The sequence below is a fragment of the Acipenser ruthenus genome, chromosome 42, assembly GCF_902713425.1.
Source record: "Acipenser ruthenus chromosome 42, fAciRut3.2 maternal haplotype, whole genome shotgun sequence".
Lineage (NCBI taxonomy): Eukaryota > Metazoa > Chordata > Actinopteri > Acipenseriformes > Acipenseridae > Acipenser > Acipenser ruthenus.
In genome coordinates this window covers 2289241-2343663 of record NC_081230.1, presented here as the reverse complement: position 1 = coordinate 2343663, position 54423 = coordinate 2289241, and the positions used below count along the sequence as shown (strand labels likewise).

General features: G+C 42.8%; 2 long non-coding RNA genes across 2 annotated transcripts; both read right to left on the bottom strand.

The window, feature by feature from the left end:
- Nucleotides 1–3800: 3800 nt before the first annotated feature.
- On the bottom strand, nucleotides 3801–5780 carry LOC131709289 (uncharacterized). The gene is made up of 3 exons (XR_009311452.1): nucleotides 5658–5780; nucleotides 4629–4703; nucleotides 3801–3962 (listed from the first exon to the last, which is right to left on the bottom strand). It is a non-coding gene; the product is annotated as an uncharacterized LOC131709289 (long non-coding RNA).
- Nucleotides 5781–15090: 9310 nt separating this feature from the next.
- Nucleotides 15091–17130, bottom strand: LOC131709287 (uncharacterized). Its single transcript, XR_009311450.1, has 3 exons — nucleotides 17000–17130; nucleotides 15972–16046; nucleotides 15091–15252 (listed from the first exon to the last, which is right to left on the bottom strand). It is a non-coding gene; the product is annotated as an uncharacterized LOC131709287 (long non-coding RNA).
- Between the last annotated feature and the right edge of the window lie 37293 nt (nucleotides 17131–54423).

Below are 54423 nucleotides of genomic sequence, written 5' to 3'. Positions count from 1 at the left end.
AAATAAAAAAATACAATGCTGTACTATGGTGATACAGTATTATAGGACCATAACACAGTACAGTACATTGATGGTCTAAATAGGATAGGTATACATATACAATATATATTATTCAGTACACCATTGTACTTTCACACTGATAACATTATAACGTGCCTTGTTCCAGAATCCACTGGAACAAGTACCATGGTATATTTTTATAGGGGAGGTGCCGATAGGTGCAAATGAATAACACTTCGCTAGCAGCTCCAGGCTGGTATTTTAATAATATTTGTTCGTGCAGGCGAGGCAGAGCAGTTTAGTTTTTGCATTTGCCTCAGGCACTGTGCTAGTGAAGGATGAGCTCAACCCTGGTCCTGGAGTACCCCCCACCCCCACCTCCCACCCACACCTAGAGAAGGATGAGCGAGAAGATGAAGGAGATGAAGGAGCTGCTGGACGCAGTGAAGATTCATTTTGAAAGACACACACACAGTGAGACTCACTCACTCACACACACACACAAACACAGTGAGACTCACTCACACACACACACACAGTGACACTCTCTTACCAACACACACAAACACACACACACAGAGTGACACTCTCTTACCCACACACACACACACACACAGTGACACTCTCTTAACCACACACACAAACACACACACAGTGAGACTTTCTCAGACACACACACACAGGCAGACACACCCTCACCCTCCTCCCCCCCACCCGCCCCTCGGTCCCCAGGCCGGTCGTCACTTTCCACAGCGAGAAGATGAAGGAGATGAAGGAGCTGCTGGTCGCAGTGAAGATTCATTCAGAAACACACACACACAGTGAGACTCACACAGAGTGAGACTCACTCTCTCACACACACACACAGAGACTCACTCACACACACACACACACACACAGTGAGACTCACTCACACACACACACACAAACACACTCCCTCTCACTCACACACACACACACAAACACAGTGAGACTCACACACATTGAGACTCACTCTCTCACAAACACACATTGAGACTCACTCTCTCACACACACACAGAGAGACTCACTCACTCACTCACACACACACACACACAGTGAGACTCACTCACACACACACACACAAACACACTCTCTCTCACTCACAAACACACACACACAAACACAGTGAGACACTCACTCACACACACACACACACACACACGCAGTGACACTCTCTTACCCACACACACACCCTCAGGCAGACACACACACAGTGACACTCTATCACTTACGCACACACAGGCAGGCAGACACACACACACCAGGCTGACACACACCCACTTAGGGAGAGACACGCACACACATAGAGACACCCAGACAGACACACCCTGGCAGACACACACACACCCAGGCAGACAAAGACACACACACCACACACACACACACACAGTCGACACACACACACAGGCAGTCAAACACACACACACACACACAAACACACACACACAGGCAGACATGCTCACACACACCACCAGGCAGACAAACACACACAGACCACACACACACACACACAGGCAGACAAACACACACACATATACACACACACACAGGCAGACATGCTCACACACACCCCCAGGCAGACAAACACACACAGACCACACACACACACACACACACACACACAAACACACCCAGGCAGACAAACACACACAGACCACACACACACACACACACACAGGCAGACACACTCACACACATATACACACACACACACAAACACACAGGCAGACACGGTCAAACACACCCCCAGGCAGACAAAACCCACACCCAGGTGAATCCAAACCCAAGTACCCCCCTCTGGCCCCGCACATTCAATTGGCCCCCGAGAAAATCACCGCCGCTCTGCTGCAGGGTCCTGCGGGGAGGACGGGGTCGCAACCAGACCAGGCTCAACCAGCCCGGCCTCCCCCTCCTCCCCCCCACCCGCCCCCCGGTCCCCGGTCCGGTCGTCACTTTCCACAGCGAGAAGATAAAGAGGATGAAGGAGCTGCAGGCCACAGTGAAGATCAACTCAAGTGCCATCAAACTACAGCTCACTGCTCAAAGCCAGGTGCAGATGAAGAGGCAGAAACCAGCGCCCTCCAGACACTGTACCCTGTCCTTCATGAAGAGACAGAAACCAGCGCCCTCCAGACACTGTACCCTGTCCTTCATGAAGAGACAGAAACCAGCGCTCACCAGAGACTGTACAATGTCCTTCATGAAGAGACAGAAACCTGCACCCTCCAAAGACTATACCCTGTCCTTCATGAGAGACAGAAACCAGCGCTCACCAGAGACTGTACCCTGTCCTTCATGAAGAGACAGAAACCAGCGCCCTCCAGACACTGTACCCTGTCCTTCATGAAGAGACCGAAACCAGCACCCTCCAGAGACTATACACTGTCCTTCATGAAGAGACAGAAACCAGCGATCATCAGACACTGTTCCCTGTCCTTCATGAAGAGGCAGAAACCAGCGGCCTCCAGACACTGTACCCTGTCCTTCATGAAGAGACAGAAACCAGCGCTCATCAGAGACTGTACCCTGTCCTTCATGAAGAGACAGAAACCAGTCCCCTCCAGAGACTATACCCTGTCCTTCATGAAGAGACAGAAACCAGCGCCCTCCAGAGACTGTACCCTGTCCTTCATGAAGAGACAGAAACCAGCGCCCTCCAGAGACTATACCCTGTCCTTCATGAAGAGACAGAAACCAGCACCCTCCAGAGACTATACCCTGTCCTTCATGAAGAGACAGAAACCAGCACCCTCCAGAGACTATACCCTGTCCTTCATGAAGAGACAGAAACCAGCGCCCTCCAGAGACTATACCCTGTCCTTCATGAAGAGACAGAAACCAGCACCCTCCAGAGACTATACCCTGTCCTTCATGAAGAGACAGAAACCAGCGCCCTCCAGAGACTATACCCTGTCCTTCATGAAGAGACAGAAACCAGCGCCCTCCAGAGACTATACCCTGTCCTTCATGAAGACAGAGAAACCAGCACCCTCCAGAGACTATACCCTGTCCTTCATGAAGAGACAGAAACCAGCACCCTCCAGAGACTATACCCTGTCCTTCATGAAGAGACACAAACCAGCACCCTCCAGAGACTATACCCTGTCCTTCATGAAGAGACAGAAACCAGCACCCTCCAGAGACTATACCCTGTCCTTCATGAAGAGACAGAAACCAGCGCACTCCAGAGACTATACCCTGTCCTTCATGAAGAGGCAGCGCAAATCACTGTGAGAGATTTGGCGCTTATCCGATGATAACTGGCACGTGCGTGATGATAACTGGCGTGTGCACAGTGATGTCGTATGTTCAAGAAAGCTATCTCGTATGTGAAAGATCATACAATTTTCTCGTACATACAAGTTATTATCACGTATCTACAAGATCATATAGTTATCATATAGTACCAGTTATTATCACATGTGTACGAGATCATATAGTTATCATATAGTACCAGTTATTATCACATGTGTACGAGATCATATAGTTATCATATAGTACCAGTTATTATCACATGTGTACGAGATCATATAGTTATCATATAGTACCAGTTATTATCACATGTGTACGAGATCATATAGTTATCATATAGTACCAGTTATTATCACATGTGTACGAGATCATATAGTACCAGTTATTATCACGTACGTATGAGATAATCCCACTATTTTTTTTTTCATCTTGCAGTTCAGGGCTTCCATAAACAATCAAATTACAGGCCTTCCTAATAAGCAAATACAATCTATCCATACAGAGAAGAAGGACCAGAGACACAGGGTAAGATGCTTTAGATTTTATTTCCTTCAAGGATGCATTTGGAAGCATGATAATTATGCATTGCATTTGTCGGTTTTGCAACAGTTCTGCTCAGCATAACAACGTTTTGAAAACATGCATCCTCTAAACGTAATCACGTCACCTGTAATAGTAGCAGTTTTTTCTGAAAAATAAAAACAGTTAAAAAAATTAGTTCTTTAAGGACAAAAAATAGGAAGCATGAATTCTTTCATTTGCAGTTTGATGGAAACATTTCTAGCTCTGCCTGAGTAACTCACTGAGTGTCTCGCTCTCTGAAGCTGAAGTCTTGTGGGCTACTTCATTGTAATATTTTTTTATTTGGAATCAGCAATTATTTTTACCCCTGTTTTCTCCCAATTTGGAATATTCAATTGAGAGCAGCTCAGTTGGAATATAAACCAGTGGGGGGGGGTTAGGGGGAGGGCACTCCGGGACAGGTTTGGGAATGACTGTGCTCTCACTCTCTCAGTCAGACTCTGGTCCTGCAGTGCAGTGTCTGCTAGTTTTCATTCCACGCAAGTCCTCCTCAATAACTTCTTTGTTCTAATTATTTAATTAGATAGATACACTGAACCCCTAATCTATGTCCCAAAATATTATTAAGTAATTGAGAGCAGAAGTTGGAATGAAAACCAGCAGACACTGCAGTACCGACCTACAGGAATGGAGTCTGACACCAGTGGCTTGGAATAAAATAAACTGGCTTCCCCCTCTTACCCTTTTCTCATATGATAATATAAATGTTACGGGACGATTGGGACACAGTGACCCCCATTTCAACACATAAGCTTTGTTTTAAAAGACTTACTGAAACAAACATCAAGACCCTCACGACATGTAATGGTACCTCCACCAATAACATGACACACAAGTGTCTCTGCATCTGAAAAACACAATGTTGAGAATCAGCACTGGGCTCAGAATTCTGTAAATTACATGTGCTGACATTTGTATTTACAAATGAATAATTCAGGTACAATCAATCAATCAAACTTTATTTTATATAACATCTTTCAAGGAGAGCCACCCTCACAAAGCGCTTAACAATAAAACTATTCAATACAATAGAAAAATATACAATAAAATATCATAATAGAACTGAATTATAATAATAAGTAATAAAAGGAGAGAAAACAACAACAATTAAAAGTGAAGAAGATTTGCTAAGCCTGCGTGCCAGATACAGAGAAGCATGGTTAAATTAGCAGGAGAAAACAAACTAGTAGCACTACTCCTAGAAACTAAGTGTGGAAGATAATAAGCGGAATTCAGCAATGATTAGACTAAAGCCAGAATGAAATGCAGGCTCACAATCAGGTGGAATAAGCGCACAGGGAAGCTTGTTTATGAACTCAATCAAGATATATATGAGAGTAAAAACAAACAACTTCCTTTAGTAATTAGAGTTTGAGAAAGAAAGAAAGAAAGAAAGAAAGAAAGAAAGAAAGAAAGAAAGAAAGAAAGAAAGCAAATTGGCTTAAAACATGTTTAAAAGGACTTCACAGGGTGACAAAAATAAAAACCCAAAACCAGAAGCCCTAATTATATTTTTACAAAGTGGACAAATAGCAGAACTCCAGGTGAATATCACCAATCAGCCCAAATTATTTGTGAGCCACAACTCTTCGGAAACAAAAGCATTGACCTTGATAAAGATCTGCATTGCCATCAGAAACCTGCATGACAGAGCTAGCCTATAGAAACAGCTCCGATCACAGTGATACTCTGAGAGAGAGAGCAGTGAACAGAGAGAGGCAGCAGGGTTGTACTAGGTATAAATGGGTAATTGTATGTAAAAAATAACATGATATTGTCTGCTAAGAAATAAAATACTCACAGCCGCAGAGGAGAGCCAGGGAGAAAACGAGCATGAGAGTCTTCATGGTGTCTGCTGGTGTGGAGCTGTCGAGGCAGGTCTGTAGAGTTGCAGTGGAGAAGCAGACATATTTATACCAGAGCACAGCACTGGAGGGGCTGCTGGCACTGCCACTTACATAACAGGCTTGAATTTGAATAAATAAAAAACATTAAACAAAATAGCTGCAACGTGGCATCACATTGACAGCTGACTTCATTAGATAAACATCACTGTAATATATTTCTGAAGTTGAAAGATGTTTGTTACAGACTTGTCTGGGGTCAGAAATCAGATTACTGTCCTGTATTAGAATGTATTGATGAGAAAAAATACACGTATCTCAAAAACTGCAAAACTGTAGTTAGAGCACTTTAATAGCCATGGGCCCCGGAGTGTATGAGTATTAAAGTGGTCTACTTCAGGACATTTCTGTCATCTTGAGAAAATGAATTTCCTGAATTTCTCATATCAATAATGCAATTCTTAATATCAGCAATTTTTGTTGTTAATATCAAAAATGTAATTCTGAATATCAAGAATTATCAGTATTCATTTTTTATATAAAAATACAATTCTTGATATCCACAATAGTATATTATTATATACAAAAAACTATGCTTTTAGTGAAAGTAAGAGCTGAACCCACGACCCTCCTCCGGTTCAAGAGTCCAGAGCCCCCTAACCACTACCTCACACTGCTGCTCTAGCACAACCCTGCTACCTCTCTCTGTCAGGTAAGACCGCCACGGCGCTCTTACTTCACCCATGTTTTGACCAGGCTTTCCAGCACACACTGCTTAACAGGTGGGTTCACTTTAGACAACATAAGTAACCACCACTGGGCAGGTCAGTGAGTTGCTGAGGATTCAAAAGTTCTCTGAAACAGCCTAATATATACCTTAGAACAGTGGTTCTCAATCCTGGTCCTGGGGACCCCCCTGTGTCTGCATTACTTTTTTTCAACTCAATTTATTAACACTCAATTCAACTAACAATTTGCCTAATCAAAGCTGTCCGGGGATGTGCTGGAGTTATTCCGTCAGGGGGATAGGATTTTGGAGGAAGATGGAATTCTCTACCACTGGGGTCCCACAACAGATCCACTCTGATCAAGGCAGATGTTTTGAAGGAGAACTCATTCGACAACTGTGCCAACTGCACAGCATTCACAAGACTAGGACAACTCCATATTGTCCGCAAGGTAACGGTCAATGCGAACGCTTCAACGGGACCTTACATGACCTTTTGCGCACCCTCCCCTCTGAGAAGAAACAATGCTGGACAGAGTGTTTACCACAGGTACTCTTTGCATATAATACCACACCACATCAGTCTACTGGCCAGTCTCCCTGTGTTTTAATGTTTGGCAGAGAACCTCAATTAACCGTGGATGGACTTCTTGTTTGGAGGATGTGGCCAGAGGCCAGCAGGGGGCAGAGGTACAGACTTGATGGCAGAACAACAGGAAAATCTAAAGATCTGTGTATCAAAGTGCTAAACACCATATGGAAACAACAGCTCAGCAGAGGGGGGGAGGCTCATAACAACAAGGTGAGGGATTGTGCTTTAGGAGGGCCAGCTTGTTTACCAGAAAGATCATTGGAGAAGAGGACCTAATAAAATCCAGGACCTGGAACCCTACCCTTTACCGAGTTGTACGATGTCCCACTGACCAGGGACCTGTGTATTCGATTGCTCCAGTAGAGGTCGCTTGGCCAGTGAAGCAAGTCCATTGGACTGAGCTGAGCTGTGTCCAACACACTGCTCACTACCCGGGGAAGAGGAGAATGAGGTCTTAGATCCAGGTATTCCCTTTGATTATTTTAGCATGGAGGATTGTGATTCTGATGAAGACGCCATTATTTTAGATGTGCAGTGGATGCCACTTGACCCACAAGATAACCCAGCAGAGAGGATGATGCTTGTTCCTGACGTTGAGGAGTTCCCTGTATTGAATGAGCCAACTAGACGGACAAAGGAGACCACAGCAGGCTACCATCCCAACCCTCATCATCTTCCACAAGCTGCAATGTCTCACGGCCAGCAGGTAGGGGCGGAGGTAAAAATTCAGGTTACAGATCTTCCTGTGTCCAGGTTTGTCCAGTAACTGTAGCAATGTCCCTTATGCTTGTTTTCGCACTTGGCAAGTTTCCTTGAGGTAATTGATGGGGCATTGATTCATTTAGCGGGGTGGAATGTAGCATGTGGGACACTAGGACTATGTAAAAGGGAGATACTAGGAACCCCTATTTGAGGATGCAACATCGATAATGGATAATTGCAAAGCATATGACATGGTTTATTTAGATTTCCAGAAAGCTTTTGACAAAGTCCTGCATAAAAGATTAATTCTCAAACTGAACGCAGTAGGGATTCAAGGAAATGCATGCACATGGATTGGGGAGTGGTTAACATGTAGAAAACAAAATACTAATTAGAGGATAAACCTCAAAATGGAGTGAGGTAACCAGTGGAGTACCACAGGGATCAGTATTAGGTCCTCTGCTATTCCTAATCTACATTAATGACTTGGATTCTGGTATAGTAAGCAAACTTGTTAAATTTGCAGATGACACAAAAAAGTGGCAAACACTGTTGCAGCAGCAAAGGTCATTGAAAATGATCTAGACAAGATTCAGAACTGGGCAGACACATGGCAAATGACATTTAATAGAGAAAAGTGTAAGGTACTGCATGCAGGCAATACAAATGTGCATTATAAATATCATATGGGTGATACTGAAATTGAATTAGGAATCTATGAAAAAGACCTAGGAGTTTATGTTGACTCAGAAATGTCTTCATTTACTCAATGTGGGGAAGCTATAAAAAAGGCCAACAAGATGCTTGGATATATTGTGAAAAGCGTTGAATTTAAATCAATGTTAAAACTGTACAATGCATTAGTAAGACCTCATCTTGAATATTGTGTTCAGTTCTGGTCACCTCGCTACAAAAAGGATATTGCTGCTCTAGAAATAGTGCAAAGAAGAGTGACCAGAATTATCCCGGGTTTAAAAGGCATATGGTATGCAGACAGGCTAAAAGATTTGAATCTATTCAGTCTTGAACAAAGAAGACTACGTGGTGATCTGATTCAAGCATTCAAAATCCTAAAAGGTATAGACAATGTCGACCCAGGGGACTTTTTCGACCTGAAAAAAGAAACAAGGACCAGGGGTCACAAATGGAGATTAGACAAAGGAGCATTCAGAACAGAAAATAGGAGGCACTTTTTTACACAGAGAATTGTGAGGGTCTGGAACCAACTCCCCAGTAATGTTGATGAAGCTGACACCCTGGGATCCTTCAAGAAGCTGCTTGATGAGATTCTGGGATCAATAAGCTACTAACAACCAAACGAGCAAGATGGGCCGAATGGCCTCCTCTCGTTTGTAAACTTTCTTATGTTCTTATGTTCTTATATAAAATGGATGTGTTAGCTAGTTTGGGGAATGGTGAATGCCGAGTCTGTTTTTGTCTTCCGGGGTCGTTCTTAACTACAAACTGATCAGGTAAACCGGTTCACCATGGCCCTGGTTGTTTATGAAGATGTTTTTAAATGGGTTTATGTCTAAATGTACGATTCTATTAATTCATCAATAGAGCAACGGGATGATGCTTTGATTGTATTTGCATGATAATATTGACGATTGAATATTAATAAACAGAAAATAGTGACTGGCTGCAATTTATTCTTAATATAATCCAATTGTTTGATGCGCATGCGGGTATTTAAGCACCATTATTCATTGTAGCTAAGGATGGTTCATTTAAACTTTCATTTATTTCAATTTAGGTTCCAGTTTGAAATGCCGTTCTGTCTCACTCTTTGTGTTTCTTGTCTTCTAGGACCTGAGCGTCGATTATTGTTTCTTCTCATTATTTTGATTACTGTTTATTTATTTGATTTGTTTACTGATCCTCTGCTTTTTATTTACTGTACCTATTTGCTTTATTGTTTGTTTACAGAGCTAGCGTCCTTGTTGTTTAACTTTATTTTCTGCTGGTTCAGTATATCTCCTCTTTATTCACCCCGTGTTTCAGTTAGTGTAAATTATTTCTGCTGTATTTTACACTGTATCTCTACAACAAAGTGCAGCCCTACCACTGTGTGACACACTGTAGACGATCCAGACACAGGGAATAGTCACGTTTGCTTTATCTGACTTCTTGATATTTGTTTGCACATTTATTTTGCATTGCTGGTTAATTTCACACTTTGTATTTATTTCTTTTTCATGTTTTTTTTACTTTCTTTTGTGTTCGTAATCACCTTTCCTGTGTCTAATGTGACTATCGTCGTTCTGTAATATTCTGATATCAAGAATTGCATTTTTTATATTAAAAATAATCAAACTGTAATTATTACCAGAGGAAAAAGTTGTTTGTTTTAACCCTCATATCCAAGGATTCAAACCTGATCCTGTGACCCTTATTCACATTCACCATAGTTTACTCTGAATGACTGTGATTTACAATGATTTCCTCTGGTATGCTGTGTTATTACCACAGTTTACAAGGGTATTGCCATGGTAAACTTGAATAAGGGGCACTTCACCTTTATTTAAAGACCACCTGCTCATGTGAACACTTTAAGTTCATCCCAATTGTCACACGGGGTGACGAATGGGGCTGCAGCATTTCTCATTTAGTGTTAGGATTATGTACCCACGTGTGCATTTAAATATGTGTTGTTTTCTCTTTTTTATTTTTATTTTATTTTTCATACACGTTTGTTCCTTTGCATGCTGCAGCTTTCGATTCATTTAGTAACCCCGAACTGATGTAATTAACATTGAATTGTGTACCTGAGATAAGTGCTATTCTAATCTAGTTTCGTTTTTTTGAGGAAGAAAAATCCCGTACTTTTAGCCTTGTCTTGTTGTTTGTCGTTGGATGCGTATTTTACTGTTTTTGGTATTTTGTGTCTGGCCTTAATTGGATTCCATTTCTTCATCTGTTTATGTAAATTAAAGATAGCCATTATTGCACTGTTTTTATAGCAAGCCCACAAACTATAGAAGGTGAGGGAGGGGGAGCTGGAGTATAGGGTGGGAGCGACTGTAGCGAGAATTATGGTTTGGATTTGTGTTTGATTCCTGTGTGTTTTGTTGTTTATTTTCTTTAGTTGTGATTCCAATCGGGGAGATGTTCGGTTATCCGGTGCCGGACTGTCTGCCACGGGAGGACGCTGGATATGCGTTTGCACATGAATTGCACTTTACCCCTGTGTTTTTGATTGAACATTAGATTTGTTGTTGGATGCTTACTATATTTTTTGTGGTGTATTTTTGTTTTTTTGCTACTTTGGCTCCGAGCCAACAGAGGGAGCCCTGTTTATCATTTTCTTTGTTACTTTGGCTCCTAGCCAAGTGGTGGAGTCTTTCTACCCTGTATGTTCTACTGTTTCGTGCAATAAACCCATTGCAGTAATTACTTTTAAAAGCTGTCTCTTGCACTCTTGCTTGGTTTGGTTTGGCAATGCAAACTGCTTTAAGCTAGTCAGAATTTGAACCTGTGGTTAGAATGGGATAAAGTTTTAACATTTTATCTAATCTTATCTAGGGTCCTAGTGCCTGTAAAGCACTGGGTGGCATAAATTGGCAGACTACATTAGTTACAATGAGTGACATTAGCCATTTTTAGTTTGGGGCTATAAAGGCTTCGAGGCACCCCGTCCTCATGCCACACAATGATATTTCTGCTTTTATTTACCCGTATTAAGAGACCACCTGTCTAACACGACCAATGACCTCAATTTTCGTGCCCAGCAATGGACTCGCAACCATTTTAATCGGCTTTTATCTGTTGCTCTCTTGTAAAGGAATAGAGAAAACATGGAGAAACGAAAGGATCTGACCATTGATGAGAGAATTAAAGTTACTGAACTTGGAAAGACAGAAAATGACTGAAAAATGTGGTGTTGGAGAGACGCAGATACAGAACATTTTGAAATGGAATGGAGAAATGGGCATATTCATTGCTGCTTTCACAAAATGATTTCTTTGTTAATGCATTAGTAACTAAATGACTGTAATTCAATTCCAGTACTTCCTTTTGTTCATAATCCATCTTATAGTTATTATTAATTTCTTAGCAGATGCCCTTATCCAGGGCGACTTACAATTGTTACAAGATATCACGTTATACATTATACAGATATCACATTATTTTACATACAATTACCCATTTATACAGTTGGGTTTTTACTGGAGCAATCTAGGTAAAGTACCTTTCTCAAGGGTACAACAGCAGTGTCCCCCAGTGGGGATTGAACCCACAACCCTATGGTCAAGAGTCCAGAGCCCTAAACACTACTCCACACTGCTGCCATAGTCTTTTACAGTGTATTTTAAACACACATAATTACAGGAAGGCATGTTGGAGAGAAATAGAAAATGTATTGGGGGGGGGGGCTCTGTGTTAAGAAGAGGCTGCTATTGAGCAACCAGATGCTGGACACACAGGCTACAATTTGCCTGTTCATTGAGTGCAGGTCTCTTAATAAAGGGTAGTATCTGTCAAACAGCAATACTTGGCCCTGAGTGAGCAGCTGTGTTAATAAATGTTTCTGATGTATTTATCAAATCATTATTATGCCAGTTAACTAACTAACTGACATGTTGTTGCTACAAAAATTGCTGCTTTTCGACAAGACCCTATATAAATGTACCATGGTTCCTGTGCCACTGGATTTTGGAACAAGGTATGATGGTAACAGTGTTAAAGTTCAATGGTGCTGTATAATATATGTATACAACCTATACCACCAATGGACAATGACCTATTATGGTACTATAATGCAGTACAACCATAATAACACAATGGTATACAGCTACACTATACCATAGCACTAGACATAGCACCGCAGTATGGTGTTGCAATTAGATACCATGATACTTTTTAGACATAAAAAAATACAATGCTGTACTATGGTGATACAGTATTATAGGACCATAACACAGTACAGTACATTGATGGTCTAAATAGGATAGGTATACATATACAATACATATATTATTCAGTACACCATTGTACTTTCACACTGATAACATTATAACGTGCCTTGTTCCAGAATCCACTGGAACAAGTACCATGGTATATTTTTATAGGGGAGGTGCCGATAGGTGCAAATGAATAACACTTCGCTAGCAGCTCCAGGCTGGTGTTTTAATAATATTTGTTCGTGCAGGCGAGGCAGAGCAGTTTAGTTTTTGCATTTGCCTCAGGCACTGTGCTAGTGAAGGATGAGCTCAACCCTGGTCCTGGAGTACCCCCCACCCCCACCTCCCACCCACACCTAGAGAAGGATGAGCGAGAAGATGAAGGGCGTGAAGGAGCTGCTGGTCGCAGTGAAGATTCATTCAGAAACACACACACACAGTGAGCCTCACACACAGTGAGACTCACTCTCTCACACACACACAGAGAGACTCACTCACTCACACAGTGAGACTCACACACACACACAGTGAGACTCACTCACACACACACACAAACACACTCCCTCTCACTCTCACACACACACACACAGTGAGACTCACACACAGTGAGACTCACTCTCTCACACACACACAGTGAGACTCACTCACTCACTCACACAGTGAGACTCACTCACACACAAAGTGAGACTCACTCACACACACACACAAACACACTCCCTCTCACTCTCTCACACACACACACACACACACAGTGAGACTCTCTTACCCACACACATAAACACACAAACACACGCAGTGACACTTTCTCACTCACACACACACCCTCAGGCAGACACACACACAGTGACACTCTATCACTCATTCACACACAGGCAGGCAGACACACACACAGACACAGGCAGGCAGAAACACACACACCAGGCCGACACACACCCACTTAGGGAGAGACACGCACACACATACAGACACCCAGACAGACACACCCTGGCAGACACACACACACCCAGGCAGACAAACACACACAGACCACACACACACACACACACACAGGCAGACAAACACACACACATATACACAAACACACACACAGGCAGACATGCTCACACACACACCCAGGCAGACAAACACACACAGACCACACACACACACACACACACACAGGCAGAAAGGCTCACACACATATACACACACACACAAACACACAGGCAGACACGGTCAAACACACCCCCAGGCAGACAAAACCCACACCCAGGTGAATCCAAACCCAAGTAACCCCCTCTGGCCCCGCACATTCAATTGGCCCCCGAGAAAATCACCGCCGCTCTGCTGCAGGGGCCTGCGGGGAGGACGGGGCCGCAACCAGACCAGGCTCAACCAGCCCGGCCTCCCCCTCCTCCCCCCCACCCACCCCCCGGTCCCCAGGCCGGTCGTCACTTTCCACAGCGAGAAGATAAAGAGGATGAAGGAGCTGCTGGCCACAGTGAAGATCAACTCGAGTGCCATCAAACTTCAGCTCACTGCTCAAAGCCAGGTGCAGATGAAGAGGCAGAAACCAGCGCCCTCCAGACACTGTACCCTGTCCTTCATGAAGAGACAGAAACCAGCGCCCTCCAGACACTGTACCCTGTCCTTCATGAAAGACAGAAACCAGTGCCCTATAAGACACTGTACCCTGTCCTTCATGAAGAGACAGAAACCAGCGGTCATCAGAGACTGTACCCTGTCCTTCATGAAGAGACAGAAACCAGCACCCTCCAGACACTGTACCCTGTCCTTCATGAAGAGACAGAAACCAGCGCTCACCAGAGACTGTACCCTGTCCTTCATGAAGAGACAGAAACCAGCGCTCATCAGAGACTGTACCCTGTCCTTCATGAAGAGACAGAAACCAGCGCTCATCAGAGACTGTACCCTGTACTTCATGAAGAGACAGAAACCAGCTCTGGGGAAAATTAATGATTGAATGTAATTTTTAATTTTACTAATACAGATGGTTGGAATGTATCTGTGTTTTGATTTTCCCCCTTTTTTCAATTCCTCTCCTCTACAGACGCGGCTGTAGAATAGGTTTAAGGTTTAAGAACTCTGTATAATCAATGAATGGCAAATGGTCTTTGGAAATTTAAAAGTGATTCTTGATTAGATTAAGAAACAGACACAGGAACAGATATGCAACTGGTCCTGGAAGATACCAGTTATTTGAAGTTAAGCGTCTCCAAAAAGGTGACAATGGTCTGGAGAGATCTGAGTAATTTATTGTTCTGTTCTAAGTAGGGGGAGCAATGGAATTGCAGGGCAAGCATGCTGTGATGATTAAAGTATTTCTCTTAAGAGAAATTAAGAATTATATGAGAACACATGATATTGATGCAAGATCTTATTAATCAATAAAGTTTGATGAATCAATTACAAACTTAAGCAAATACAATCTATCAATACAGAGAAGAAGGACCAGAGACACAGGGTAAGATGCTTTAGATTTTATTTCCTTCAAGGATGCATTTGGAAGCATGATAATTATGCATTGCATTTGTTGGTTTTGCAACAGTTCAGCTCAGCATTACAACTTTTTGAAGACATGCATCCTCTAATCGTAACAGGGTTACCTGCAAAAGAAGCAGTTTTTTCTGAAAAACAAAAACAGTTAAAAAAATTAGTTCTACAAGGACAAAAAATAGGAAGCATGAATTCTTTCATTTGCAGTCTGATGGAAACATTTCTAGCTCTGCCTGAGTAACTCACTGAGTGTCTCGCTCTCTGAAGCTGAAGTCTTGTGGGCTACTTCATTATAATATTTTTTTATTTGGAATCAGCAATTATTTCTACCCCTGTTTTCTCCCAATTTGGAATATTCAATTGAGAGCAGCTCAGTTGGAATAAAAACCAGTGGGGGGGGGGGGGGGGGTTTAGGGGGAGGGCACTCCAGGACAGGTTTGGGAATGACTGCTGTACAGCCTCTCCAGTGCCGTGGCTGCAGGGATTGATTTGGAGCAGGGGTGTCAGTCAGACAGACTCTGATCCTGCAGTGCAGTGTCTGCTAGTTTTCATTCCACACAAGTCCTCCTCAATGACTTCTTTGTTCTAATTATTTAATTAGATAGATACACTGAACCCCTAATCTATGTCCTAAAATATTATTAAGTAATTGAGAGCAGAAGTTGGAATGAAAACCAGCAGACACTGCAGTACCGACCTACAGGAATGGAGTCTGACACCAGTGGCTTGGAATAAAATAAACTGGCTTCCCCCTCTTACCCTTTTCTCATATGATAATATAAATGTTATGGGACGATTGGGACACAGTGACCCCCATTTCAACACATAAGCTTTGTTTTAAAAGACTTACTGAAACAAACATCAAGGCCTTCACGACATGTTATGGTATCTCTACCATTAACACTACACACAAGTGTCTCTGCATCTGAAAAACACAATGTTGAGAATCAGCACTCTGGGCTCAGAATTCTGTAAATTACATGTGCTGACATTTGTATTTACAAATGAATAATTCAGGTACAAACAATCAATCAATCAAACTTTATTTTATATAGCATCTTTCAAGGTGAGCCACCCTCACAAAGCGCTTAACAATAAAAATATTCAATACAACAGAAAAATATACAATAAAATATCATAATAGAACTGAATTATAATAATAAGTAATAAAAGGAGAGAAAACAACAACAATTAAAAGTGAAGAAGATTTGCTAAGCCTGCGTGCCAGATATAGAGAAGCATGTTTAAATTAGCAGGAGAAAACAAACTAGTAGCACTACTCCTAGAAACTAAGTGTGGAAGATAATAAGCGGAATTCAGCAATGATTAGACTGAAGCCAGAATGAAATGCAGGCTCACAATCAGGTGGAATAAGCGCGCAGGGAAGCTTGTTTATGAACTCAATCAAGATATATATGAGAGTAAAAACAAACAACTTCCTTTAGTAATTAGAGTTTGAGAAAGAAAGAAAGAAAGAAAGAAAGAAAGAAAGAAAGAAAGAAAGCAAGCAAGCAAATTGGCTTAAAACATGTTTAAAAGGACTTCACAGGGTGACAAAAATAAAAACCCCAAACCAGAAGCCCTAATTATATTTTTACAAAGTGGACAATAGCAGAACTCCAGGTGAATATCACCAATCAGCCCAAATTATTTGTGAGCCACAACTCTTTGGAAACAAAAGCATTGACCTTGATAAAGATCGGCATTGCCATCAGAAACCTGCATGACAGAGCTAGCCTACAGAAACAGCTCCGATCGCAGTGATACTCTGAGAGAGAGCAGTGAACAGAGAGAGGCGGCAGGGTTGTACTAGGTATAAATGGGTAATTGTATGTAAAAAATAACATGATATCGTCTGCTAAGAAATAAAATACTCACAGCCGCAGAGGAGAGCCAGGGAGAAAACGAGCACGAGAGTCTTCATGGTGTCTGCTGGTCTGGAGCTGTCGAGGCAGGTCTGTAGAGTTGCAGTGGAGAAGCAGACATATTTATACCAGAGCACAGCACTGGAGGGGCTGTTGGCACTGCCACTTACATAACAGTCTTGAATTTGAATAAATAAAAAACATTAAACAAAATAGCTGCAACGTGGCATCACATTGACAGCTGACTTCATTAGATAAACATCACTGCAATATATTTCTGAAGTTGAAAGATGTTTGTTACAGACTTGTCTGGAGTCAGAATTCAGATTACTGTCCTGTATTAGAATGTATTGATGAGAAAAAATACACGTATCTCAAAAACTGCAAAACTGTAGTTAGAGCACTTTAATAGCCATGGGCCCCGGAGTGTATGAGTATTAAAGTGGTCTACTTCAGGACATTTCTGTCATCTTGAGAAAATGAATTTCCTGAATTTCTCATATCAATAATGCAATTCTTAATATCAGCAATTTTTGTTGTTAATATCAAAAATGTAATTCTGAATATCAAGAATTATCAGTATTCATTTTTTATATAAAAATACAATTCTTAATATCCACAATAGTATATTATTATATACAAAAAACTATGTTTTTAGTGAAAGTAAGAGCTGAACCCACGACCCTCCTCCGGGTCAAGAGTCCAGAGCCCTCTAACCACTACCTCACACTGCTGCTCTAGCACAACCCTGCTACCTCTCTCTGTCAGGTAAGACCGCCACGGCGCTCTTACTTCACCCATGTTTTGACCAGGCTTTCCAGCACACACTGCTTAACAGGTGGGTTCACTTTAGACAACATAAGTAACCACCACTGGGCAGGTCAGTGAGTTGCTGAGGATTCAAAAGTTCTCTGAAACAGACTAATATATACCTTAGAACAGTGGTTCTCAATCCTGGTCCTGGGGACCCCCCTGTGTCTGCATTACTTTTTTCCAACTCAATTTATTAACACTCAATTCAACTAACAATTTGTCTAATCAAAGCTGTCCGGGGATGTGCTGGAGTTATTCCGTCAGGGGGATAGGATTCACTCTGATCAAGGCAGATGTTTTGAGGGAGAACTCATTCGACAACTGTGCCAACTGCACAGCATTCACAAGACTAGGACAACTCCATATTGGCCGCAAGGTAACGGTCAATGCGAACGCTTCAACGGGACCTTACATGACCTTTTGCGCACCCTCCCCTCTGAGAAGAAACAATGCTGGACAGAGTGTTTACCACAGGTACTCTTTGCATATAATACCACACCACATCAGTCTACTGGCCAGTCTCCCTGTGTTTTAATGTTTGGCAGAGAACCTCAATTAACCGTGGATGGACTTCTTGTTTGGAGGATGTGGCCAGAGGCCAGCAGGGGGCAGAGGTACAGACTGGATGGCAGAACACCAGGAAAATCTGAAGATCTGTGTATCAAAGTGCTAAACACCATATGGAAACAACAGCTCAGCAGAGGGGGAAGGCTCATAACAACAAGGTGAGGGATTGTGCTTTAGGAAGGCCAGCTTGTTTACCAGAAAGATCATTGGAGAAGAGGACGCAATAAAATCCAGGACCTGGAACGCTACCCTTTACCGAGTTGTACGATGTCCCACTGACCAGGGACCTGTGTATTCGATTGCTCCAGTAGAGGTCGCTTGGCCAGTGAAGCAAGTCCATCGGACTGAGCTGAGCTGTGTTCAACACACTGCTCACTACCCGGGGAAGAGGAGAATGAGGTCTTAGATCCAGGTATTCCCTTTGATTATTTTAGCATGGAGGATTGTGATTCTGATGAGGATGCCATTATTTTAGAGGTGCAGTGGATGCCACTTGACCAACAAGATAACCCAGCAGAGAGGATGATGCTTGTTCCTGACATTGAGGAGTTCCCTGTATTGAATGAACCAACTAGACGGACAAAGGAGACCACAGCAGGCTTCCATCCCAACCCTCATCATCTTCCACAAGCTGCAATGTCTCATGGCCAGCAGGTAGGGGCGGAGGTAAAAAATCAGGTTACAGATCTTCCTGTGTCCAGGTTATCCAGCAACTGTAGCAATGTCCCTTATGCTTGTTTTCACACTTGGCAAGTTTCCTTGGGGTAATTGATGGGGCATTGATTCATTTAGCGGGGGTGGAATGTAACATGTGGGACACTAGGAACATGCAAAAGGAAGATACTAGGAACCCCTATTTGAGGATGCAACATCGATAATGGATAATTGCAAAGCATATGACATGGTTTATTTAGATTTCCAGAAAGCTTTTGACAAAGTCCCGCATAAAAGATTAATTCTCAAACTGAACGCAGTAGGGATTCAAGGAAATGCATGCACATGTATTGGGGAGAGGTTAACATGTAGAAAACAGAAAGTACTAATTAGAGGAGAAACTTCAAAATGGAGCGAGGTAACCACTGGTGTACCACAGGGATCAGGATTAGGTCCTCTGCTATTCCTAATCTACATTAATGATTTAGATTCTGGTATAGTAAGCAAACTTGTTAAATTTGCAGATGACACAAAAAAGTGGCAAACACTGTTGCAGCAGCAAAGGTCATTGAAAATGATCTAGACAAGATTCAGAACTGGGCAGACACATGGCAAATGACATTTAATAGAGAAAAGTGTAAGGTACTGCATGCAGGCAATACAAATGTGCATTATAAATATCATATGGGAGATACTGAAATTGAATTAGGAATCTATGAAAAAGACCTAGGAGTTTATGTTGACTCAGAAATGTCTTCATCTAGACAATGTGGGGAAGCTATAAAAAAGGCCAACAAGATGATCGGATATATTGTGAGAAGTGTTGAATTTAAATCAAGGGAAGTAATGTTAAAACTGTACAATGCATTAGTAAGACCTCACCTAGAATATTGTGTTCAGTTCTGGTCACCTCGCTACAAAAAGGATATTGCTGCAAAGAGTGCAAAGAAGAGCGACCAGAATTATCCCGGGTTTAAAAGGCATGTCATGTGCAGACAGGCTAAAAGAATTGAATCTATTCAGTCTTGAACAAAGAAGACTACGCGACGATCTGATTCAAACATTCAAAATTCTAAAAGGTATAGACAATGTCGACCCAGGGGACTTTTTCGACCTGAAAAAAGAAACAAGGACCAGGGGTCACAAATGGAGATTAGACAAAGGAGCATTCAGAACAGAAAATAGGAGGCACTTTTTTACACAGAGAATTGTGAGGGTCTGGAACAAACTCCCCAGTAATGTTGTTGAAGCTGACACCCTGGGATCCTTCAAGAAGCTGCTTGATGAGATTCTGGGATCAATAAGCTACTAACAACCAAACGAGCAAGATGGGCCAAATGGCCTCCTGTCGTTTGTAAACTTTCTTATGTTCTTATGTTCTTATATAAAATGGATGTGGTAGCTAGTTTGAGGAATGGTGAATGCCGAGTCTGTTTTTGTCTTCCGGGGTCGTTCTTAACTACAAACTGATCAGGTAAACCGGTTCACCTGGTTGTTTATGAAGATGTTTTTAAATGGGTTTATGTCTAAATGTACGATTCTATTAATTTATCAATAGAGCAACGGGATGATGCTTTGATTGTATTTGCATGATAATATTGACGATTGAATATTAATAAACAGAAAATAGTGACTGGCTGCAATTTATTCTTAATATAATCCAATTGTTTGATGCGCATGCGGGTATTTAAGCACCATTATTCATTGTAGCTAAGGATGGTTCATTTAAACTTTCATTTATTTCAATTTAGGTTCCAGTTTGAAATGCCGTTCTGTCTCACTCTTTGTGTTTCTTGTCTTCTAGGACCTGAGCATCGATTATTGTTTCTTCTCATTATTTTGATTGCTGTTTATTTATTTGATTTGTATTACTGATCCTCTTCTTTTTATTTACTGTACCTATTTGCTTTATTGTTTGTTTACAGAGCTAGCTTCCTTGTTGTTTAACTTTATTTTCTGCTGGTTCAGTATATCTCCTCTTTATACACCCCGTGTTTCAGTTAGTGTAAATTATTTCTGCTGTATTTTACACTGTATCTCTACAACAAAGTGCATCCCTACCACTGTGTGACACATTGTAGACGATCCAGACACAGGGAATAGTCACGTTTGCTTTATCTGACTGGTTAATTTCACACTTTGTATTTATTTCTTTTTCATGTTTATTTTACTTTCTTTTGTGTTCGTAATCACCTTTCCTGTGTCTAATGTGACTATCGTCGTTCTGTAATACTCTGATATCAAGAATTGCATTTTTTATATTAAAAATAATCAAACTGTAATTATTACCAGAGGAAAAAGTTGTTTGTTTTAAGCCTCATATCCAAGGATTCAAACCTGATCCTGTGACCCTTATTCACGTTCACCATGGTTTACTCTAAATGACTGTGATTTACAATGATTTCCTCTGGTATGCTGTGTTATTACCACAGTTTACAAGGGTATTGCCATGGTAAACTTGAATAAGCGGCACTTCACCTTTATTTAAAGACCACCTGCTCATGTGAACACTTTAAGTTCATCCCAATTGTCACACGGGGTGACGAATGGGGCTGCAGCATTTCTCATTTAGTGTCAGGATTATGTACCCACGTGTGCATTTAAATATGTGTTGTTTTCTCTTTTTTTATTTTAATTTTATTTTTCATACACGTTTGTTCCTTTGCGTGCTGCAGCTTTCGATTCATTTAGTAACCCCGAACTGATGTAATTAACATTGAATTGTGTACCTGAGATAAGTGCTATTCTAATCTAGTTTCGTTTTTTTGAGGAAGAAAAATCCCGTACTTTTAGCCTTGTCTTGTTGTTTGTCGTTGGATGCGTATTTTACTGTTTTTGGTATTTTGTGTCTGGCCATAATTGGATTCCATTTCTTCGTCTGTTTATGTAAATTAAAGATAGCCATTATTGCACTGTTTTTATAGCAAGCCCACAAACTATAGAAGGTGAGGGAGGGGGAGCTGGAGTATAGGGTGGGAGCGACTGTAGCGAGAATTATGGTTTGGATTTGTGTTTGATTCCTGTGTGTTTTGTTGTTTATTTTCTTTAGTTGTGATTCCAATCGGGGAGATGTTCGGTTATCCGGTGCCGGACTGTCTGCCACGGGAGGACGCTGGATATGCGTTTGCACATGAATTGCACTTTACTCCTGTGTTTTTGATTGAACATTATATTTTTTGTGGTGTATTTTTGTTTTTTTGCTACTTTGGCTCTGAGCCAACAGAGGGAGCCCCGTTTATCTTTTTCTTTGTTACTTTGGCTCCTAGCCAAGTGGTGGAGTCTTTCTACCCTGTATGTTCTACTGTTTCGTGCAATAAACCCATTGCTGTAATTACTTTTAAAAGCTGTCTCTTGCACTCTTGCTTGGTTTGGTTTGGCAATGCAAACTGCTTTAAGCTAGTCAGAATTTGAACCTGTGGTTAGAAGGGGATAAAGTTTTAACATTTTATCTAATCTTATCTAGGGTCCTAGTGCCCTGTAAAGCACTGGGTGGCATAAATTGGCAGACTACATTAGTTACAATGAGTGACATATTAGCCATTTTTAGGTTGGGGCTATAAAGGCTTGCGAGGCACTCCGTCCTCGTGCCACACAATGATATTTCTTCTTTTATTTACCCGTATTAAGAGACCACCTGTCTAACACGACCAGTGACCGCAATTTTCGTGCCCAGCAATGGACTCGCAACCATTTTAATGGGCTTTTATCTGTTGCTCTCTTGTAAAGGAATAGAGAAAACATGGAGAAACGAAAGGATCTGACCATTGATGAGAGAATTAAAGTTACTGAACTTGGAAAGACAGAAAATGACTGAAAAATTTGGTGTTGGAGAGACGCAGATACAGAACATTTTGAAACGGAATGGAGAAATGGGCATATTCATTGCTGCTTTCACAAAATGATTTCTTTGTTAATGCATTAGTAACTAAATGACTGTGTAACAGGGCGAGCAGCCCTGTACATTGTTTATTTATTTTTAGATCGGGGTCTCCCCCTCCGCCCCTGTGCAGATTGTTTTGTATTGTTTATTTATTCTTAGTGTATTGTATTTATGTCGGCGAGCGCCGTATGTTTTATTGTTTTGATTAAATGACGGCGTAGCGCCGTGTTATTGTTTTGTTTATTTTTAAAATGTGTCCTGGCAGAGGCGAGATCGGTGTTCGTCCTCTGCCAGGCGTAATAATTAATAAACCCGTGCAGATTGTGGCCGAGGGGTAATAGGATGATTTACTAATTAGTTAAACCCCTCGGCCATGATATAAAAGCCTGCAGCTCTCTAGTTCAGGGTGGGTGATAGAGAGGAGAGAGCGAGCAGAGAGAGAGCAGAGAGACGGAGAGCGAGAGAAGGTTTATTTAAAAACAAAACTAAATCATAGCATACAGGAACAGTGACAGCGACTGCCCAGCCTGACCTGTATGGTTTATTTATTTTGGATTTTGTGTTCGTGATTTGTTTTTATTTAACCTTTTATTTTGCTCTGTGAGCGAGTGTTTTCTGTTTGAAATATTTATTTTATTTTTGGTTGCTTTAAATAAAACGGCGCCCGCGCCACTGCATCATACCTTTTTGATTTTGTTGTCCCTTCTTCTGCCGTGACGTCAGACCCTCAGCCATTCCTGTCACACGTGGTGGCAGCGGTGGGATCGCAGCGCCTCCAGGACGCATGCAGAAGAGGGTACTGCATCTTTTTAATTTTTTTTTCATTTATTTGAGTGTGTGGAGTGAAGAAAAGGAGACTGAAGAGGAAGATGGGAGGAAGAAGGATGAGGAGACAGCAGCCGCTGCAGCAGCAACAGCCGCAGCAAGTCTGCCATACCTGCCTGTTAGGGGAGGAGTGGTGTTTTAACTGTGGGGAGCCATGGCACATTTCCCCTGGCACCTTCCCCATATGGCAGGAGGAGGGGACACAGACAGAGGTGAGGAGGAGGAGGAGGAGGCAGAGAGGAAAAGTGGAACGAGGGGAAGAGGAGTGGTGCACCAACTGCATGAGATACGGGCATGAGGAGCACCACTGCCTGGAGGTCTTCAAAGATACGGACCTGGAGTGGGAGGAGCCTGAACGTCCTGCGCCTAAAAGGGAGGAGCCCGAACGTCCTGCGCCTAAAAGGGAGGAGTCGGTGCGTCCACGGCCCAAGAGGGGGGAGTCGGTGCGTCCACGGCCCAAGAGGGGGGAGTCGGTGTGTCCACGGCCCAAGAGGGGGGAGTCGGTGCGTCCACGGCCCAAGAAGGGGAAGGCCGAAGGTCCACAGCCCAGGTACCTGCCAGCAGAGGGAGAGTTCCTGCTGGTGCCACCTCCACCGCCCTGGGAGGACTGGGTGTCTCTCCCACCTCCGCCAGCAGAGGGAGAGTACCTGCTGGTGCCACCTCCGTCTCCGTGGGAGGACTGTGAGTCGCTCCCACCTCCGCCAGCAGAGGGAGCATACCTGCTGGTTCCACCTCCACCGCCGTGGGAGAACGACGTATCGCTCCCACCACCACCGCCAGCAGAGGGAACATGCCTGCTGGTTTCCCTGTTGCAGCCAGAAGGGGAGGCACCCCTGCCGCCTTCGCTGCCAGAAGGGAAGGAGCCGCCTTCGCTGCCAGAAGGGGAGGAGCCGCCTTCGCTGCCAGAAGGGGAGGAGCCGCCTTCACAGCCTGAAGGGGAGGAAGCCCTGCCGCCTGGGCCGCCTGAAGGGGAGGAAGCCCTGCCGCCTGGGCCGCCTGAAGGGGAGGAAGCCCTGCCGCCTGGGCCGCCTGAAGGGGAGGAAGCCCTGCCGCCTTGGCCGCCTGAAGGGGAGGAAGACCTGCCGCCTTCGCAGCCTGAAGGGGAGGAAGCCCTGCCGCTTTCGCAGCCTGAAGGGGCGGAAGCCCTGCCGCCTTCGCAGCCTGAAGGGGAGGAAGCCCTGCCGCCTTGGCCGCCAGAAGGGGAGGAGCCCCTGCCGCCTTGGCCGCCAGAAGGGGAGGAGCCCCTGCCGCCTTGGCAGCCTGAAGGGGAGGAGCCTTGGCCGCCAGAAGGGGAGGAAGCCCTGCCGCCTGGGCCGCCTGAAGGGGAGGAGCCCCTGCCGCCTTGGCAGCCTGAAGGGGAGGAGCCTTGGCCGCCTGAAGGGGAGGAAGCCCTGCCGCCTGGGCCGCCTGAAGGGGAGGAAGCCCTGCCGCCTTGGCCGCCTGAAGGGGAGGAAGACCTGCCGCCTTCGCAGCCTGAAGGGGAGGAAGCCCTGCCGCTTTCGCAGCCTGAAGGGGAGGAAGCCCTGCCGCCTTCGCAGCCTGAAGGGGAGGAAGCCCTGCCGCCTTGGCCGCCAGAAGGGGAGGAGCCCCTGCCGCCTTGGCCGCCAGAAGGGGAGGAGCCCCTGCCGCCTTGGCAGCCTGAAGGGGAGGAGCCTTGGCCGCCAGAAGGGGAGGAGCCCCTGCCGCCTTGGCCGCCAGAAGGGGAGAAGCCCCTGCCGCCTTGGCTGCCAGAAGAGGAGGAGCCCCTGCCGCCTTTACCGTCAGGAGGAGAGGAGCAGGAGCTACCTCTACCTCCACCACCACCATTGGGAGAAGTGGAGCTCCTGCTGCCGCCTTCATGGCCAGGGGCTCCCCTCCCGCCGTCGGCATCGCCTAGGGTCGCCTGTGTCTCCCTTGCATCTCCTAGGGTTGCTGCCGGTCCTGCGTCGCCTCCCGAGGGTCCGCTGCCGTCGCCTCCCGAGGGTCCGCTGCCATCGCCTCCCGAGGGTCCGCTGCCGTCGCCTCCCGAGGGTCCGCTGCCGTCGCCTGGGGTCGCCAGGGATCCTGCTTCACCTGGGGTCCCTACACTGTGGTCGGAGACCCACGGAGGGGAGCTGCCGGCCATCAAGAAAGGGGGGGAGGTCAGGAGACCAGATCCCCCAGCCGCACTTTCGCGGCAGGAGTTTGGGTGGTCAGAGCCCCACGGAGGGGAACTGCTGGCCATGAAGAGGAGGGGGAAGGTCAGGAGACCAGCTCCCCCAGCCGCACTTTCGCGGCAGGAGAGAGTGTGGAGGGAGCCCCGGAAGAGGGAGCTGCCGGCCACGAAAAATTGGGGGGTGCCGGAGATTCCACCATGGCCACCCCCCGGAAACAACTTGCTTCCCCCTCTTCCGGGACATTGAGACTGAGGGGGGAGGTGGCCGTTGGGGCCATGTGTGCTTCGCACAAGGAGGGGGATATGTAACAGGGCGAGCAGCCCTGTACATTGTTTATTTATTTTAGATCGGGGTCTCCCCCTCCGCCCCTGTGCAGATTGTTTTGTATTGTTTATTTATTCTTAGTGTATTGTATTTATGTCGGCGAGCGCCGTATGTTTTATTGTTTTGATTAAATGACGGCGTAGCGCCGTGTTATTGTTTTGTTTATTTTTACAACGTGTCCTGGCAGAGGCGAGATCGGTGCTCGTCCTCTGCCAGGAGTAATAATTAATAAACCCGTACAGATTGTGGCCGAGGGGTAATAGGATGATTTACTAATTAGTTAAACCCCTCGGCCATGATATAAAAGCCTGCAGCTCTCTAGTTCAGGGTGGGTGATAGAGAGGAGAGAGCGAGCAGAGAGAGCAGAGAGACGGAGAGCGAGAGAAGGTTTATTTAAAAACGAAACTAAATCATAGCATACAGGAACAGTGACAGCGACTGCCCAGCCTGACCTGTATGGTTTATTTATTTTGGATTTTGTGTTCTTGATTTGTTTCTGTTTAACCTTTTATTTTGCTCTGTGAGCGAGTGTTTTCTGTTTGAAATATTTATTTTATTTTTGGTTGCTTTAAATAAAACGGCGCCCGCGCCACTGCATCATACCTTTTTTATTTTGTTGTCCCTTTTTCTGCCGTGACGTCAGACCCTCAGCCATTCCTGTCACAGACTGTAATTCAATTCAAGTACTTCCTTTTGTTCATTATCCATCTTATAGTCTTTTACAGTGTATTTTAAACACACATAATTACAGGAAGGCATGCTGGAGAGAAATAGAAAATGTATTGGGGGGCTCTGTGTTAAGAAGAGGCTGCTATTGAACAACCAGATGCTGGACACACAGGCTGCAATTTGCCTGTTCCTTGAGTGCAGGTCTCTTAATAAAGGGTAGTATCTGTCAAACAGCAATACTAGGCCCTGAGTGAGCAGCTGTGTTAATAAATGTTTCTGATGTATTTATCAAATCATTATTATGCCAGTTAACTAACGGACAGGTTGTTGCTACAAAAATTGCTGCTTTTCGACAAGACCCTATAACAATGTACCATGGTTCCTGTGCCACTGGATTTTGGAACAAGGTATGATGGTAACAGTGTTAAAGTTCAATGGTGCTGTATAATATATGTATACAACCTATACCACCAATGGACAATGACCTATTATGGTACTATAATGCAGTACAACCATAATAACACAATGGTATACAGCTACACTATACCATAGCACTAGACATAGCACCACAGTATGGTGTTGCAATTAGATACCATGATACTTTTTAGAAATAAAAAAATAAAATGCTGTACTATGGTGATACAGTATTATAGGACCATAACACAGTACAGTACATTGATGGTCTAAATAGGATAGGTATACATATACAATACATATATTATTCAGTACACCATTGTACTTTCACACTGATAACATTATAACGTGCCTTGTTCCAGAATCCACTGGAACAAGTACCATGGTATATTTTTATAGGGGAGGTGCCGATAGGTGCAAATGAATAACACTTTGCTAGCAGCTCCAGGCTGGTATTTTAATAATATTTGTTTGTGCAGGCGAGGCAGAGCAGATTAGTTTTTGCATTTGTCTCAGGCACTGTGCTAGTGAAGGATGAGCTCAACCCTGGTCCTGGAGTACCCCCCACCCCCACCTCCCACCCACGCCTAGAGAAGGATGAGCAAGCGTGTAGATCTCAGTGTGTCTGTGTGTCTCAGTGTGTGTGTTTTAGTGAAAAATAATGTACATTTCAGAGTTATACAAAAAGGCCATTTTCAGGGAACAAGTAATGGGTTAACAACTTACAGCTGTTCTGCAGCAATGGAAGTAAATTAAGCCTTGAAAGTTGATGCTAATAATTCCTACAGGTGTCCCAACTTTTGTTGATTACTTACAAACCCTCTGTCTGTTTAAAAGCAGTGTTGGAACAGACTGTGTTACTACACCCTCTTAAGCATTATTTGGACAGTATTGTACTGCAGGAAGTAGTATATTGCTCTCATGATGGCGAGAAAAAGGCAATTAACAAAGGAAGACAAACAGACCATTATAACCCTTAAAAGTGTAGGTCTTTCCTTTAGAGAAATTGCAAAGAAAGCCAAGGTGTCAGTGAGTACAGTTTCCTACACCATCAAAAGGCACTTGGAAACTGGAGGAAACTCTGACAGGAAGAGGTCTGGCAGACCCAAAGCCACAACAGAATCAGACGACAAGTTTCTGAAAGTCAACAGCTTGCGTGATAGGAGGCTCTCAGGACAACAGCTTCAAGCACAGCTTAACACTGGTCGAAGTAAGCAAGTCTCAGTTTCAACTGTGAAGAGAAAACTTCGAGCTGCAGGTTTGACAGTTCGAGTGGCAGTAAGAAAGCCATTGCTAAGATGGCAAAATAAGAAAAAGAGGCTTGCCTGGTCCATGAAGCACCGCCAGTGGACTACTGAAGACTGGAAGAAGGTCTTATGGACCGATGAATCAATTTGAAATCTTCGGTTCATCACGCAGGGTTTTTGTACGCCGTCAAGTAGGCGAAAGGATGGTTCCTCGGTGTGTGACACCAACTGTCAAACATGGAGGAGGAAGCGTGATGGTCTGGGGCTCTTTTGCTGGATCCAGAGTCGGCGACTTGCACAGAGTGAGTGGCACCCTGAACCAAAACTCCTACCACAGCATTTTGCAGCGCCATGCAATACCCTCTGGTATACGCCTAGTTGGTCATGGGTTCATCCTACAGCAAGATAATGACCCAAAACATAACTCTAGTCTATGTCAGAACTACCTTAGAAGAAAAGAACAAGACAGTAGGCCTCAAATCATGGAATGGCCAGCAGAGTCTCCAGACTTAAACCCCATCGAGCTGGTTTGGGATGAACTGGACAGAAGGGTGAAAGCAAAGCAACCTACAAGTGCAACACATTTGTGGGAACTTCTGCAACAGTGTTGGGAAGAACTTTCCGAACAATATTTTATTTCCATTGTAGAAAGAATGCCACGAGTGTGTTCGGCTGTTATATCTGCAAAAGGTGGCAAAAATTTAGATTAAATTTTGTTAAACAAAACGATTCCATGATTTCTTTTTTATCTCCAATTGTTTATTTGTTCTATGCTTTATTTTCAGTGTACACTGAGACATTAAACTTCGTAAATTTCAATAAAAACTGGAAAAATGGAGGTGTTCTAAAACATTTGACCGGTGTGTGTGTAATATATATATATATATATATATATATATATATATATATATATATATATATATATATATATATATATATATATATTATGGAAGTAAACTGAGACAGCACATAGAATTGATGTGTGAAAGTAGCCTCTGGTTTATATTGTTGTTTGTTCATTAACTTTACTGTGTTCTTACTAACATGTTCATATGTTTGTTTGTTTGTTTTTCTACCTTTTTTAAATTTTAAGTTTATTTCAAAGTATTTAATTGTATGTTAAATTATTAATTATTTAATTGTATGTTAAAATATTTGCCATTTTGATCATTATCTGGACACATTATGTCATTTTCCATTGTTACCTGAATTACAAGTAATGGTTGCTATTGTAAACGTTTGCTAATGTCATAACTGCTTCTGATCTGATCTCAAAATTAACACATGATTACATATTACGGTGTATTACTTTTTCACCCTTTTAAAAATATCTCTGTTTAAGTCACATTTCATTGTCAGATCTTCAGATTCACTGTGTTTTGGGAGACAACAGAAATGATGCCATGTCCTGGATATGTATCTTGACATCCAAAGAAGTTACAAATTGCAACATGGTCATCAGCAATCCCAGAGAGAAGCTCAGAGTGGCATTACAAAATGAATGCAGGGAGACTCTGGTGGATGGCTCCTATAGTGGTTAGCATTTTTTATTTTTTTCAATCTAAAAAGATCTTACATACCTCAGCAGCTGTGTTTTTAAAATATTTTTCACATTCTTGATACTCTTCATCCATTAGATATAAAGTGAATAGTTCAATAAGTTGTAATGCAATTATAAAAACTATATACATTTTTAAATCATTAATTGTCTCTTACAACTATTTTCTATCGGAATACTTCAGATTCTCCTCATGGCATGTTGACTTCAATCATCAATAAAACCTCATGTAACCCCCAGATCTGTACAGGTCTACAATGAAGTTTATGAGCAGGCACTCCCACCCTGCTCATGTTATTCTGGTCTTAGACGAGAGTTGCACATCTTATGGACCACAGCGGACCCAAGCTCTGACATCATCAACTACATTGTGCCACTTGTACCTACCAAGGGTATTTGCCTGAATGCCATTACCTCTTCCAACTAGATGTTATCTAAGTTATTGTATTGAAAATATAATTTACATTTTTTCAAAATGGTTTATATTCCAGATTGTTACTACTGGTTTTCTTGTTTTGTTCTTTATATTAATTTGGTAGCTTGAACATAAGAACATAAGAAAGGTTACAAACGAGAGGAGGCCCATCTTGCTCGTTTGGTTGTTAGTAGCTTATTGATCCTAGAATCTCATCAAGCAGCTTCTTGAAGGTTCCCAGGGTGTCGGCTTCAACAACATTACTGGGGAGTTGGTTCCAGACCCTCACAATTCTCTGTGTAAAGAAGTGCCTCCTATTTTCTGTTCTGAATGCCCCTTTGTCTAATCTCCATTTGTGACCCCTGGTCCTTGTTTCTTTTTATCAGGTCGAACAAGTCCCTTGGGTCAACATTGTCAATACCTTTTAGAATTTTGAATGCTTGAATCAGATCGCCGCGTAGTCTTCTTTGTTCAAGACTGAATAGATTCAATTCTTTGAGCCTGTCTGGATATGACATGCCTTTTAAACCCGGAATAATTCTGGTCGCTCTTCTTTGCACTCTTTCTAGAGCAGCAATATCCTTTTGTAGCGAGGTGACCAGAACTGAACACAATATTCAAGATGAGGTCTTACTAATGCATTGTAAAGTTTTAACATTACTTCCCTTGATTTAAATTCAACACTTTTCACAATATAACCGAGCATCTTGTTGGCCTTTTTTACAGCTTGCCCACATTGTCTAGATGAAGACATTTCTGAGTCAACATAAACTCATAGGTCTTTTTCATAGATTCTTTCTTCAATTTCAGTATCTCCCATATGATATTTATAATGCACATTTTTATTGCCTGCGTGCAGTACCTTACACTTTTCTCTATTAAATGTCATTTGCCACGTGTCTGCCCATTTTTTAATCTTGTCTAAATCATTTTGAATGACCTTTGCTGCTGCAACAGTGTTTGCCAGTCCTCCTATTTTTGTGTCATCTGCAAATTTAACAAGTTTGCTTACTATACCAGAATCCAAGTCATTAATGTAGATTAGGAATAGCAGAGGACCTAATACTGATCCCTGTGGTACTCCACTGGTTACCTTACTCCATTTTGAGGTTTCTCCTCTAATCAGTACTTTCAGTACAGAGAATCCGCTTCAGTGAATGGCAATGAATGAATGATGAAGATTGCAATTGCAATTGCAGATGATTTATGGATTGTGAAGGGCACTCAGGGCCCGATGACTGTGGAGGACACTCAGGGCCCGATGAAAGATAAATTTGTCTGGAGATCTTGTCCTTGAGTGCCCGACGGCTACCTGCACGAGGCCGGCTGGAAATACATGAACAGTTACATGCATCCCAGTGCCGCCAAACCATGAATGAATAATAATAAATAATTAACACGCTCCACAGTGGCACTCTGCCACCTACCCACAAATACTGAATTTAATGAAAATCAGCAACTGAGACATGGCCCGTCACCCAGAGCATGACTGCGCTGGGGAGACAGCCCAGCCTCTCCAACCTGACCACGCACTCCGCAGAACTAAATACGAACCGCTCAGCACTCAGGTAAGAAAAAACCTCCTACTCACATATTTTTAATTCTTAGGAGGAAACCTCAGGGAATCCATGGCTAAGGGCAGCCCTTCCTCCAGGCTCTAAGCGGTCGACTCCTGTTTCGGCTACCCAGCGCTGACTGAGCAGCCGAAACAATAACACACAGAGCTTTTATGCGCTTGCTGATGACGTATTGGTTAGGGGCGGATTATCCTTCCAGAAAATAAAACAAGTTTACAATTCTGTTTTCTACATGTTAGCCACTCCCTAATCCATGTGCATGCATTTCCTTGAATCCCTACTGTGTTCAGTTTGAGAATTAATCTTTTATGCGGGACTTTGTCAAAAGCTTTCTGGAAATCTAAATAAATCATGTCATATGCTTTGCAATTATCCATTATCGATGTTGCATGCTGGCTGTCTCCCAGGATATTGTTACCATATAGGTAATTTTCCATTTTGGATCTTATTATAGTTTCCATAAGTTTACATATAATAGAAGTCAGGCTTATTGGTCTGTAGTTACCTGGTTCGGTTTTGTCTCCCTTTTTGTGGATCGGTATTACGTTTGCAATTTTCCACTCTGTCGGTACAACCCCTGTGTCAAGAGACTGTTGCATGATCTTGGTTAGCGGTTTGTAAATAACTTCTTTCATTTCTTTGAGTACTATTGGGAGGATCTCATCCGGCCCAGGGGATTTGTTTAAGAGCTTCTAATCCCTTTAACACTTCTGCCTCGGTGATGCTAAAGTTATTTAAAACTGGATAGGAACAGGCTGACATGTGGGGCATGTTGTCCGTGTCCTCCTTTGTAAAAACTTGTGAAAAGTAATCATTTAATATTTTTTCTATTTTTTTTCTTCGTCTATGATTTTGTCATTTGTATCTCTTAAACATTTAACCTCCTCTTTGAATGTTCTCTTGCTGTTGTAGAGAAAACACACAGTGTGGGTTGAGATACAGTGACAGAATGTGAGGTGTGATACACACAGTGTGGGTTGAGATACAGTTACACAATGTGAGGTGTGATACACACAGTGTGGGGTGAGATACAGTTACACAATGTGAGGTGTGATACAACCAGTGTGGGGTGAGATACAGTTACACAATGTGAGGTGTGATACACACAGTGTGGGGTGAGATACAGTTACACAATGTGAGGTGTGATACACACAGTGTGGGTTGAGATACAGTTACAGAATGTGAGGTGTGATACACACAGTGTGGGGTTAGATACAGTGACAGAATGTGAGGTGTGATGCACACAGTGTGGGGTGAGATACAGTTACACAATGTGAGGTGTGATACACACAGTGTGGGGTGAGATACAGTGACAGAATGTGAGGTGTGATACACACAGTGTGGGGTGAGATACAGTTACACAATGTGAGGTGTGATACAACCAGTGTGGGGTGAGATACAGTTACACAATGTGAGGTGTGATACACACAGTGTGGGGTGAGATACAGTTACACAATGTGAGGTGTGATACACACAGTGTGGGTTGAGATACAGTTACAGAATGTGAGGTGTGATACACACAGTGTGGGGTTAGATACAGTGACAGAATGTGAGGTGTGATACACAGTGTGGGGTGAGATACAGTGACACAATGTGAGGTGTGATACACACAGTGTGGGGTGAGAGACAGTGACAGAATGTGAGGTGTGATACACACAGTGTGGGGTGAGATACAGTGACACAATGTGAGGTGTGATACACACAGTGTGGGGTGAGATACAGTTACACAATGTGAGGTGTGATACACACAGTGTGGGGTGAGATACAGTGACAGAATGTGAGGTGAGATACACACAGTGTGGGGTGAATTACAGTGACACAATGTGAGGTGTGATACACACAGTGTGGGGTGAGATACAGTTACACAATGTGAGGTGTGATACAACCAGTGTGGGGTGAGATACAGTTACACAATGTGAGGTGTGATACACACAGTGTGGGGTGAGATACAGTTACACAATGTGAGGTGTGATACACACAGTGTGGGTTGAGATACAGTTACAGAATGTGAGGTGTGATACACACAGTGTGGGGTTAGATACAGTGACAGAATGTGAGGTGTGATGCACACAGTGTGGGGTGAGATACAGTTACACAATGTGAGGTGTGATACACACAGTGTGGGGTGAGATACAGTGACAGAATGTGAGGTGTGATACACACAGTGTGGGGTGAGATACAGTTACACAATGTGAGGTGTGATACAACCAGTGTGGGGTGAGATACAGTTACACAATGTGAGGTGTGATACACACAGTGTGGGGTGAGATACAGTTACACAATGTGAGGTGTGATACACACAGTGTGGGTTGAGATACAGTTACAGAATGTGAGGTGTGATACACACAGTGTGGGGTTAGATACAGTGACAGAATGTGAGGTGTGATACACACAGTGTGGGGTGAGATACAGTGACACAATGTGAGGTGTGATACACACAGTGTGGGGTGAGATACAGTGACAGAATGTGAGGTGTGATACACACAGTGTGGGGTGAGATACAGTGACACAATGTGAGGTGTGATACACACAGTGTGGGTTGAGATACAGTGACACAATGTGAGGTGTGATACACACAGTGTGGGGTGAGATACAGTGACAGAATGTGAGGTGAGATACACACAGTGTGGGGTGAATTACAGTGACACAATGTGAGGTGCGATACACACAGTGTTGGGTGAGATACAGTGACACACTGTGGGGTGAGATACAGTTACACAATGTGAGGTGCGATACACACAGTGTTGGGTGAGATACAGTGACACACTGTGGGTTGAGATACAGTGACACAATGTGAGGTGTGATACACACAGTGTGGGTTGAGATACAGTGACACAATGTGAGGTGAGATACACACAGTGTGGGGTGAGATACAGTGACACAATGTGAGGTGCGATACACACAGTGTGGGGTGTGATACACACAGTGTGGGGTGTGATACAGTGACACAATGTGAGGTGAGATACACACAGTGTGGGGTGAGATACAGTGACACAATGTGAGGTGCGATACACACAGTGTGGGGTGAGATACAGTGACACAATGTGAGGTGTGATACACACAGTGTGGGGTGCGATACACACAGTGTGGGGTGAGATACAGTGACAGTGTGGGGTGAAACACAATGACAGTGTGGGCCTCAGAGCACAGAATAATCAGAGGTTAAACTGTGGGGGAAAAGTCTGGAACGCCGTTCCGCCTCTTTAGGTTCTAGCCAGTAGCCTCCCGGGTCTTCTGATGAAGGATGGGACGCGCATTTCATGTGTGTGCCTTGTACATAATGCATGAATTGTAATAAATGTCAAGCGACTGTATTATTTAGACCAGTGGTATTCAACCTTTTCATCTCAAGTTCCAATGTTTTCAGCAGGGACGACCAGGTGTACCAGTAACTACGTGCTGCAAGCAACCTCCTTAAATTGCCAACAGAAAACCCAGACCTACTCCACTCCATTACAAAGGATTTCCATGTATTTTTTCAGCAAGGTATCAGTGAAGACCTGGCAGCAGCTTCCTCTAATTATTGACACTGCAAACACAGTGTAGCAGTAACTTTGAAAGTTCACAATAAATACCTCTCATTGTAATTTATTAGACAGGCTTTGACTCCTGTTTTTTTTTTTATCAGTGGCTCAGTGGTACAGATTAATGCATTACGAGAGAGAGATTAAGGGAGTGTTGTAGTTTGTTGAATCACATCATCATAAAGATACTGACTGCCAGTGTGTACCAGTTGTGAACCTGTCATGTACCACAGGTTGAAAACCACTGGTTTCGGGTGCTGCTGGTGATGGACAGCTAAACCCTTCTGTAATGTTGTAACTCCAGTCCAGCTAGTGTTCCAGTTTGCAGTTGCCAAGTAGCATTGTTAGAAAAGAATGTGCAATACTGTTATTACAATACACGGTGAGTCTTTTTATTGTATTTTTATTGATTTACCACATCCTCTAACCCCCTTTTCACACTGGGAACACTTGTAAGTGTACCGAGTACGGTATGCTTACCAAGTGTCCTCAGTGCTTTTCAGGGGAAACATCCTCAGATCGTTTCTCTTTCACACTAGATGTATGCTGAGTACACTTCCAGCAATTGTACTGAGAACTCAAGAAAATAGCTAATAGCTAATAAATAGCAAATAAAACAAAACTCGGTACAGTTTGATACATGCTACGTAATGTAAACGACTGGGTTGTGTTCATCACTAGGGCGTACCTTTTTTGCTTCACAGACTGTGACGGACTCATTGTATTCCAAAGGGGAGTATCTTTATTTACAATATTTACAAAAAACACAACTTTTACGGTTTGGACACGCCCTGTATGGGCAATTAAATACCGCACTTCACTTCGACCAGAAGCCAGGTAAGTCCAGGAAGTAGATGACGGTCGGTGGCTCCCCCTACTGGAGGACGCCAGGAACGCAGGTGAGTGGAGGTCGGGGCTCCCTCTACTGGAGAGCACCAAGAACGTAGGTCAGTGGAGGTGATGGTTCCCACAACAGGGAACGTCAGGAACGTCGGTAGGTGGAGGTGATTGTTCCCACAACAGGAGAACGTCAAGAACGTAGGTGTGTGGAGGTGAAGGTTCCCACAACAGGAGAACCCAGGATTGCAGGTAAGTATGAGGTGGTGATCCTGAGGGCTGGCAGCAGCAGCCTCGCTACTGCCAAGTGGAGTTCCATGGAAAACGCGGTGAAGCCAGGCCGAAGAAATGCTGACTGCTTCGGCCTGTGGTGGCAAGCAGGGCAGCTACACCCACACATCTCCTTGTCCAGGACCGGCAAGTTGCAACAATAATTGGAACAATGGTTGTACAATAAACAGTGCCCCAAGCTCGTGTCCTGTTTCTCTGTCCCACGGTTCTTTTTTCCAGCCCACAGATTACAGTGTCCCTTTGTAAGGGCTTCGCTGCCGAAGCAGTCAAAACACAGGGCGTACTTAAAGGTAGCACGGCGGTGTACACAAAACAAATCAACCAAATAAACAAACTCAAACTTCTTCACAAGTATAAGAAGCTAACTATACTTTGCAGCTAAAGCTAACAGTGTATTGCCAAGTACTTACTAAACCCTTCGTAGTAAAGCAAAGACACAGCAGAATTCCCGGTAGCGGTGTTCTCTACAACAACACCCCGATTGTTCTGCTCTGCTGCCTTTGTACTGCTCAGCCCCACCCCCTGTCTAATGATGGCGCTGAGCAGTCTGGGACGTGTAGTTTTTCCTATGCGGGCGCCATTTCTTAAAGGGCCCGCCACTATTTCCCTCACAGTAAAAACATATGAATTTAACATTTGGCAGCTTTAACTTAATATAATAAGAATGTTTTGCACTTACTGTTCATAAGCCACTTATGCAATTTTATTTATTTATTTATTTTAACTTATTCTGTTCTTATGCAGCTGATCTGTATGATGCAGTAGCAATAGTATGATCTTGGCAAAACTGAACACAACGCAATTGTTTTGTTTAGCACTGGGACAAATACGCATCTTAATTAAAATGTCACAGAATTTACAAATTAAAGTAAAACTACCATTCAAATGAAACCACTGCATGAGAGAAGCATGAATAAATAAAACCCTGTATTATTATAGCCTACTTCGTGTTCAGACTATTTTCTTGTGGGATCTGCTGTTTGCACAAAATCTCACCCGGAGTTTGTAGTCTCTCAGCTACTGGCACTGCTACGAAAACAAATCTCAAGTTATCGTTTGTTTATTATATATGCCCGCCTCATATAACCTATATGACATAGTTAAATATTCTTAATTCTCGATTGTTTTAAATGTGGTGTTGCATAAATTAAAGATGAACTTTTAAGGTTTGCCATCCGACATCACAGTTAGCTAAAGCATAAGTACAATATTTCTACAGTTGCAGAAGAGGCAACAGAATGCTTTTCTTCATCTCCATCAAGCAATATCTTCAATTTCAAGGTATGCTGCAATGATGGTAATAATACTATTGGATACAACTGGTCCTCAGATTCTTCTGGTTTTAGTTCCAACTGAGTTGTATCAGATACTGAACTGAATATGATTGACGCTTTGTTACACTTGACGTTCGCAACTGAACTGAGAACATTTTTCTTTCACACTGAAACAAAAATAAGCAAACCGTCCCCAGAATGGATGCAACCGTACCGAGACCACCTCCTTCATGTGGTCTCGGGATGGTTCATTTTAATCATTCCTGGGAACGTTTGGAGCTTTCACACTTAAGGGCAAATGTTTCGAACTCAAACGAACCGTACCAGGAAACGGAATATCAGCCAAGTGTGAATGCCCCCTAACATCTAACAACCTCTCTATAGGACTACAGGAACATGTATACAGAAACAAATCAAGACACAATGCAGCCAAATGAACTTTAATGTGATTGGAAAAACAAAGAAACATTCACTACAAACACATTATATTTGATTAAGTTTCTCTTCATTTTCTTTCTACCCTCCCCCCCAATATTTTTCAGCAGATGGGAAATTCTGCACAAGGCACAATGAGCCGAGAAGCAGCTGTGAGTGCAGAGGGAGGGGGGGTGGGGGGGATGCAAATTAAAGAAATTCATTTAAATTTCATAGTGGTTGCCACAGAAGGAAGATGGACTGAAGTTATCTGCAATTTCATTGTTAAGGCTATGCTGAGTTTCTTTCACCTTGGCAACCGCATGATCTGCCTGCACAGAAGAGAAAAGATCAATAAAAGGCCATTAGAAGCTGGTGTTGCATGTGCAGGATATATATATTATAGAATAAAAACAATAGTTCATATTTAGAGGATGCCATAATGATCAATAATTTGTTTCAGTATTTATGCATTTATTATGATAGTTTTCAATTATTTATTTTCATTCATCCATTATCTGTAATTGCTTTATCCTGGTCCTGGAGGGTCGGTGTCCCTTCTGGCTTTTGTTCTAACTTTGCCCTAATTGACTTAATTGGACCCGGATTGCCCATCCCTGTCCTAGAGGGTCGAGAGGAGCCAGAGCCTAACCCTGCACACACAGGGCAGGACTACACCCTGGACGGGATGTCAGTCCATCACACAGCAACTAACAACCAAAGGGGACAATTTAGAGACACCAATTAACAAAGTGTTTTTGGTCTGTGTGAGGAAACCGGAGCACCCAGAGGAAACCCACGTGAAAAGAAGGAGAACACACGGAGAATGCAGGAATACACAGGGAGAACACATGGAAGAACATGCAAACTCCATTGCCGATGTCATTGATGATGTCATACAGACGTGCTCAAATTTGTTGGTACCCTTACAGCTCATTGAAATAATGCTTCATTCCTCCTGAAAAGTGATGAAATTAAAAGCTATTTTATCATGTTTACTTGCATGCCTTTGGTATGTCATAGAATAAAGCAAAGAAGCTGTGAAAAGAGATTAATTATTGCTTATTCTACAAAGATATTCTAAAATGGCCTGGACACATTTGTTGGTACCCCTTAGAAAAGATAATAAATAATTGGATTATAGTGATATTTCAAACTAATTAGTTTCTTTAATTAGTATCACACATGTCTCCAATCTTGTGATCAGTCATTCAGCCTATTTAAATGGAGAAAAGTAGTCAGTAGTAAGGTCCATGGAACTGTAGCCAACCTCCCTGGGCGCGGCCGCAAGAGGAAAATCGACCCCAGATTGAACAGAAGGATAGTGTGAATGGTAGAAAAAGAACCAAGGATAACTGCCAAAGAGATACAAGCTGAACTCCAAGGTGAAGGTACGTCAGTTTGTGATCGCACCATCCGTCGCTTTTTGAGCGAAAGTGGGCTCCATGGAAGAAGACCCAGGAGGACTCCACTTTTGAAAGAAACATAAAAAAGCCAGACTGGAATTTGCTAACATGCATATTGACAAGCCACAATCCTTCTGGGAGAATGTCCTTTGGACAGATGAGTCAAAACTGGAGCTTTTTGGCAAGTCACATCAGCTCTATGTCCACAGATGAAAAAATGAAGCTTTCAAAGAAAAGAACACCATACCTACAATGAGACATGGAGGAGGCTCAGTTATGTTTTGGGGCTGCTTTGCTGCGCCTGGCACAGGGTGCCTTGAATCTGTGCAGGGCACAATGAAATCTCAAGACTATCAAGGCATTCTGAAGCGAAACATACTGCCCAGTGTCAGAAAGCTCTGTCTCAGTCGCAGGTCATGGGTCCTCCAACAGGATATTGACCCAAAACACACAGCTAAAAGCACCCAAGAATGGATAAGAACAAAACATTGGACTATTCTGAAGAGTCCTTCTATGAGTCCTGATCTGAATCCTATCGAACATCTATGGAAAGAGCTGAAACTTGCAGTCTGAAGAAGGCACCCATCAAACCTGAGACAGCTGGAGCAGTTTGCTCAAGAAGAGTGGGTCAAACTACCTGTTAACAGGTGCAGAAGTCTCATTGAGAGCTACAGAAAACGTTTGATTGCAGTGATTGCCTCTAAAGGTTGTGCAACAAAATATTAGGTTAGCGGTCCCATCATTTTTGTCCATGCCATTTTCATGTGTTTTATTATTTACAATATTTTGTTGAATAAAAAATCAAAAGCAAAGTCTGATTTCTATTAAATATGGAATAAACAATGGTGGATGCCAATTACTTTTGTCAGTTTCAAGTTATTTCAGAGAAAATTGTGCATTCTTCGTTTTTTGTGGAGGGGTACCAATATATCTGAGCACGTCTGCATGTGTGATAATGGAAAATATACATAACTGTGTTGTAGTGTTTACTGTTCTATACTTATTTTTGGAGTTTCTGTTATTATTTATTTATTCTCCAAAAGCATTTTTGTAACCCATTTGTTTTGTAATGAGACTCAGTTTTGACTTAACTTTTAACAAAAACTCAAAAAGGGTGCAGAGTTAAGGTTGTGTGGCTACCTTACCTTGCAATTTCCTAACCTTTTGGACTTTTAAGGGGAAATCAAGTTGTTGTTTGTGTGTTATATGTTCCAATACGATGCTACAACTGTTTAAGTAAGGTTTGTGTCTTGTTTTTATTATTATTATTATTATTATTATTATTATTATTATTATTATTATTATTATTATTATTATTATTATTATTATTTTTTATTTTATTTTTTTCATCCTGACCATCTTGGAAATAGGGCACAGTGCATTGCAATTTAACAGTGTAAAAAAGTGGTCAGGATGTCAAAAAACAATACACATACCTTACTTAAACAGTTAAACAGCAACATATGGGAACATGTAACACATACAAAAACTTGAGTTCCCCTTTGAATATGCATACCTGTCACCAGGTGACAAATCACTGTTTGACTTTGTTTTCTTTTTCTGATCACTTATACTATATCTTGTTATTTTCTTTTTCTATATATATACAGTGCCTATAGTAAGTCTACACCCCTTTGAACTTTTTTTTTCACATTTTGTTGTGTCAGTGCCTCAGAGTTTCATGCATTTAAATGAGGATTTTTCCACTTATCTACACACCATACTCCACACTATTAAGGGGGAAAAAAGCTTTTATTGAGAAAAAAATTATATATTAAAAAAACAAAACTGAAAGATCATAATTGGATTAGTCTCCACCCCCGAGTTAATACTTGGTGGAAGCACCTTTGGCAGCATTTACAGCTGTGAGTCTGTTGGGATTGGTCTCTACCAAATCTGCACACCTAGATTTAGCAATATTTGACCATTCTTCTTTACAACACTGTTTAAGCTCTGTCAAGTTCCTTGGGAGCGCTGATGGACAGCAATCTTCAACTCATGCCACAAATTTTCGATTGGATTTAGGTCGGGGCTCTGACTGGGCCACTCAAGGACATTTACCTTTTTGTTACTTAGCCACTCCAGTGTAGCTTTGGCTGTGTGCTTTGGGTCGTTGTCATGCTGAAAGGTGAACTTCCGTCCCAGTTTCAGCTTTCTTGCAGAGGGCAGCAGGTTTTCCTCAAGGACTTATCTGTATTTTGCTCCATTCATTTTCCCTTCTATCCTGACAAGTGCCCCAGTCCCTGCCGATGAGAAACATCCCCATAACATGATGCTGCCACCACCATGCTTCACAGTAGGGATGGTGTTCTTTGGGTGATGCGCTGTGTTGGGTCTGTGCCAAACATAACGCCAAAAAGCCAACAAGTTCCATTTTGGTTTCGTCAGACCTCAACACTTGCCACATGGCTACAGAATCTCCTGAGGTTTTTTTTCAATATTTCAAACGGGATTCAAGATGGGCTTACTTGAGCAGTGGCTTCCTTCTTGCCACCCTACCATACAGGCCAGATTTGTGGAGTGCTTGGGATATTGTTGTCACATGCACACTTTGACCAGTCTTGGCCATAAAAGCCTGTAGCTCTTGTAAAGTTGCCATTGGCCTCTTGGTAGCCTCTCTGATCAGTCTCCTTCTTGCTCGGTCATCCAATTTGGAGGGACGGCCTGATCTTGGCAGGGTCTTGGTGGTGCCATACACCTTCCACTACTTAATAATCATCTTGACCGTGCTCCAAGGGATATTTAAGACCTTTGATATTTTTTATACCCATCCCCATCTGTGCCTTTCAACAACTTTGTCCAGGAGTTATTTTGAAAGTGCCTTGGTGCTCATGGTAGAGTCTTTGCTTTGAAATGCACTACCCAGCAGAGGGAACCGACAGGAACTGCTGAATTTATCCTGAAATCATGTGAATCACTACAATTTAACACAGGTGGAGGCCACTTAACTTGGTGTGTGATTTTGAAGGCGATTGGTTACACCTGAGCTAATTTAGGATTGCTATTACAAGAGGGTGGACACTTATCCAACCAAGCTATTTCAGTTTTTATTTTTAATTAATTTTCTACAAATTTCTAGAATTGTTTTTTTCACTTGGAAGTTGTGGGGTAGGATGTGTAGATCAATGAAAAAAAAAACTATTTTAATGCATTTTAATTCCAGGCTATAAGGCAACAAAAGGTGAACATTTTGAAAGGGGGTGTAGACTTTCTATAGGCACTGTATATCTCACCTTTTGCTTTCCAATTTTTTTTTCTTCACAAAGCACAATGGTTGATTTTGCAATTTATTTTCCACATGTGTTTTTTTTTTTATTGATTTATTCTGATTTGAGCACTAATCGTTTTGTCACGTGTACGACAGGAATCCCAGTGCAGAATGCGCTCATTGCTAACTAGTTCTCAATTACATACCTGGACTGAACGGAGAAAATGAACAGATTCTATTATATAAAGGGAGCCGAAGCAAACAAAAAGGAGACACGAAATGTAGTAAACGTCGTACAGAGACGGAATGCAGAAACACCAATGAACCAAGGCAGGAAGTAGAACAACAAAATAACAACAGAAACAAAGAAAGAGAATAACGGGTGTGGCGGAGTGTCCCGCCTCTTTGTTTATTATTATTATTATTATTATTATTATTATTATTATTATTATTATTATCGTTATTATTGTACTGTGTTTTATGTGTGGGAGGTCGATCGCCGTCCGTTTCATTGACTGTTTTGAGACCGGCGAAAAAGCCGGTCTTTATATTGTGTAGTCGGTGGGGATCGGGTTAAAACCCTTCCCTAATACCCTCGTGGGAATGTGGCTGGAGCCTTAAGGTAATTATTGTATCAACTTAGGTAATTAAGGCTCCAGCCACAGACTATAAAAGACGCTCTCCAGGTTCATTAGTTGGAGAGTGTTAGAGGAGAGACGTAAGTCTGAGGAAAATAAAAGGAATGGTTGCTGCTTACTGTGAACCCTGAAGGTACTCGTATCCGTGGTTTGTTTCTAACCGTTTTTATTTTTTGGAACTTTTCCTGTGGATTTTAATGATTTCCAACCTATTGGATTTTGCTGTGGATGTTCTTGTTTGTTTTTCCTCGGTCTTTTCCATTGGAAAGCACTTGCGGGCAGACAGGTGTGCTGGGAACCTCAGACTGCATAGAACCAATTTTGCTGCTAAGGCAGACTACAGTGCAACATGGGCTGGTCGTAGTATTGTTTTTTTTTTTTTAAAGACGGCAATGCAGAAGGACAGGCTGCATACCAGCCGCAATTGCAATACTTTATGTATTTATTTTTTTATCTCTTTTTCTGGATAATTCTTTTTTTCCAAATACTTTTCTACAGCTTTTGGACTTTTACTTTTTGTTTCCCTCCGCATGCAAGTTATTACCATTTTGGAACTCAATTTTCCTTTTTTATATTTAAAATAAATACAGCTTTTACAAATGACTTACCTGTGTTGTCTCTGCTGGGTAATGCCTATGGTGTCGATTTAGATTTACGAACCTGAAGAGAAAATGAAAAAAGGTGTCTGGAAGTATCTTTCCTTCACATACTTTAACGAGACCTTGTGCCCACAGATTCTCCACCAGGTGTAGTTTGGCTCGAAGTGGTGACATACAATGTTCTAAAGCTCAAATAGGAAGTGATTGTGTTTCAGCATGGACTACGTGGATAAAATGCACACAAGGTGCATGTCTTTATTGCCCAATGTTCCCCCCCTGGCACAGCTTGCTCTTTCAATATCTGGGAATATTCTGACTGATTCCTCTGTCCATGAGCTGTGTAAGTAATTTCATGAGGAAGATAAATAAATAAAAAGTATTGTGGTTTAGTAGCCTGTGTCTGAATTCAGGTCTGTATCCGGTCGTAAAGAGAAGGATCTGTTTGTATTCTAAATAATATATAATAAGATTTTAAATTACCTGAGGTGAGATGGGTTTCCCATAGCGAATAATTGAGGCTAGGCGCTCGTAGTTGTTATTGAACAGATTATGATGTCCGGTGCCACTCTTCAAAAGGCCATCAACAGTTGCTCTCATCTGTTTTTCAGGTTGTACTTTGCTGTTTATATCCACTGTCTTCTCTACTTTGTAATCTTTGGTTACAACACACATGAGGAGATTTTCCTTCACAGTGGCACCTCCTCTACGAGTTGGTTGACCTAAAGGAAATATTTAACTGTCAAAGACAAACTTTTTTTTCATGTGATTGTATGTTTGTATTTGGTGAAGAAATGTGGTATATATAAGTACAGTGGACATTGATGTACGCTACTGAAACTTATGGTATTGTCTGGAAACTTACGTATTTTGTGTTAACCTCTTCTGCTCAGGCTTTGGTTATTCCCTGTGCTACAGGTATTTTATGAATTTGTGACTCGCCTGTTTTTACATTTTCCTTTTCAGATACAACCTGGCACACCATATACAGGTACTGTTTTTTTTGCTTTATTTGATCATGTGACCACAAAATACAGCTGCTATTGCAAACAAAATGCAGTTTGTTCATAAAATGTGATACCTGCATCACATTTAGTCACTATAATGCTAATATTTGCTGGAAAATGTAAAAACCTTTAAGCTGTTTGAGTGTCCTGAATTCAAAAACACCAACAGTATGTGCACCTTTTCTATATTGTACAGGGTTTCACATACACAGTTGTAAGCTACATAATTTTTTTTAAAAAAAAGTGGTTCCCGATCAAAATGTTTTTTAGCCTCCGGTTGCTGTCATGTTTTTTTTCCCCTGAACAAAAATAAATAAATAAAAAGGTTTTCAACTCTTTCCCAACATACGTGATAAATTACATTGGTCATGTGACCGCATCAGAAGCAATGCCCTGTTCTGTTACATTAACAAAACATGACATAGAAAGATTAGGATGTGTTTTTTCAAAGCTAATATCAAGGTAAGCATTTTATTATCAATCTACATTAAAAAGAAAACAAAAGTTATGCATGGATTGTTTAATTCAAGATGTTTCACACTATAAGCCCGAGATCTCCACCACTTGCATTCAAATAGTCCGTTAAATGGAGGCAGCAGTGTGGAGTAGTGGTTAGGGCTCTGGACTCCTGACCAGAGGGTTGTGGGTTCAATCCCAGGTGAGGGACACTACTGTTGTACCCTTGAGCAAGGTACTTTACCTAGATTGCTCCAGTAAAAACCCAACTGTTTAAATGGGTAATTGTGTGTAAAAAATAATGTGATATCTGTATAATGTGAAATAATGTATAATGTGATATCTTGTAACAATTGTAAGTCGCCCTGGATAAGGGCGTCTGCTAAGAAATAAATAAGAATAATAATAATAAATACATTTAACAAAGGTGTCACATCAAAGCTAATTTGTCCATGTAACAAATTAAATTAAAGCCATCGCCTTAATAGGCTATGTAATTACTCCTCTGAGCGACCCCGAGTGGGGGAAAAAAACAGCAAGCGAGATTTTTTTTTTTTTTTTTTAAACCATGTGTTTAAATTGGGACCTACCCAAGGTCTCTGCTACCATCCTGGCTTCATACCTTCTTTTTGTATCCAACACCACATTCTGAACAGTACGGGGACCTTTTGCTTGATGCTTGCAGCATGTCGGCGGGGAAAACAGAAATAAAAAAATACCTACGCCAACAAAGCAAGTAGATACTCCAACTCTGGTGCCTACTCTTCTCATACCTCCAGCACTCCAGAAAATATGACCGCTGAGGAGCCGAAAGCATTTTCTTGTTCTTTTCACACAAATTGCAAAGCCAACTATTTGTTTTCCAAAACATTTAACACTTGTGTCTACAATGAACATGATTCAATTGAGTGCGTTTTGTTCTCACATTACAGCATATTATTTGTAATTGAAAGCAATTCATTTCAATTGAATCCATTGACACTTCACATGTGCAGATTCTACTGCAATTAACTCTTAATTAATACATCAGTTGTAAGGTACAACTAATAGGAGCTAGAGGCAGACTTTCAGTTGAGGGTGAGAAATGGAGCAACGTAGGGGACAAGCTGGGGCAAAAGGAAGGGGTGTCCAAATGAGAGGGGGAGCAAGAGTACCGCCAAGATAGCAAAGACCAGGATGTACAGCGAGTACTATATCGAATGAGATTAAAGCAACAATAGTTGATCTTGTTATCAACCATGGCCTGAGCATGAGAGAGGCTGGACAGCAGGTGCAGCCAAATCTCAGTAGATCAACAGTATTTCAGTCGTCAATCATCTGTATTTTCAGGAGGGAGAACAGGTAAGGTCTTACAAAGTGTGCACATTTGATATGTACTTCAGGATATGCATAGTTTTAAACTTATGCTGTAAGATGCAATATGTAAATACCGTAATTCAATCACACATTGAATCTGTTGTACAGAGTCGATAAAAGACCTCATTCTGGTGGCTGTGGACGTATTTCACTGAACAGGTCATTGAAAACAACGTCATACGCCTAAAAGACATTCAGGCAAGAATAATGCAGGACAACAAAGTATTTCACAATATTCAGAGTATTAGCTTGGCAACTATTGATCGTGTGCTGATAAGAAATGACATCAGAACAAAACAAGTGTACAGGGTGCCATACGAGAGGAACAGTGACAGGGTGAAGGAGATGCGGTATCAGTATGTACTGTACAAGTCATTTTCTGTGGTGTGTTCTTATATGTACAACTGTGCAATATGATTTTAATGCTGTCGATATTGGATTGTATGATACAATTCTATCCTCCTATAGAATTCTGGAGCTTGATGCCAGTATTGCACCCCAGGAATATATCTTTGTGGATGAGGCTGGATTCAATCTGTCCAAAAGAAGGAGACATGGTTGAAATGTGATTGGTCATTGTGCCACCGTTCAAGTCCCCGGTCAATGAGATGGTAACATCACAATGTGTGCAGCTATATCTCCACATGCAGTAATGTGCCAAAGAGCAATGATAGGCCCATACAACACTGCACGACTGCTGATTTTCCTGGATCAACTGCTTGAGCATTTGATTCCTGATGGAGGTGGTGGAGTAGAGGGGCAACACCAAACAGAATTCATAGTAATGTGGAATAATGTTCCATTCCGTCACAGTGCACTTGTCTAAGAGTGGTGTGAAGTGCATGCTAGATTTGCAATCCTATTGCTTCCACCATATTCACCATTCTTGAATCCCATTGAAGAGTTTTTCTCAGCATGGAGATAGAAGGTTTATGACCACCATACCAAAGAGCAGGTTACCCTTACATCACAGTTGAGGCCTGTCAAGGGTGGATCCGCCATGCAAGGCTTTTTTTTCCCCCAGGTGTATGGCAAGAGACAATGTGTTGTGTGATGTCGATAAGAACTTGTGGCCTGACAGAAACAAAAGGCAAGACAATGGGGAATAGAATTAAAACTGGATTTTTCAAATTATGCGATGTGTACATTGTGATTTTTGTTCTAAGAATTTTATGTACTTTGGTTTATTGATTGACAATTTAAGCTTTTCATTTGTGCTTAACTTATAGATAGAGGGCTTGCCAGATGGATCTGAGGGCACAGATCCGATCACAGTATTGGGCAATGAACATTTTGGGGGGCCACTGATAACTGACTGCGCTCACCATGTTCTGATACCCAAACCAGCTCCAGATCAAAACTCCAGGATTGTCATTATGAAACCCGTGAAATACCAGAACAGGGAAAAGATCCTACGCTTAGAGAGAGAAGGGGAACTTAAATAAACAATTAAATTTTACCAGAACTATTTTCTGTTGCGGAAGGTGATCCTTCAAATTTCTTAATACATCTTCAGAAACTATTGATTTCTGTGGGGGTGGGGGTGGAAAATTGAAAATTGGGATATTTTCCTGGTTTTGTAATGCTCTGTTTTCAAATAAAAATTTGATCACAAAAAACCTGAATCAAAAGTGTCTGTGGCAATGCGCCCCGTCCCTGTGTGCATTTGTATGTTGCGTGCGTGTGTTAATGTTGGTGTATAGTCATTGGTACACGGGATATAAACGGGTCTGTGTTTCACGTATATTTAAAAAGTGTAGATTTGTATTTAGGCACGAGGAGAGCACAAATCACTTCACGTGCTGGTTAAATGTAATATGTGAGCACGGGGTTGCACAGAATTAATTCACGTGCTGGGATTCAAGTGAATAATTAATTAGTAATTGAATCCCAGCACAACAGTATATATAGAGACACGTAGCACTCAGTCGGGGTTAGGTGTTCGGTGAGTGGAGAACGGGAGAGAGAGAAGGAGAAAGTAAAAGAAAGCAAAAGCGTAAAGATAAGTGTAAAGATAAGTGTTTTCACTCACCGTGTTTGTTCGTCCCTGTTTGTTAGTGTCTGTCCGTTTTGTCTACCTGTTTATTTTGGCGTGTAGTGCCGTGTCCAGCGTTTTTGTGTTTCAAACCTTTTATTTTCTGTGCTGTTTTATTAAATGCTGAGCGAAACCATTCGCTCAGCTCCACCAAACTCCAAGTCTCTGTCTGTTTACTCCCTGCTTCTGGTCTGACGCCACCCACTCCGGCCGTCTTTGTGACACGTGGTGTCAGAAGTGGGGTCGACAGCGCCTCCAGGACTCAGGCCAGAGCAGGAACCGCAGTTTTGGATTTAAAAAAAAAATAAAATAAAAAAAAAAATGGCAGAAGACGCCATCAAAGTGCGGGACTGGATGCTGGAAAATGCTGGGCTGGAGGCCCAGTCTATACCAGTAGTCGTCCAGTTCCTGCAGTTTATGGATAGGGAACGATGGGAGGCTTATGCAAGGGAACAGACCGTAAGCACCTGGGAGGAAGGTGTGGGTTTGGTCCTCAGCTACCTGGAGGCAATTATAAGTGGAACAGCAGCCCAGGTAGCAGTCCCACCAGCAGAGGAAGAATGCCTGCTGTCCCCGTCTCCACCAGCAGAGGAAGAATGCCTGCTGGTTTTGCCTCCACAGCCCAAGCGGGAGGAGCCTGAGCGTCCACAGCCCAAGCGGGAGGAGCCCGAACGTCCTACGCCTGAGTGGGAGGAGCCCGAACGTCCTATGCCTGAGTGGGAGGAGCCCGAACGTCCTACGCCTGAGTGGGAGGAGCCCGAACGTCCTACGCCTGAGTGGGGGGAGCCCGAACGTCCACAGCCCAAAAGGGAGGAGTCGGTGCGTCCACAGCCCAACAGGGAGGAGTCGGTGCGTCCACAGCCCAACAGGGAGGAGTCGGTGCGTCCACAGCCCAACAGGGAGGAGTCGGGGCGTCTACAGCCCAAAAGGGAGGAGTCGGTGCGTCCACAGCCTGAAGAGAGGGAAGTCGGGGCTTCCACAGCCCTAGGACCCAAGCTGCCAGCAGAGGGTGAATACCTGCTGGTCCCACCTCCACCAGCAGAGGGTGAATGCCTGCTGGTTCCACCTCCACCGCAGTGGGAGGACTGCTTGCCCCTCCCACCTCCACCAGCAGAGGGTGAATACCTGCTGGTTCCACCTCCACCGCAGTGGGAGGACTGCTGGCCCCTCCCACCTCCACCAGCAGAGGGTGAATACCTGCTGGTTCCACCACCGCCAGGAGCAGAGGAGCTGGAGCTGCCTCTGCCTCCACCACCGCCAGGAGCAGAGGAGCTGGAGCTGCCTCTGCCTCCACCACCGCCAGGAGCAGAGGAGCTGGAGCTGCCTCTGCCTCCACCACAGCCAGGAGCAGAGGAGCTGGAGCTACCTCTGCCTCCACCACCGCCAGGAGCAGAGGAGCTGGAGCTGCCTCTGCCTCCGCCACCGCCCGGAGCAGAGGAGCAGGAGCTGCCTCTGCTGCCCGTACCTCCGCAGGGAGTACGGTGGCCGGAGCCCCAGAAAGGGGAGCTGCCGGCCACGAAGAAGGGGGAGGAGGTCTGGAGACCACCAACCCCAGCAGCAGTTTCGCTGCCGGAGATCGTGGGGGAGGTCAGGAGACCTGCTCCCACTGCAGCAGTTTCGCTGCCGGAGATCGTGGGGGAGGTCCGGAGACCTGCTCCCACTGCAGCTTCTTCGCTGCCGGCAGTACTGTGGTCGGAGCCCCACCAAAGGGAGCTACCGGCTACAAAGAAGGGGGACGAGGTCTGGAGACCACTTTCCCCAGCAGCAGTTTCGCTGCAGGAGTTCTTGTGGCCGGAGCCCCACAGGAGGGAGCTGCCGGCTACGAAGAAGGGGGAGGTCGGGGGACCACCTGCCCCCGCAGCTTTTTCGCTGCAGGACGGGACCAACAGGCTGTCAGCCGTGCCACTACCGGCAGGGGTGCTGACAGCATGGCCAGCCATGGGCCCACTGAAGCCTCCCTTCCCAGCCCGAGACTTTGTCCTGGACTGCTGGGTTTTTAAGGGGGGAGGTGGCCGTTGAGGCCATGTGTGCTGCGCACAAGGGGGGGTATATGTGGCAATGCGCCCCGTCCCTGTGTGCATTTGTATGTTGCGTGCGTGTGTTAATGTTGGTGTATAGTCATTGGTACACGGGATATAAACGGGTCTGTGTTTCACGTATATTTAAAAAGTGTAGATTTGTATTTAGGCACGAGGAGAGCACAAATCACTTCACGTGCTGGTTAAATGTAATATGTGAGCACGGGGTTGCACAGAATTAATTCACGTGCTGGGATTCAAGTGAATAATTAATTAGTAATTGAATCCCAGCACAACAGTATATATAGAGACACGTAGCACTCAGTCGGGGTTAGGTGTTCGGTGAGTGGAGAACGGGAGAGAGAGAAGGAGAAAGTAAAAGAAAGCAAAAGCGTAAAGATAAGTGTAAAGATAAGTGTTTTCACTCACCGTGTTTGTTCGTCCCTGTTTGTTAGTGTCTGTCCGTTTTGTCTACCTGTTTATTTTGGCGTGTAGTGCCGTGTCCAGCGTTTTTGTGTTTCAAACCTTTTATTTTCTGTGCTGTTTTATTAAATGCTGAGCGAAACCATTCGCTCAGCTCCACCAAACTCCAAGTCTCTGTCTGTTTACTCCCTGCTTCTGGTCTGACGCCACCCACTCCGGCCGTCTTTGTGACAGTGTCCTTCTTTAAGTTTCTTTTTTTTAAAGAAAAAAAATCAGTGGGATATAATATTTACTTTTTAAAGACAATTTAAAAAATGTGATGTGGAAGAACAGTAGGCTATATATCACATGACAATGAATATTTAATTCAAACATTTAATATTTTTGAAAAATAGTCTGATTTTCATTTAACTCATTAGAACAACGATAAAATCTGTTTTACAAAATTATTCAGAGTAAACTGTTGTCATGGTAAAACAGTTTGTTACCTCCAGAAGCGAATTTGTATCTAATCAGAGCTTTTTAATTTTCTGCTGAGGTAAGGCTTCTCCGAATACCTGAGTTTGTTTTCTTTGTCTTTCCAACAATATAAATACTTAACTCAATTTTTTTCTAAAATTGGACATATACGGTTTTCTGTCGCAACGATTCAAGTACAGGATTCAAGTCATTTCTTTTAACTTTAGAGCTGCAGTGACATCTTATCATATTTACATATCTGAAACTACACACTTCCAGCCAGCGGTTGGTACAGCAGGACTGCACCTCGTGCCAAAATGCACTCAGTATGTGCACGATTTTTATTTGTTTGCATCAAGTTGATATCGTATCCCTTCTTAACACAGATTACAAAATTGTTGCGAAATTACTTGCCAATAGATTAGGACAATATCTCCCTCAATTAGTAAACCAAGACCAGACTAGCTTTATAAATAATCAATCCTCTGTAAATAACCTTAGAAGGGTGTTTGACATAGTGCACCTTGCAAGTTCAAGAAAACAACCCAGTATGTCTGTCTCCCTAGACCAGTGGTTCTCAACCCTGGTTCTGGGGACCCACTGTCCTGTTGGTTTCTGTTCAAAACCAAGCTGCTCTCAATTACTTAATTGAACTAATATGACTAAGCAGAGCTTTTAATTACTTTAAACAGCATAAAGAACTTGAATTCTCTAGCTTTTTGTAAGATACACAATTTAAAAAGTCAAGTTAAACAAATGATTAGTTTAATTAAGGGTTCAATTAAGTAACTGAGAGCTCCTTGGAACAAAACCAGGGTTGAGAATGAACCCCTTACATTGTTGGGTTGAATTATTGTCCTAAAAATGAATGTTCCGCCTCGATTCCTATACCTGTTCCAGTCATTACCTGTTTCTTTTCCCCTTAACTTTTTTACAATACTTAAAAAAATCAATAAGGCAATTTATTTGGCACCATAAATCTCCTAGAATGAGTATGGAGGAGTTAACCCTCGCATACAGTTTTGGTGGCTTATGCCTTTTCAACTTTAAAATATATTATTGGGCAACAGGGCTGGCTTTAGCCGATAGGAGAAGTAGGCAAATAATAATAATAATATTTATTTCTTAGCAGACGCCCTTATCCAGGGCGACTTACAATTGTTATAAGATATCACATTATACATTATTTCACATTATACAGATGTCACATTATTTTACATACAATTCCCCATTTATACAGTTGGGTTTTTACTGGAGCAATGTAGGTAAAGTACCTTGCTCAAGGGTACAGCAGCAGTGTCCCCCACTGGGGATTGAACCCACAACCCTCCGGTCAAGTGTCCAGAGCCCTAACCACTACTCCACACTGCTGCCTAGGGCAGCAAAATTCAGAGGGCGGCATAATTTAAAAAATCTATATTCTCCCACCTTGCATTATACTGTGATGGCTGATCAAAATGTCTTACAATACAGTTAAAACTAACAATTGATAGCGCCGCTTAATATTTAACACATCGGTTGGTATGTGTGGGCGAATGCCTTCCATGCATAACAATACACATTCAGAAACTTTTTTTTTTTTTTAATGCAGTCACAGGATCGTTGGTTAACATCAGAGGTTCCCAAAGTGTGGCAAACGACGGAACTGTGTGAAGCAATTCCAAGTATATCTTGTGCTTAAAGTCAGTACTGTAGTTTGACTTCTAAAAAGAAAATACACATTTTTATACTGCGCTGGCATTACTTGGTTGTGAGTTTGCGATGAACTGTGGTATGAATTTGATAAAGAAAAAAAAATATGTAAAAAACACGGCTGTTTTAAATCTAATTAGTTGCAAGTGAAAAGAAAAGTGATGTTGTATCAGGGCGGTAGGAAAGCCCTGCACATAAAAAGGAGGCAGGACAAAGCCCTGCTGTTTAAATATTTTGTTTGTTTATTTTTAGAACGGGGTCTCCCCCTCTTTAGAACTTTTTGGTCTCAATGCTAAGCATATGTGTGGCGTAAACCAAACACGACACATCACCCTGCTAACACCATCCCTACAGTAAAGCATGGTGGTGACAGCATTATGTTTTGAGGATGCTTTGCATCAGCGGGGACAGGGAGGCTTGAGAAGATCGAGGAAAAGATGGATGGTGCAAAGCATAGGCAGATCCTGGAGGAAAACCTGTTCCAGTTTGCCAGAGACCTGGGACTGGGGAGAAGATTCACCTTTCAGCAGGACAATGATCCTAAGCACAAAGCAAAAGCAACAATGGAGTGGCTCAGCAAGAAGAAAGTGAATGTCCTCGAGTGGCCGAGTCAAAGCCCAGACCTGAATCCTATAGAAAATCTATGGCAAGACTTGAAGACTGCAGTCCACAGACGATCCCCAACCAACGAAAGAGCTCGAGCTATTCTGCCAAGAAGAATGGGC